The 70440-nt window shown below is 46.8% G+C and overlaps 3 protein-coding genes across 5 annotated transcripts; 1 reads left to right on the forward strand and 2 right to left on the reverse strand.

Annotated features, from left to right (window-relative positions):
• Positions 1–4252: 4252 nt before the first annotated feature.
• DUSP3 (dual specificity phosphatase 3) lies at positions 4253–17609 on the reverse strand. Of its 2 annotated transcripts, XM_070773572.1 has the most exons (4): positions 16430–16461; positions 14551–14604; positions 14043–14269; positions 4253–7955 (listed from the first exon to the last, which is right to left on the reverse strand). In XM_070773572.1, exons 1-4 carry the CDS (start codon positions 16444–16446, stop codon positions 7750–7752), a joined length of 504 nt encoding a protein of 167 aa, XP_070629673.1. In that variant the 5' UTR covers positions 16447–16461; the 3' UTR covers positions 4253–7749. The 2 variants fall into 2 exon arrangements, with proteins under 2 accessions (XP_070629673.1, XP_019836892.1); XM_019981333.2 differs by lacking the exons at positions 14551–14604; positions 16430–16461 and adding an exon at positions 17419–17609.
• A 1452-nt stretch (positions 17610–19061) lies between these two features.
• CFAP97D1 (CFAP97 domain containing 1) lies at positions 19062–35718 on the forward strand. Of its 2 annotated transcripts, none has more exons than XM_070773573.1 (7): positions 19062–19232; positions 19784–19854; positions 20113–20231; positions 21167–21290; positions 21797–21853; positions 22360–22486; positions 35544–35718. In XM_070773573.1, the coding sequence occupies exons 1-5, from the start codon at positions 19109–19111 to the stop codon at positions 21851–21853; spliced, it is 495 nt and encodes a 164-aa protein (XP_070629674.1). In that variant the 5' UTR covers positions 19062–19108; the 3' UTR covers positions 22360–22486; positions 35544–35718. The 2 variants fall into 2 exon arrangements, with proteins under 2 accessions (XP_070629674.1, XP_070629675.1); XM_070773574.1 differs by lacking the exon at positions 35544–35718 and adding an exon at positions 22849–25556.
• On the reverse strand, positions 32840–60494 carry MPP3 (MAGUK p55 scaffold protein 3). The gene is made up of 20 exons (XM_019981337.2): positions 60410–60494; positions 60028–60104; positions 59155–59211; positions 58791–58909; positions 58546–58623; positions 57262–57342; positions 56879–57016; positions 52990–53071; positions 51392–51477; positions 49544–49618; positions 46066–46262; positions 43762–43826; positions 42128–42148; positions 41519–41560; positions 39926–40090; positions 39750–39830; positions 38304–38397; positions 37782–37890; positions 36045–36167; positions 32840–33931 (listed from the first exon to the last, which is right to left on the reverse strand). The coding sequence occupies exons 3-20, from the start codon at positions 59177–59179 to the stop codon at positions 33755–33757; spliced, it is 1758 nt and encodes a 585-aa protein (XP_019836896.2). The 5' UTR covers positions 59180–59211; positions 60028–60104; positions 60410–60494; the 3' UTR covers positions 32840–33754.
• Positions 60495–70440: the final 9946 nt, after the last annotated feature.

Consider the following 70440-nt stretch of genomic DNA (forward strand, 5'->3'; position numbering starts at 1 on the left):
AGAGGGCAGGGTCTCAGGACAGGTGGAAATCTACTTGGTTCAGCAGCTCCTGAGGGATGGCACTAAAGAGCCTGTGTCATTCACCCTCCTGCTTAGAACAGGCCAGTGGCTCCCCAGCCCCAACACGACTAAACCTCCACTTCCTTCTGCCTAGCAGACCAGGCTGTTTAAGGTGGGGCCCTGAGTCATCCCCAGAACCTAACTGCCACCCTTTGCCTGCAGGAAGGCCCTTCTCTGTAAATCCTTGTTTCAAATGATAAATAAGGGACTTTCCTAATGGTCCAGAGGTTAAGAATCTGAGTGCCAGTGCAGGGGACTCAGTCCAATCCCTGGTCTGGGAAAATCCCATGGAATTAAGCCCATGTGCCACAACTACTGAACCCATGTGCCACAGCTACTGAAGCCTGTGCGCCTAGAGCCCGTACACAAGAGAAGCCACTGCAATGAGAAACCCGCACACTGCAACTACAGAGTAGCTCTCACTCGCTGCAACTAGAGAAAGACCATGCGCAGCAATGAAGACCCAGCACAGCCAAAAAAAAGAAAGAAAGGTAAAGACGGAGCGGGGGACCATCATAATAGGTATAGGGACCACTGCAATGGGGTTGGGTAGTGGGGAAGACAGATTGGACTCAACTCTGAATATAACAAGGAAAGTGGGAATTTATAGCCAAACAGCAGGGTAGGGGGGTCAGTGAATGGAAAATTACCAAGAGGACACACTGGGGGTGAGGGAGGATTCTGGCGAAAGGAACCTAATGAGATTCTTGCTGAAGGCAGGCCGGGGTGGTCAGACATCACCTGGGGATGCTGGGGGGTGAGACACCTGATCAGGTATTGAAGGTGACCAGATATGGAGGATGGGGAATTCAGGCTAAACTGAGTTGGCAGGATTCTTGCTAAAATGAAATAATATAGAGATGACCGTAAAAGTCTAAAAGACAAGGAAGGCCTAGCTGAAGAAGAGTTCAGCGGGGCCTGACTAATAAAGTTGACCAAAGAAGACTGTCACCCTTTGCGTTCAGAAACGTCTATCCCCTCAGAAGCGATTCCTTCCTGCCGGGGTCCAGCCCCGGTGGATCCAGGGAATTCGAATCGGGGACGGCGTCGGCGAGGATCAGGAAACAACTGCTTAATTAAACGTTAATTAAGGATATAAAGAGTAATAGAATAAAGATAGCTCAGTGAGGAAATTCAGTGGAGAAAAGAGGCTGAAATAAGGATGGCTCAGTGAGGAAATTCAGTGGAGAAAAGAGGCTGAATAATTCAGCCAGAAGGTAAGAGAAAGAACGACATGGTGAGACCAAGTTTCAGTGAACAAGGCCCGCACTTTATTTTCCAAAGTAGTTTTTATACCTTAAGTTATGCATAGAGGATAATGGGGGAAGGGGTAGAGTCATGCAGCAAGCCAGGCTCTCTTCCTGCAAACTTATCATATGCAAAAGCTTAGGTGATTTGCATCATCTTCTGGCCCGTTAACATTTTAAGACCCTTTCTTCAGAAAACTTATTTTTCTCTAAAGGTGATTGGTCAGGAGCCACCCTCCAAAAGCATTAGATAAAGTTGCATTCCTACAGAGCAAAGGTGTGGTGGGCTATAACAAGAAAAAGAATTAACTCAAGGGTCCCAGGTTACAAACATTAAAGCTACTACTTACACCAATTATATTAATCAATACACTGCCAGGGACACAGCAAGTAAGGGATATGGAAACTTAGCAGCAAACATTGGCCCAACAAGTGAAAATCCCTTCACCAATACAATTTCTAATCAATCTTTTAACTACTCAAAAGAATCTGTGTTTAGACAGTTTAGAACATCTCCTGCCTCTCACAGTTGGGAGGCTCTGAGCAATCACATGTGGCCGGAAAAACCTATTCAGGCAGGCTAGAGGATTTCCAAAGGAGTTTGTAGGTTGAAACACTGTCACACCCAGGAATTATTAACTGGAGCTGTAAGCTAACTCTTTTTTCAGAGAGGTAGTGGGGGACAGCCCCCCGTAAAGTCAGAGGTGTAGGTGAAGGCACAAAGCAGAAAGTAGGCAGACTCTGGTTTTGGGTGTAAATGCTCGAGAATTTCCAGGGGGACTCCTGAGGCTCGATCCCGCCTTTGCGTATGCCAAGCCTCCTTCCTCATGACCTTTGTCATGGGTGGAGCTCCTCACGCTGGATCCCGGCAGTGACAGAATTCCAGTTGAGCTATTCCAGATCCTGAAAGATGATGCTGTGGAAAGTGCTGCACTCAATATGCAATATGCACTCAGTATGCAATATGCCGGCTCCCGGCACCTTCCCTTCTTTCTGCCCTCCTCCTCCTCCTCCTCAGGGTGGCCCCCAGGCGCGATATGCAGTCCTCTGGTTCATGGGCCTTCAAACTAGATCCCCCAGAACCCCAGCTTCCACAGAGATGGTTCACGGCTTAAAAACCATGTACATTTTAATTAGTTAAAAATATAATAGGGAATTCTCTGGTGGTCCAGTGGTTAGGAATTGGTGCTTTCACTGCCAAGGGCTCAGGCTCAATCCCCGATTTGGGAACTAAGATCCCACAAGCCCCATGGCCAGCCTAAGTAAATAAATAAAAACATAATAAATACACACATTATAACAGTGTGGTATGCATCTGCTTTGAATGAATTGGAGATGACCCACTCATGGTATTGCCTGCAAATTAACTCATTTTGATGTAGACTTAAAAAATGCAGTCTTCGTGCATTTGGACCTCTTATAAATGGGATCATCAATTCAGGAAGCCATAGCTCAGAGACTGTCTTTTTTAAAAAGTTAGCTTGGACATTTCCACACTCATGAAATTACACAAGGGAGCACAGAACATCCTTCCTTAGTTCTGAGTAGCAGGCTGTGCCTGACACTGTTCCACCCCAATGGACAACAGAAATTAACCGGATACAAAGCAGATAAAACACTGTGATTATCACTCATGAGTCTCATTTTACATTTGGTGCTCATTAAAGCAGACTGGACCCTTAAAACAACAGTATACAGAAATCGCAGTTTGTCCATACACAATGGCTGCTAGGTAGCTGATAAAATGAATGGGAATATAAGAAACAGAGGGTACAATATATTGTTTAGCAAAAACAATCAAAGTGTAGAACATTTTCCATTTATGGATATCTACATACACACATGTACTTCCCTGGTGGCTTAGTGGTGAAGAATCCACCTGCCAATGGAGGAGACTCGGGTTCAATCCCTGGGTTGGGAAGATTCCGTGGAGAAGGAAATGGCAACCCACTCCAGTATTCTTGCCTGGGAAATCCCATGGGCAGAAGAGCCTGGCAGGCTACAGTCTATGGGGTTGCAAGAGTCAGACACAACTTAGTTGACTAAACAATAACAACAAACACACACGTATCCAAACATGTGTGCTTACACATGCACGGCACTTTTCTAAAAGGATATACTTAGAACTGGCTTCCTCTGAGGGAGAGGTATTGAAGGTTTGGGGTAAGGTTTACTAAACCTTTTTGCATTGTTTGAATTTATTACTGTTCCTATACAGTATTTCCTTTTTAATTAAAATGTTTAAGTTCTACTTTAAAAACATTACCCATTTTATATATCAGTGCTTTTGTATCAAAATATGAAGATTAGGTTGCCAAAGAGGTTTGATAATACTGAGCTAGTCTAATTGCCTCCTGCTGTAGAAGGTGAGCTGGAGACCAGGAGGCTCTTTTTCCGCCCAGGATCTTTCTGTCTGGAGGAAAGTCACTCGGTTTTCTCTCAGTTTTTTATTCAGAGGGGGAAAAAAGCAATGCTTCTTATAAAAGAGTTAGTGCTAATAGAGGAACTTATAAAACATCTAGGGGCAGGGGATGTTTAGGGACTGCCCATTTGCAGGATCACTCAACTCCTAAAATGCCACGCAGTCATCTTCATGGGAGGCGACCCTGAGACTCACCCCATCCCCCCTTTCTTAGGAACATAAATCTTACCTGCCTCATTGACAGTGGTGGGCCACTCCAATCAAGAATATTCCAATCAGTTATACAATCATAAAGCTGGAATTTTAAAAAATTAAATAAAAAGATTATTCCTAAGCCAGGAATTTTCTGGTACTGGAGAGATGTTCAATAAATATTTACTACATGAATATAATCATCACAGAACCTATAACTAGATCAGGAGGGTGAATTTTTAAATGATGATCATTAGAAAAAGCAAACATAAAAGCTAAGCATGAAAGTATAAAAGAAAATCAACTATGATAAGAAGGACAAAAAAGACCATTTCTTCATAATATAAGACATTTATTTTGGTTACAGTTTTAGTGTTTTAACACTAATTTGTGATATGACAGACATTAAACTTATTTTTTTTAAAACCAGTTTAATACCTTTCCCTTTTCTGTCCAGAAAATTGATGCTTTCACAGTCAAATTACCCTAAAAGCTGACAGCAGGTAAGTTAAGCTTCCAACCAATCTATTCTCTCAACCGGAGATGGCCTCCCTTTCCAATCAGGATAAAATCTTGACTTGGAAGGACCATCGTTGTCAGCTCTTCAGTGATTCTTGATGCCGGTTTTATGACAGAAAATTTCCTACGAGAAAAGCTAACATCTTCATATTTTAAGATCAGTGCTTATTTCGATTAAAACATTAGCATCTTAACATTGTGACACAAAAGGCACCAACATTTGCCCAAGCATCCATCACCATGAGTGAAACACAGCGCCACCTGCTGGTCATCACATTGTTACACACCCTATAATTTCCAGGTGGCGGTCCAAGTCAATGGGGATTCTCCTAACAACGCAATGGTGTCAGAGCCAAAAGGGACCTTAGAGGTCTTCAAGTTTAGTCCCCTTGCTTGAAAGATGGTGATTTCTGCTCTCCAGCTAACCTGGAGTGGCAGGGAAACAGACAAGCCAGTGGAAGATGTACTGCTTCAGAACTGAGAAGAAAACCATTTGGTGCTCTCATTTGGTCTAGATGGGGCTCTCCCAGTCAAAGAAAGAGACCAGGTCAGAGGAGGGGATAGAGGCACCCTGAGTTCCTATTCCATCACTTTCCGGTGGCAGAGGGGGAAGCTGTCCAGATGAGCATGTGTTGGCTCTTACACAACAGAAGTTGATTTTGTTTTTACTCAAAGTAGGAGCCACATTTCGTGAAGGAAATATAGGGTTTCTGGGACTAAAGACTGAAGAAATCCCAAGTTATTAGCAGAAAAGTAGCCCCAAAGTGATGGCAGTAATTCTCCCCATGGCCTTTTCTCCAACATGTCCCCACACAAAGAGGCTTTTCAAGAGGTCCTGTCAGCAGACCTAAGTAGCTGAGGCTGTCTCGTGTGAGGACCACCGCCTGGGCATGCGAGAGGGACCCCAGCCCCAGCTCTCGAGCCTCTTCCGGAAGTGGAGCAGAAAGCTCTGACTTAGGGATGCTACGTGTTTCCGAGAAGAGCCACACATCCTAACCCAACTGGGGACCCACACTTCTTATTTTTCCTGTAGCAGGCCCCCCTCCCCTCCCCCGGCACTATGGCTTGACCTGTTGTCCTCTGGCTACAAAGCTAATTGGCCTCGTGCACAGGGGCTGGGTCAACAGCATGCACAGAGCACTGAGACCTTCCCGAGGGCTCATTTCTTGAGGAGGAGTGTAGTAGGAGAGGAAGAATTCAGCTTCAGAGAGCAGTCAACCTGAAGTTTCACCTCAGCTCTGCCTTTGAGCTGGGAAGCCCTGAGCACCCCACCCCTAATCACTCTGAACCCCAGTTCCTTTTCTTAAAGGTACCAATACATGAATGAGCCCAACACCAAGTTAATAAGGTTATTGTGAGGATCAAGTTAGATGAAGTGGAAGAGTTATCTGGCCTCTGTGAGGGACACAGTGGGGGAAAAGGCCGTTTCACTTGGGTGGGTCTATGGGGGCAGCCTGGTATCTGAAAAAGACAGATTCTAGTCTGTTCAGGGCTGCTACGGTCACAGAGCAAAGGGGACATCCAGGCTGGGCGGTGCTGCTTCTGTCAAGATAGAGATCATTACCCCTGGGTGTTAAGCCCCAAGGCATACCTGCCTCTCCTCTACCTAGCTGGAAGCTTCTGGTCAATTCTTGAAAAGGCACATTTCCCACCTCCACATGGTCAGAACCACTGCCTGAATTGAAACTTAAAACTGAATTTTAAATATTCAACAAAAGTCCCTGATATTTCATTTCAGGTAAGACTCCTTTGCAAATCCTTGCAAGGGATCCTACCACCAAGTCAGGCTTCTGGGAGCTTGATAGACCCACCAGAACAATGCCTTGCATATATTTGGTGCTCAAGAAAAGAAAAAAAAAAATTTAATTCCACAAACTTTTATCAAACATCTATGTACTAAGTGCCAGGGGGCAGAGCTGAGGACCACCTCTCTGCCATTAGGGAACCTGAAGACGACGGCACTGCATTGCTTGCCCTGATGACAATTATGCCGAGTGCTAACAAGACTGTGTTCAAAACAAAACTCCTCTATTCTGACAAATGTGTACACACGTGTGAGTGTGAGTGTTCATGGCTTCCAACATCATCCTAAAAAGTCCTTGCAAAGGCTGTTTCTTTTTGTTTCTTTGCTTTACCATCAATAAAGGCGCCATTTGAACCTTCCGTCATGTTTCCTTTCTGCCTGGCTGAATCATTTTTGCTCCCAAGGCTCCAGAACCTTTTCTGGCAGCAGAGAGCTGTAAGAACTACCTGTGAGTGGGCAGGGTGTGAGCCTGGGCCGTTCAACCCCCCGTTTGTCCAGCCACTGGCTATGTTGCTCTCTCACGCACACGCGGCACACGTGCTATAATTGGCCAATTTCCTCCTCCTGTTCTTGGAATAGCAACTGAGACAAAAAGCAGTGAGCACGAGTGGCTTGGGCCCGCCAACACTATAATTTAGGACAAAACCCTTGTAATTCTCCAAATGGTGGGGTTTTTAAATAGGCTGGACTTCAACACCCTGTTTTCTAAAAAAGAAAAATAAAACCCTGCCTAAGGAACTACTCTTCTAACGGACCAAGGGACTGAGAGCCGAGTATCCCTAAAAGGCGGATTCTGAACTCAAGCCTTCTAAGGAGTCACATTTTTCAAACTATTGATCTAGGAGAGTCCTTCAAGAAGGGGGATGTGTCTGCCCACACAAGGGCCTCTTTGTTTCAGTATCGTTAATCCTAAGGAAATCGTCAAATGCAGTTACTTGATGAGCATTTCCACCCACGGATAACTGACCCCAGCCAGCTTCAGACCTCATGACGTGTCTCTGTGAGCAGGGCGTGGACGGCTGTGAGGATTCAGGGGAGACAGACACAGTGGGGGGAGAGGGGCCCACATTTGCATAGTTCCTTTACAGAGCCCCATTCAGGAAAGGGCCCAGGGGTGGGGGCTCGGAATAGGGGGCGGGGGAGGTCAGGAGGGCCCCCGTGAGCATCTCAGGCCTTGCACTTCCACAGACCTCTTGCCCTGGGTCGTCCAGGAGAAGCACACCTGTCACAGGCCTTCCCGCTCTGGGCCCCCACCTCAGGGTGAGGACGTCATAAACTGCAGGTGCAGGACACGCCAGGGAGCAGGACGCCCTCCTCAGCAAACTTCTTTATATGCTCCCCAGGGTAAAAGCGGCCCAGGGCCGTGCTGGGACAGACGTGTGGGCAAGTGCCTGGTGATGCTGGGAGCAGGGTACACTGTGTTTCCTAAACATGGCAGCCTGTGACATCACAACCAGGGACCCCCACCCCCGTCTGACCTCTAGAGAAGAGGCAGTGGGGGCGCCCTAGAGTTTCAATTTTCCCTCCTTGACGAGTCTGTCATTGAGCTGGCAGAGCTGGGCCAGGAAACCGTCGTTGGGGCCGATCTCACGGTTCTGCCTGACGATGCTCAGGGCGGACTTGACATCCATTTTCTGACGCATCATGAGGTACGCGATGACGAGGGTCGGGGAGCGGCTGTAACCCTCACGGCAGTGGACCAGCACTCGGCCTGTGAGAGACGGGGACGTGATGAGCTGGGGCTGGCCCGCCACGCCTCAACTCCAGTCCAAACTCTTCCCAGGACATGCACATGCAACTTACACTGCCAGGCCATCCTGGGCCCACCAGAATGGCTAAGATGGCAAAGATGAATATAAAACACACAAAGCACTGTCAGGGATGTGGAGCATAGCTAGGACTTTGATCTGTGGCTGGGGAAAGTGAAAAAGAGTGACAGTCGCTCAGTCATGTCCAACTCTTTGTGACCCCATGGACTATTCAGTTCACGGAATTCTCCAGGCCAGAATACTGGAGTGGGTAGTCATTCCCTTCTCCAGGGGATCTTCCCAACCCAGGGATCGAACCCAGGTCTCCCACATTGCAGGCAGATTCTTTACCAGCTGAGCCACCAAGGAGGACCAAGAATACTGCAGCCTATCCCTTCTCCAACAGATCTTCTCGACCCAGGAATTGAACCAGGGTCTCCTGCATTGCAGGTGGATTCTTTACCAGCTGAGCTACTGTGGTTAGGGGAGGGGATGTACCAGCCCAAGAATATTGCAGTGGGTAGTCTATCCCTTCTCCAACAGATCTTCTCGACCCAGGAATTGAACCAGGGTCTCCTGCATTGCAGGTGGATTCTTTACCAGCTGAGCTACCATGTTTGGGGAGGGGATCATGGCTTCAGGAAACCATGTGGTGGGATCTACTCAAGCTGACCATGTGCATCCCCCAGGGCCTGGCAATTCCATCCCAGACCCACACCAGATAGGACTGCATACACATGTCTGCTAAAAGAATCCCAGCAGGACATCATAGGCAGCACTAGTCAAAACAGCCCCAAACTGGAAACTCCCAAAGGCTGGTCAACAGAAGAGTAGATAAATACTAAGTCTGAACAGTCTACAACTTCCCAGATACAAACTGGATGAAACACACAAACAGGATGTGTAGGATCCCACAGAGTAGAAGTGTCAGGGGAATTTACTGGTGGTCCAATGGTTAGGACACGGGACTTCTACTACAGGGGGCACAGGTTCAATCCCTGGTTAGAGGACTAGATCACATATGCGGCGAGGTGTGGCCAAGACAAAACTGAAAAAAAAAAAAAGGCCAGCAAAACTGAGCTATGCGTTTAGAAGTTTGGATAGTGGTGTGGAGGTGGGAGATGAAACACTGGGAGGAACATGTGGGGCTTCTGGGGTGCTGATCAGGTTTAGTTTCTTGATCTGGGGGCTGATAGTGAAGGACAGGGAAGTCTGGCATGCTGTCCATGGGGTCGCAAAGAGTCAGACACAACTTAGCAACCAAACAACAAAACACGGGTGGTGTGCAGTGCATTGATCTACACACTGCGATCTGGTACTAACCTACATGAATTTTCTATTTCAAGCAAAAGCAAAATATGAAAACCACCCAAATGTCCATCAACAGGTAAATGGATAAACAAACTATGGGCCATCCATCCAACAGAACACTACTCAGCATTACAAAGGCATTCCTGCCACGTGCAACAGGATGGAAGAAACAAAAGAATTATGCTGAGTGAAAGAGGCCAGACCGAAAAAGCATACATACTGTGCAACTCCATTTACACGAAACTCTACAAAATGTACACTAATGTCTAGTGATAGAAAGCAGATCAGTGGTTACTTGGGAGTGGAGGAGAGAGAGGAGTGGAAGGGAGAGGTCACAAAGGGAGGTGAAGGAAATCCGTGGGGTGATGGATAAACTCACCATCTTGGGTGTAGTTATGGCTTCACAGATGTATATATATGTCAAAACTTACCAAACTCTGTGTAGTTTAGGGAACGTCAATTAATGCCTCAACAAAACCATTTCAAAATAAAAGGACCATGAATGTCAAACACAAACACAGAGAATCAAACAATGTATGTACATGTTGTTCAGCTGTGTTCCACTCTTTGCAACCCCAAGGACTGCAGCCTGCCAGGCTCCTCTGTCCATGGAATTCCCCAGGCAAGAATAGTAGAGTGAGTTGCCATGCCCTCCTCCAGGGGATCTTCCTGAACCAGGGATCAAATGTAGGAGACCCAATGTACACTGCAGACAGCTTCTTTACGGTATGAGCCACCAGGGAAATTACTAGATCCGCCCCCTCCCCCTGACTTTGACATCATCTCCTTGTTCCCCTTCTCCCTGCAATCCAGCCAGCCAGCCCCTTGGCCTGCGAAAAGTGAAAGTATTAGTTGCTCAGGCCTGTCTGACTCTTTGTGACCCCACGGACTGGAGCCTGCCTGCAACACCTCTTTTCACAGGTGTTTGCTCCAGTGTCCTAGGAAGGTCTTTCCTGCCCACCTTCTAAAGAGCCACAGTCCCACTCTCTATACCCCATCATCCCCTTGCTCCGTGCTTTAGTCATCCCCATTTCCTGGGGGCCACACATCTTTTTCACTTATGTCTACTGTCATCTTCCCCCAAAACGTAAGCTCCTCGAGGGCAGGGATGCCTGTCTGTTTTGCTCCCTGTTGTATCCCCAGCATTGGATGAAGGAAGGAAGGGATGGTCAGGAGAGGCCAGAGCATCATCAACAAGGTTCCCCCAATCTTTTATTAAAGTGGGAAGGCCCCTTGAGCAAGAAGCCTTGGCTTCTCTTATCCCTACTCTCTCCTCCCACAGAGTGCTCAGTTCAGGTCTTCATCATCTCTCACCTCTGCCCCTTCACCTCCAAATTGAGCTTTCCCTCCACCCTCACCCTCCAGCAACCTACACAACAGCTGGAGGGATCTTTTTCCAATATAAATGGGACCTGTCACCATTAGCTGGGTAGGCTACCACCAAAGCGTTACTTACCAGGCTAACCGCCCGCGGCCCCGACACCTTCCCAGGCTATTTCTCACCTCTGTGCCTTCACTCATACTGTTCCTCCTACCTGGAACACCCTCTCCCTCCTCAACCTGGCAAACTCCTATTCATCCTTAAGACCCCAGCTCAACTATTTCCTTTGTCAGCATAAGGATGGAGAATCCCAATCCTTGAAGTCATGGGAATCTGGGTTTAAATTTTAACTTGCTGGTTGTGATGGTTAAATGTGTCGACTTGGTTTGTCTATGACACCCAATTGCTTGGTCAAACACTAGTCTACAAGAGATTTTGTAGATGTAATGAACACCTCCCATCAGTTGACTTTAAGTAAAAGAGATCACCCTTGATAAGGTGGGTGGACCTCATCCAATCGGCTAAAGATCTTAAGAGCAAAAAACTGAAGTTTCCTGGAGAAGAAAGAATTCTGTCTGCAAAGCCCTGCCTCAGTTTCCAGTCTGCCCGACAGATTTCAGATTTGCCAGCCCCATGATCACATGAGCCAATCCCCTAAAATAAATAATATATGTGTATTTTATTGGTTCTGTTTTCCTGGAGAACCTGGACCAATACCCTGGTTATCACCCTATGACCCACCTAAGAATACTGTGCCTCACTTTCCTCATCTGAGCTAATATACCCATGGCCCAAGATGGCTGAAGATTCAGGGAAGAGATATATAAAAGCCTCAGACTAGCACCTGGCAGACATGAACATTCAATAAATAAATATGAGCCAACACTACGAGTCTTCTGCTGGCATGTGGTGCATCCTCTTCTGTAGCAGTCCAGCTCTGTGTTTCTGTTGGTCACACACAGACCAACCCTCCTCTGCCAGAGTGTGAGTTCCTTAAGGGCAAGGACTATAGGGTATTGATTCTGGATACCCTACAATTCCCAGCATACATTAAGTGTTCAATAAATATTTGCTGATCAGCTGAGTGAATGATTCCCCACCAACACCTCTGCATGGGCATTACTGTGAAGGAAACTTGCTGACCCAGAGTCAAACAGTCTGTTCTATTCCCATGACCCTAGCCCCAAAACATAACCTTATTTTTCCCAATGCTCTCAGGGTAGAAGTGGGGAGTTCTCCACTTCCCTGCCCAGTCACTCTCTGGCCAATGGACCCAAAGTATTCAGAGTAGGGCTTTCCCTGTTCCCATCCTGGCAATGGGACCCTCTGCAGAGCAGCTGCCTCATTATCTAGAACCTGGAACATACTCAGCATGCACAGAACTCATAGAGCCAATAAGCAAGGGGAGAGGTCAAAGTCCATCCTTACAGGCCTCGCCCATACACTACCTCCTCCAGGAAGTCTCCCTTGATCTTCCCAGCTGGAAATGACTGCTTCCTTCTCTGAGGGTCCCTGGCCAATTCCCCCACCCCAAAGTGATGGGCCCCCAGCTCCCTTGAGCCCTGCACAGTGTTGGAGGCCAGTGTATTTCTGTTGGCTTACTTGACCAATCAATCCTATAAGTATTTCCACTGAGCATTAGAACCCATGGAATTTTTTCCTGTCACTGGTTCAGTATTCCAGTGTACCTGCTACATGCCCAATCTATGTCAGGTGCTAGGGAGACAGGCAATGGACACAGTGGATTCAGACCGCGGGCAGGCTTCATGGATGAATGGACACTACGTCTAGGGCTCAAGCATGAGGCAGGGTCTGCCAGAGGATGGGTCAGGAAGATGCAGAGAGATCCCTCCAGACAAATGACCCAACCCACATGGGCTAAGGCAGGAGGTCACCCAGTTGCATGGAAAGAGGAAACTGTCAGGGAGCTCTAAGTTCCCTGAATGAATGACCAATGGATATACAGGAAGAGCAAAATCCATCCCCTTCACTGGGTCCCTCATTCTTGTCTACAGCGGAGCTCAGTATAGCTGGAGAGGAGGCATGTGATGTGTACGAGGCTGGGGAGGACCATAGAGGGCCTGATGATAAAGACTGCAGATATCCCAGGCAATCAAACCTCCCTCCTGGGCCCCAACTGTGTGATAACCAGCGGCTAGTAAATTGTCCGCTGGAAATCATTGCTGTGGGGAGGCTGCTGGGACAAGCAGCATCAGGGCAGCAGAGACAGGCTAGAATCAGGGGGACAGGGCTGATCATGCCTCAGTGGGAGTCGCTCCCCCTCGCCAGGTTTGGGTGAGGAAGAAGAAAGGGGCTGGAGGAAGCGGCAGGAAGGTAAAGGCAGTTGCTGACAGAATCAAGCTAAAAGCAGAAAGGGCAAGCGGCCCAGCCTGCTCAGCTGCTGTCTGCCCTCTGGCCTTCTAGGATTTCTCTCTGGCATGCCTCACCTGACAGCCAGCATTCCAGCAGTTCTGCTTTGGTCCTGCCTTATATTTTGGACCTGCAGGAAGCATTTAAAAACTGGGCCAAAGTTTCCTGACTCCCAGCCTAAGTCAATCGGGGCTGCCCCCCTCCCCTAGCCAGGTAATGCATGTGACCCAGCTCTCACCAGTGAGGTGAGGGGGACTCCACTGGGTGGTTTCTATGGGCTGTTTTATTTGTTCTTAAGAAAAGAGAAGGGGCATCCCTGGTGGCCCAGTGGCTAGGACTCTGTGCTCCCAAAGCACAGGGTTCAGGTTCCATCCCTGGTCAGGGAACAAGATCCCACATGTTGCAACTAAAGACCCCACATAGAAGACTGAAGATCCTACATGCTGCAACTATGACCCGGCGAAGACAAATAAGGTAGTAAATATTTAAAAAAAAAAGAAGAAGAACAGAGAGAAACATGAGGAAGAGATGGTGGCTTCATCCATCACTGCACTTTATCCTGTTGGGAAGTGGTAACCAGATCTACCACAGGCGTCTTCGGACCATCAGGGGAGTCCCCAACACTGAGGGTGGCAGAAGAGTCCTGAAGCCACCAGAGAGCTACTGCAACAACCAGCCCTGGAGCTGGTCACCTCGGGATTTCTTATCACAGAAAATAATTAATTTTCACTATTGCAGCTATCTGAATAGGGGAGCAGGGCTGGCAATCAACCCTCAGCCAAAGTCAATGCAAACACAAGGGTGCCGAGGCCTTGTGTCACGTGTGGTCACTTAACAGGCAGCCAGGTGAGCAGAGAGAGACCCAAAGCTCTCAGCCTTTCACACAAGAGCCAGAAAACATCAGGTTTTCCAAGAAAAGGCCTGTCATGTGCTTGTTTTCTAAAAAAATCAAGTTCAACCTGCCTCCCAGTAAAGCAACTCTACTCCAATAAAAATTGATTTTAAAAAAAGCTGCCTCCCACCGTTTCCTGGGTGGCAGGTCCCTTACCGTTCTTCTGAGCCAGAGCCTGGTCGATGAAGTCTGCCGCCTTTTCAAAGTAGGCGCTGAGGTTGAACTCCTGTGTGTCATTGGCCTTGATGCCCAGGTAGGTGATCCCGGAGTCCTTGTAGAAGTTGGCATTGGTGTTGACGTGCATGAAGGACCTGCCCTCAGCTGCATTCAGGACATGGGTGATGCCCAGCTTCTGCAGCTTGGGGATGTCTTGAGCCACAGACCTGGACAGGAAACAGCAGCAGGGGAGGATCAACTGACTACCTGGCAGCCCTCAGGGGAGGAAGATGGAGAAGACCCTAAGCCTCTTGGCTCAGAAAGGAACCTTCCGTGCTCTGGCCCCTGCTGGCTTCTCCAGCCTCAGCTTATGACCCTCTGCCCTCACTCCAGCCAGCTCCAACTACCTGCCACAAATAGCCTGCGTGCTTTCATGCCCACACTATTCCCGCTACCTGGAATGTCCTTCTCCACCTTCTTCATAAAGGTGCACCCTCTCATATCTCACCTCCCTTGGCAGCATTTCCTGATCTCCCCTTCATCCAGCATCGTGCTCTCAATCCTGTGGGTGGTGATATCACCAAGAAGCTAAAAATGGAGCCAGACTCCAGACAGCCCTGTCACTTACTAAGCTTGAACAAGTCACTTAACCTTTCCATGCCTCAGTTTCCCTATCTGTAAAATGAGGATGATAACAGTATCTACTCCTGGGGCTGTTGTTAGTGTTAAATGAGCTGTTCTATACACAGAGCCTGACACCGTGATCAGGGCCACTATCCTAATGCTTGATTGTGCTTATTTGTTTAGATGTCCAGGCTATGAGCTCCTTGATGGAGGAACCATGTCTGCTTCATGTCCGTATGCCCTGCATGTGCTCTAGTACCTGGCACACACAGTAGGTACTGAAGGAGTATGTGGTGAATCAGTGAAGAATGAAATCAGCACAGCCCAGCAGCCTTCTTCCTTGGATTATAGAGTGCAGCAGCCCCCTTCCATCCCCTAGAGGGACCTTCCTGCCATAGTCCACTAGCCACGTCTCTGAAGCTATCCTGGGTGAGTAAGCACTTGGGGAGCCAGTAGAGGTTACAAAACATTCGATCTGAATAGTCAAAGGGCTGCTTTATTTCATCTCACAACAACGTCCCAATTCAAACAGCAGTTTACACTTTACACAAGGCCTTCTCCTGCGTGATCTTGTTTGCCTGTCACATCAGCCCTGGGAGGAAGGAAGGACAGAGCTTCAACTCTGGCCCGACAGGACAGACGAAGGACATGCATATGCTCTCAAGGGCTGCTGCATGGCAGGGCTGGGAGGAGGCCTCTTTTCTCCCGACACAAGGCCTGCTCTATCTTCCCCCTCACTCTGCTTCTCATGCCCACATCAACCACAAATCTCACGAGGCAGAAAACGGGGCTCCTCCAGGTTTCACTCTGCCCTGTGAGCCCTGATCAGGGGCCCTGATTTTGTTAAAGCACTTCTGACTGCAAGGGGTAGGGGAGAAATAGGTACTCAGTCAATCTTCCCTGTGGAGCACTCCCCATGCCCCTGTCTGTGTCAAGGTCAGATTTGCTTAAAGGCAAGGGATGTGTTTTCTACAGTGGCCATTGGCACGTGCCACCCTTGACCACCACCAGATGTTCACATCTTTGGTTTCCACCTTGGCAGTAGTGACAGCTGACTGAGCCAAACTGCCCAAGACAGCAGGGTTTCCAAGAGTGCCAAGGCCCCTTGCTGCCTGGGTGGATGGAAAGGGGCTTGTTCTCAGAACTTGGCAATTACTGAGGACTCTGGTACCCTTCGTTAGCTATCAGGACACTGCACACAACTGTAAAGTTGCTCATTAAAAAGGATCAAAAATAACTAACTTTGAAGAGTCACTGCCATTCACCTTCCTTCTCAAATACTAAGTCAACATTCAACAACTTTACCATCACTACTGTGAATGATGGCTTGTCTGGTGGCTCAGACGGTAAAGAATCTGCTTGCAATGAGGGAGACCCAGGTTTGATCCCTGGGTTGGGAAGATCCCTTGGGGAAGGGCATGGCTACCGACTCCAGCATTCTCACCTGTGAAATTACACAGACAGAGGAGGCTGGCGGGCTACAGTCCATAGGTGCACTGAGTCAGACACGACTAAGCAATTAACACACACACTGTGAATGAACTTTGTTCAGTGCCTGACACCAGTGATGCTCCATATGGTGAATGAGTGACAGATGGACAAGGTTGGCCCCCATGAAGCTGGGACCTGACTTCTAGACCCCCTAGTGCTGTGATGACCCCCATTTTTGCAGCAGTCCTTGGCAAAGTAAGCATCAGGTCCTAGTCCAAGACCTGGGATACAGACATGAACAAGATATTGACCCTAACCTCACAAGCCCTCACCTGCTCTGGGCCACCATTTATTCCTGTGAAAAAGGAGAAAACCGGGTTAGACTTGCGGTCTCTGGGCCCACGGAGGTTAGGGCCTCAGGGTCTCATGAAAATCCAACCCAACCTCCTGTGCCCTCCGGAGGCTACACAGGCATGGGAATCTATTTTTTACTTTTGGCTGAGATTTCAACACCTCTCAGAATGGCTATCACTAGTTCTCTCCTGCTACTCAGAAATTCTTACTAGTAGTTTGACTATGAGAAAATGAGAAAATCGATTTGGTAAGAACTCCTAAGTGTTAAATAATAAATGCATTTCCTGGTGGCGAAAAGGTCGGCAGCCTTTGCTAAGTGATGGCCCAGGTCCTCAGGGGGTTTATCATTGGGTCGTTCTAGAATTCTAGATAAATCAAACCCTAAGTGGAAGGTAGGGGGAGGAGCGAGGAAACCTGTCCCCAGATCTCTGAACCCCCAAGTTTGGGAAATGTCAATTCTCCGATCTAAGCCTGCCTCGCCGGGAAAATTCCACGCCCGAATTGTGACGTCAGCCCGTTGCCATGGCAGCGAAGACAGACATTCCGCGGTGACCTCACTGCAGAACCAGGCAGCTGTCACATGACGCGCGGGCCGGAGACCGGTCGGGCGACAGAGGGCCACCTGTTAAGTGAACCTGGTCGCCCCGACACCGCCCAAGGCCGAGCACCTAGAGGGTGGAGGCCCCGGGCCGGACACCGGCTGCCCGAGCGGCACCGGGTCTCCACCACCCAGGGAAGGGAAGGACAGAGCGGGGACGGGGCGGGGTCCAGCCCCTCCGCCCCATGCACGAAGGGTGGGCGGTGACTCCAGCCCCCGCCCAGCCCCGGCCCCGGCTTCCGGAGGAGCGACCCCGCCCCGGCTCCCCCCACCCGCTCCCGCCGACGCCCCCACCCCAGCCCTCGGGTGGGCGGGGCGCCCCGGGGAGGGGTCGGAGGGGCGTCTCGGGGCCCGGGAGAGGCGACTCACGCGTTGCCCACGTAGATCCTGGGGGTGACCTCGTTGCAGGGCTGGCTCGGGAGGCTGTAGCAGCCGCTGCCATCCGAGAGCAGGTCGTTGAGATCCTGCACGGAGAGCTCGAACGGGCCCGACATGGCGGCGGCAGGGCCCTGCACGCCCGGGCAGCCGCGAGCGAGGGGAGAGCGGCCGGGTCAGCTGGGCGGGGGCTCCGGAGCCGGGACCCGCCCCGTCCCGCCCTGGAGGCGGGCCCGCAAGGCGCGGGAAGCGGCGAAGCGCGGGCGTCCAGGCGCGCTCAGCTCCGGCAAGTATGCGCGCCGCTTGGTGCCCGGGGGACGCGGGGAAAGACTTCGGGGCCTGAGTCCGGGGCGGAAATGCTGCCACCCTGGAGTTTCGGAGAGTCCTCTTCCCGCCCCCCGCTGAAGCATGGACGTGCAGTAACTACACTGGACTAAATACAGGGCGTAATAAAAGTTTTTCTTGACCGGGGGTACACCCAAGTGTCGCTTAATTTTCTCAGGATTACAGGGACACCCGGGTTCCGATTGTGAGCTCTGACTGCCTGTTGCGGACCAGCAGCGTTGGCTTCACCCGGGAGCTGGTCAGAAATGTAAAATCTCCCCCGCCCTCCCACCCCGCCCAGCTCAGACCTGCTAAATGAGGATGTGCATTTTACAAGCCCTTCTGGGGATCCCTACGAAGGTTAAAGGCTGAGAAGCCCAGCTCTAGGGCTCATTTCTTCCAGCCTTCAGTAAGAGTCGGCATCCTGCCTAAAGCTTGGGCTCTATGCAAGCAAGCATGGCATTCTGGTCCTGGGCAGTGACTTAACCTCTCTGAGCCTGTTTGTTGAAAAAAAATGGGGGTAATAAAAGCACCTAACTCCTAGGGCCTTTTGAAAGATTCAATATAACATTCCAGGAAAGCGCCCAGCTTTACATAGTGAGCACTAGGTAGGGGTTCTCCCTCTCCATCAGCAAACGTGTAGCGCACCCACTAGGCGCTACACCTCCTAGAGCAGCTGCCAGCCCACTACAAGCCACATGATGTCAGCAACTCATCATTTACTGAGGTCCGGTTACCAGCAAATGACCATTCTCCTCCACTGGCATGAAATGGCAGATCTCCCCACCCTCCAAAGAGCAACTGTGGTGCTGGGAATTCAGGAAACCCACATCCCGAGCCCAGTTCTGCCACTAATTTTCTCTAGAGCAGTTTGGTTGTTGCTCCGGACTTCAGTTTCCTCACCTGCAAAATGACATTGAATCAAATTATCATTAAGGGTCTTGTATTGATATCTCTAACAGCTGTAGTCTCACACCTTCAGGGAAACCATTGCAGTGGAGACTAAACTTACAGCCCAAGGTGTATAGCCAAGGCTGGTTTTCTCCAACCTCCCACCCCCACCCCATGCCTTCCCACCCCTTCCAGACAACACACTTTTTCCTGCTGCCCTTGGTGGCACCTGCATTCCAGATAGGTGGGAAATCTTCTGAGCCTCAGTCCTCATCTTGACTGGGACATAGGTTAACTTTCAAAAGAGAAGCCCAGGGACAACCAGGCATGCTCCACTGCTCCTCTTTCTTCCCCGGGGACCTGTCCCTGATGTCATAACTGAGTAACTATGACAACCCATCATGGACAGCTAAGTACCTCACAGAGGAGCCTGGGTGCCTCATTTCAGAAGTGAGACTAGGAAGAGAAGATGAACAATTCCCTGGATTATCTGGCCTACCCTGTAATTGTCTCTAATCATAGACAGAGCACATCCTTCAGGAAGAAGCTGGACTTTGGCCACTATGCATTTCATAAGAATAGAATACAAATAGGTATGTGGGGCAATTTAAACTGGACACTATGACTAGAATTCTGAAAGGGCTCACCTTAAGAGATATTGATGGTGAACCAGAGCAGTACACAGCTTTGCAATGATATGGCCTTATCTGCTGAGTCTGGTCAAGAGGGTATTAGCATCAGTGACAAAATTTATCTTCCACCAGGGAGTTCCTTTGATGGAAACACTCATTTAAGCTCTTTAAAGCCAAAAAGCTAGACAGAGGATGAGACTGCAGCATCCAGTAGCCAGGCTAGTCATATTGGGAAAGGGTGGGAGAAAGGCTCTTTCATTAGCTTCAAGGAACATTTATGTCTGTAAATTTTATTTTTCTCAGCCCTCATCATGCTTTCATGTCTGCTCAAAACTCTTCAAATGATGTCAGTTTGGGAAAGTCAACTAAACCAGAATCCCTGAACTGAATTGGTTCAGAATTCAAACTTGCAATGGTTTAATCAGTGTCATTGTGTAGAATGTGAGCAGAGTCTCTAAGGCTACTAAGAGGATACCTGTGACGTAACATTGCTCTCCTTCCTTCCTCTCCAGTGAAGCCTACTGTTGATACCAAACCTCCAGCAGCGCACACACATCACATCTTAAAATTGAGCAAACTGCAGGTATTTGTTCTTGCCATCTGCAAATGTACCTTATCTATGTCCCAAAGAGGTCCAGTTTCCCAGAGCCTTCTAAATACCCACCACTTCCTCCTCCTCTCCATACACCACCCCTGGATTCCTCAGCCCTGCTCCCAGTCCCCACTGTAGCCCCCAGTTTGCCCCTTTCCCATAATCCCACAGGAGGGGGATGCTCACCATTGTGAGAGGGAGCATCATGTAGTGATGATGTCACCATGGTGGGGTGGGGTTTCTCACCAGGGTGAACAAAAGAGAATCGACAAAATTGAATACGAAAACAAGCAACTGTGTCAAAAAATCGCCAATGCCCACCGAGGCCCCGCCAAGGTGGATTGCTGGAACGAATATTTTTCCAAGAGGTAGTATTATTTCTCTTCATTTTCTGAAAGTCAAAACTGACTTCCCCCTTGCTGGGCTTTAGTACTAGAGGCACACTTAAGGAAAGTTATCCTGAGGGATAACCAAAGAGACCATGTTAAGGAGAAAGAAAACCACCCCAAACAAGAACCTTTCTCTAACGTTAAAGAGCTAACTTTTGTTCCCTAAGAGACTCTTTGGAGTCCTATTTAGAGTTCGTCACAGAAAAGCACTTTTGTAAAATGGTGATGATAACTGGGATTTTAATATAGCATTCTTAAAATTGTTTCTGCAAATATATGCTGAGCAACTACTATGTGCTGAGCACCAGAAATACAGAGGTGAAATGAGATGTATATTTCCTAACCTCAAAACACAAGGTCAGAAAGGGGACATTTATGCAAATAATTATGCAGTCTGATCAGGGCTACAAAAGGAATGTATGCGAGGAAAATGAGTGTGTATCTGTGTGTCAGTGTGTAGGGGAGAGTGTCAAGATGTCTTTCCTGATCCTTGTGTATTTAAAACTGGGTTGAAAGCTGAGGGGAGTAAGGTGAACCAAAACTATTACCAGCTATTTGTGATTTCTGGGTAGACAAGACCTTCATCACCTAAACCAGAGAGTCTCAATCCTGGTTTCATATAATAATGCCTGGGGAGCTATTGCAAAATGCTAATCCCCAAGCTCCATCCCAGACCAATAAACTAGAATCTTCTAGTAGGCTGCAGGGCTGAGAACCACTGGCCTTAACCTAAAAAAGCTTTGCATGTTTCCCAGAACGCGGTCTGGTTCAATAGGTTCTCAGGGCTCCGTGGAACAGCAGGCTCCCTGCACTCAGGCAGCCTGAATTTCTGACATCATAACTTCATCTTCCCCACTCCAATCTGGAAGGAGAATTTTATTCTTCACCTATTTTAGGATTTTTTTTTTTTCCAGCTTAAACAGAGAAACAAGGAACCGGGAGCTAGTGAGAATCACTGTGGAAAACCAGGGCATTCTGAAGAGGCTTGGTGATCGCAAACCACACTATGACCGCAAGTCGTCGGAGTTAGATTGGCAGGCACGTGGGTACTCTGTGATAGCTTTATTCACTCACAGAATCTGGCTGTGTTCAGAGGAGTCAGTCTCAGGAGAGGACAAAATTGTTGGAGGACAAAATCATGAGGAATGTAACAATCTGTAAAAGAAAAACTGCCCAGAGCCTACAAAGCTAACAACAGGAGCAAACCCTTCACCAGCTAAGGACATCCCCTTGATAGCAAAGCCATTATGTGACAGCTTCAGAAAATATCTGGTAACATCTTCCCTCATCCCTTAATTCATTTAGATTGAATGAGCAAGCAAAGAAGATGAAGGGTATACAATTCAGTACGTGGTTGATTTGTTTCATGTAGGGACAATCCTGCAAGAGGCGGGGAAAAGCCATCTGCAGTGTTTTTATAAACTTCCACTCTCTGGCTTTGGTCTGTAAGCCTTTTCTAAGACCCATAGGATTTAGAACTTCAACTTTCACACCAGCACCTGGGCATTGACATAAATCTTTCTGATTTTTTTTTTTCCTTCAAGAATTCAAGACGCTATATCAGAAATACAACCAGATATCTTCTCTCCCGAGATAAATAGGTATGTCTCTACATGGCTGCTCTTTATCAGAGAACATGGTGATCACAATTGATGGCAAAGCCCTAAAACCCATGTAGATGGAGAACGAGGGGCCCAACCAAGGGGTGAATTTTGCTCTTCTGTAATATTGATTGGCCATCCATTCGGGGACTAGAGTTCCGTTTTTGTTTCCTCTCTCCATATAAGTAGGAAATGACTGCCTTTTGTCACCAGCTTTGAGGCTTTATGTGAGTCTAAGGGGAAGTGATTTGTTTTAGTAAGACATAAACAGGAGGTCTCGTGGCTTTAATGTTATGTTGAAGTTATATTACGGGTCTCTGTCACTGTTCAAAAGTACTATTGTGTTGGCATTTTGTATTATTTCATATTATTAGTAATGACTAAGTTCCCCTGCCCTGCTGCTGCCCCTATGGAGAAGGATAAATGGACACGTGGGCTTTTCAAAGAATAATTCTGTATAATTGATGGCTCTCCATTTCTCTCCCTCTCCTCTCCTTGAATGCAAGGTTACTCACCATGGATAAGACAAGAGAAGGCCCTAGGATTTCTTAGCTGCTTAGGATTTCAAGGCACTCCTAAGTGGCTGAATGCTCAATCTTAGGATGCTACAATAAAGCTTGGAACATAAAATGAGTAAGTTACATGTAAAATACCCAAAGGCATTAAGTTCCATCCCCAAATGGAGACAGAATGGGACAGGCAGAAGGAAAGATCCAACAAGCACTTTTATTGGGGGCTATGAAAAGTCTTAATGAGAGAGAGAAAGTGACAGCTTTTTAAAGCATACACCATCAGCACCACCCCAAGCAGGAAGAATAGGTTGGGTGAGATGATTCAACCACAAGATCAGCTCTGTGGAAATGGAAAACAAAAAGCACATGAGGAAATTAAAGTTCAGACAACACAGAGGAAAAACACCATTAGCTTCTCTGTGAATACCCAGGATTGGAAAAGAATGCTTCAGTGAGATTTTCATGGACTCTGTTCATTTGTAGGGAGAAGCAAGATTGAAAATGTCAAAAATATCTCAAAACACATGACAAGACAATGTTGCATGGCTTCTGGGATTGGTCATGCTGGTTTTGAGCCTTTTTAAATGGTTTATTTGGAAGGAGAGGAGATCTTATATGTTCTTATCAGAAATAAATGTTTTATTTTAAAAAGATTTACAGGAAGTTACAAATAAATGTATGGTGAGGCCTCCTGCACCCTTCTCACCCAGCTTCCCCCAATGTTAACATCTTATCTAAATACAGTATGGTGTCTCTCCAGGAAAGTTGACATTGGTACAATCTATAGCACATACACAAATTTCACCACTTACATATGCACTCATTTGTTATGTGTGTGTATAACTCCATGCTGTTTTTATCACAAGTGTGGTTTTGTATTAATACAAACACTTTCAAGACAGTTAACTGTACCATTATGGAAAATACCTTACCACCGTTTTTGGCCACAGCCAGCCTCTGCCTCCCAGCCCTAAACCCCGGCAATTACTAACCTGTTTTCCATTTCTATAATTATGCTGTTTCATGAGTGTTACATAAATGGAGTCATGCAGTATGTAATCATTCTTTTCAGATTGTTTTTTCCACTCCATATAATTTCCTTGAGGTTCATCCAGGTTGCATGTGTTGATAGTTCGTTCCTTTTTATTGCTGAGTGGTATTCCATGGGATGAACGTACCACAGTTTATTTAACCATTTACCCATTGCAGGATATTTGGGTAATCTCTGGTTTTTTGACCATTATGAATAAAGCTGCTATCCACTATTATGCACAAGTTTCTGCATGAAAATAAGTTTGATTTCCCTGGGATAAATGCCCAAGAGTGTACTTATGGGATTATGTGATAAGTCCATTTTAAGAGAAATTACAAAACCATTTTCAGAGTGGTTATACCATTTATATTCCCACCAGCAATGAGTAAGCCAGCTTTTTCATATCCTCATCAGCATTTGATGTTATTGCCATTTTTAGTTTTGGGCATTATAACATGTGCAGTAACATCTCATGTGGTTTTAACTTGCATTTTTCTAATAATTAATGAGGTTGAACATCTTTCATATGTTTATTTGCTCTCTGCATATGCTCTTTGGTGAAATATTGGTACATTTGCCATTTTCTAATTGGATTGCTCTCTTTAATATTGAATTTTGAGATTTCTTTACACATTCTACACCCAAGTCCTTGGTGTTGGACATGTGATCTGCAAAATATTTTCACTGTAATTTGTCTTTTCATCTTTCACAGTGTAAAGCATTTAAGTTTCGCTGTCATTCAGTTCATCAATGATGAGCTTGTTCTGTATCTTGGCTCTGTCATGCCCATCTCCTGGCTGTGATACTGTGTGTAGTTTTGCCAAGGGCTACCACCTGGGGAAACTGAGTAAATGGTACACAGGATCTCTCTGTATTCTTTTCTTTCACACATGTCAATGTATAATTACCTCAAAATAAAAAGTTTAAAGAAAAAAATCAGTGTGTGCACATACAAATTCAATTTTAAACGGATTCCAGTCCATCTCATTTTGAGGAGCCATTCTTCTAGACATCCCGGTGAGAAGCCTGGCAGTCATCCTTTCCTCCCTCTCTTTCATCCTTTCCGCTCCCCTGCCTATTTTAAATCTACCCATCCTCTCAGTCTTTGTATGTACTACTGCCCATTTAGGCATTTGTGATTTACAACTGGTATTATTAATGGGAAAATATGCCCAGATCACTTTCTAGCTTCACACCTTCAATGATTTGCCATTCTTTCCAGAATGAGCCACACGTTTCAATGTGGCATACACAATATGGGCCCCTCATGATCTTGTTCCTTCTGTCTCAGAACCCTCTATCAACAGAAATTTTTATTTCAAGCAATGTAAATTGACATCTTATTTTAGTGAAAAAAAATGTATAATTTATTGAATGAAATAGCTAACAGTATTTGCCAGAAAACTGCAGGACTGAGCTTCAAGCGGCACATTCAAGGAACAGTGCCCCAGGTCTTGGTGTAGAATTGGTCTGTGGTGCTGTAGCTCACACAGTTGCCCCTGTTCTACCTGGAATGGAACTGGATCTTCCTGACCTGCTAAGTTCTCATTGATCTGAAGTCTTTGTGTCACTAGCTCTTAACTCCAAGTCAGTGAAGGTGTATCTAATTGATGTAACTTAGATCATATGTACCCCATTCCTTATCTGCAAGGGAGATTGGAAGGGTATTTGCATTTTTCCAATTCTGAACATGGGTTCTGCTTCTCATTCTCACCAGAATAGGGAATTTCCCCCTAGTTACAATAAGGTTCAGATACCAGAATTCCACAAAAATGACAAATGCCTGCACCCTTCAGTTCAGTTCAGTCGCTCAGTCGTGTCCAACTCTTTGCGACCCCATGAACCACAGCACGCCAGGCCTCCCTGTCCGTCACCAACTCCCAGAGTTCACCCAAACCCATGTCTGTCGAGTCGGTGATACCATCCAACCATCTCATCCTCTGTCGTCCCCTTCTCCTCCTGCCCTCAATCCTTCCCAGCATCGGGGTCTTTCAAATGAGTCAGATCTTTGCATCAGGTGGCCAAAGTATTGGAGTTTCAGCTTCAACATCAGTCCTTCCAATGAACACCCAGGACCAACCTCCTTTATGATGGACTGGTTGGACCTCCTTGCAGTCCAAGGGACTCTCAAGAGTCTTCTCCAACACCACAGTTCAAAAGCATCAATTATTTGGCACTCAGCTTTCTTTATAGTCCAACTCTCACATCCATACATGACCACTGGAAAAACCACAGCCTTGACAAGACTGTTGGCAAAGTAATGTCTCTGCTTTTGAATATGCTATCTAGGTTGGTCATAACTTTCCTTCCAAGGAGTAAGCATCTTTTAATTTCATGGCTGCAATCACCATCTGCAGTGATTTTGGAGCCCAGAAAAACTGTTTCCCCATCTATTTTCCATGAAGTGATGGGACTGGATGCCATGATTAGCCTGCAACCTTACGTCTCATCATTCCTTGCCTTTTTCAGCTAATAGAAGACATGTTTTCTTCTCATTCCATTCATCTGTTTTCCCCTCTAGCCAGAAAATCCATAGTTCTATGTCTTTATCTGGATAACACCTATACATTATTTATACAAGAGAGTGGTCCATTCTCCAGGAAGTTTCCATGAACTTTTAAGGTTATATCAGGTATTCTTTCAAATGATTTGGAGATTTTCCTATTGTCTTTCTGGGACTGAATTTGAGTCCATTATGGTCAGAGGACATACCCTAGATTTCCAATTCTCTTAATTTTGTAAATATGGCCTACCTAGGTAAATATTTCACGGACATTTGAAAAGACTGTATATTGTGCTGCCATTGAGGGGATTGTTTTATAAATGTCAATTAGATCCTTAGTTGATGGTGTTCAGTTCTTTTATGCCCTAGATAACTTTCTGTTCTAATCCTATCAGTTGCTGAGAGTAGAGTGTTGAATCCCCCAATTATATCCGTAGAGTTGTCTATTTCTTCTTTTAGCTCTGTCATTTTTTTTCCTTCTTTTTGGCTGCACTGGGTCTTCACTGCGGTGCATGTGGGCTTTTTTTGTTGTGGTGTGCAAGGCTTTTTCTTGTTTAGGTGTGCGGGTTTCTCTTGCCGCAGTATGTGGGCTAAGTTGCCCCACAACATGTGGGATCTTAGTTCTGTGACCAGGGATCAAACCCATGTCCCCTGCATTGGAAGGTGGATCACCAGGGAAGTCCTTAGCTATGTCAGTTTTTGCTTCATGTATTTTAAAGCTCTGGTGTTTGTTGCACACACATTTAGGATTGCTCTATCTACTTGATGGAGTGATCCTTTTACCATTATATAATGTTCTTCTTTGTCCCTAGTAATTTTCTTTCTCTGAAGTCTACTTTATCTGATAATAATATAGCCTTTTTAAATTATGCTTTTAAAAAAATTGTTTGCATATGTTTCCATCCTTTCCAGCTACTTTTGTATACTTGTAGATGACATATCAGATCAGATCAGTCGCTCAGTCATGAAGTTAGGCATTACTTTTTTTTGGCCGTGCCACACATCTTCAGTTCAGTTCAGTTCAGTTCAGTCGCTCAGTCGTGTCCGACTCTTTGCGACCCCATGAATCGCAGCACGCCAGGCCTCCCTGTCCATCACCAACTCCTGGAGTTCACTCAAACTCACGTCCATCGAGTCAGTGATGCCATCCAGCCATCTCATCCTCTGGCGTCCCCTTCTCCTCCTGCCCCCAATCCCTCCCAGCATCAGAGTCTTTTCCAATGAGTCAACTCTTTGCATGAGGTGGCCAAAGTACGGGAGTTTCAGCTTTAGCATCATTCCTTCCAAAGAAATCCCAGGGCTGATCTCCTTCAGAATGGACTGGTTGGATCTCCTTGCAGTCCAAGGGACTCTCAAGAGTCTTCTCCAACACCACAGTTCAAAAGCATCAATTCTTCGGTGCTCAGCCTTCTTCACAGTCCAACTCTCACATCCATACATGACCACAGGGAAAACCATAGCCTTGACTAGAAGGACCTTTGTTGGCAAAGTAATGTCTCTGCTTTTGAATATGCTATCTAGGTTGGTCATAAGTTTCCTTCCAAGGAGTAAGCGTCTTTTATATTGTTGGATCATTTATTTATTTATTTTTGACTGCTCTGGGTCTTCATTGCTTTGTGCAGACTTTCTCTAGTTGTTTTCTCTAGAACAGGGGCTACTCTTTGTTGTGGTGCAAGGGCTTCTCATTGTGGTGTCTTATCTTGTTGTGGGTCCCAGGCTCTAGACGTGGAGCTTCAGTAGTTGAGGCTCCTGGACTCTGGATTTCTGGCTCAGTAGTTGTGGTGCATGGGTTTAGTTGCTCCACAGCATATGGAATCTTCCTGGACCAGGGATTGAACCTGTGTCGCCTGCATTGGCAGGTGGATTCTTATCCATTGCACCACCAGGGAAGTTCAGGTCATGTTTTCTTTTAATCCACTCTGCCAATATCTTCCTCACTTTTAGAATGTAATTATCTTATATATTTCCTCTATATACACTGAACACTGCATCAGATGGTGACATAACTTTTGTTATCCAGAGAATATGCGTAAAGAAAGTCAAGAGGTGAAGAATAACCTATTTACTTCTAGCTTACATATTCAGTTGTTTTTTTCCTCTCTGAATGTCCCAGCCTTCTGCCATTTTGTTAATCATTTTTTAAGAGTTAGTCTCAAGAAATTATGTTAGTTTCCCTTTACTGGAGAATGTCTTTATTTCCTCTTCATTCCTGAGGGATAGTTTCATCACATTTAGGATTAAAGACTGAGAGTCTGCTGTCAGCACTTGATAAATGTCATGTCACTTTTTCAAGCCTGCACAGTTTCCTTTAAAGTAATATTAAAATAGAATTTGCGTTGGTGTTCCTTCCCGTTGTTTCTCCCGGTTCTTAAGTTTTTGGTTTTGGGGTTTTTCTTTAGTCTTTAGTTTTCAGGAGATTAATTATGATGTATCTTGGTATGGATTTCTTTGGGCTTATCCTATTTTGAGCTTATCAGCTTCTTGAATCTGTAGATTTATATCTTTCACTAAACTGGGGGAATTTTTGGCTATTATTTCTTTGAGTACTTTCTGGCACCACAGTTTCTCCTTATGGGATTCTGATGATACAAGTGTTAACTCTTTTGTCTGTAATGCTTTTTTCCAGTTATTTGTTCACATGGCATAAATTTTATTGATCTGTCCTCAATACCCTGATTTGATCTTCTGTCACTTCTACTCTACTACTGAGTCCATCTGAGTTTTCAATTTTTCAATAACTTTATGTTTATATCATTTCCATAGAGTTATTTTTTATAACTTCTATTTCTTTGTAAGATTATCTTTTTAAATTTTTTTCTAGAATTTGTTATTGATTGTTAAAGCATTTTTATTATAATTTTTAAAAATTCTTATTAGATAAATTCTAACATCTGAATCATATCATACTGGTATTGGTTGATTGGAGTTTTCTTGTTCTGTATTATGATGAGTAATATCTCACCACATTTCTCTCTCATATCCTGGATATTTGGGTGATTATCTTAGGGGTCTCTTAATCCTATTTAAATCTTCTATTATAGCAGATAGTAGTCCAGTTTAGGTGTTGGTATAAATTTCTGCTTCTTTTATGTGTCTTATTTTCAATGAAGTATGGTTTTCTGAGCCTTTGCAATACTATTCTCGTCTGCTTGTTCTTTGGGTACTGCCAGGACTCCCACTCAGTCCCTTCTGGTGTCTTCTGCAGTGTGGGAATGTGCTTCCCTGGGCTGCACAGTGTTGCTGGGTTACCTTCTGCAGAGGGGTGGGCGGGCATTGCTGGGCCTGGGTCTCCTTTTGTCACTGGGTGGAAGGCAGGGAGACATAAGGCTTCACTCCTGCTATGAATGAACTGGGCCACCTGCTGGTATCCTGGTGTGGATGTAGAGCTGGGGCTCCCTGGTAGGTCTCTTCCAGGCTTCTTTCCCCTTTCCTGTCCTTTGGCAGAAAAAGCAAACTTTTTTTCCTTTCTTCCTGCCTCACTCCCCCCTTCTTTCTCTTCCTTCCTTCCTCCATTTTTTCCATAATTTTTCCTTCCCTGTCTCTGCTATTGGTGGTTCTGGGTTGTAGGCCTTTCCATATCTCAGTTGGGTGTGGGAAATGAAAAGAAAGCCCAGGAAAGTCACTACATTGTTTGTTCCCCAAATCTTGAGTTTCCCTACTTAACCCATTTTCTTTCCATCTTTCAGAGTCCTTTTATCAATAAATTCCTAAGATTTTAAGTTGTATTTGGAGTTGTGGTGGTGGTATGTACACACGTGTGCGCTCTGTAGTATCCAACTCTTTGCAACCCCATGGAATGTAGCATGCCAGACTCCTCTGTCCATGGAATTTTCCAGTCAAGAATGCTGGAGTGGGTTGCCATTTCCTCCTTCAAGGGATCTTCCCAACCCAGGGATCAGACCCAAGTCTCTTGTGTCTCCTGCATTGGCAAGTGGGTTCTTTACCACTGTGCCACCTGGGAAGCCATTTAGAGTTGAAACTGAAAGTGAAAGTCACTCAGTCATGTCCAACTCTTTGCGACCCCATGGACCATACAGTCCATGGAATTCTCCAGGCTTAAATACTGGAGTGGGTAGACATTCCCTTCTCCAGGGGATCTTCCCAACCCAGAAACTGAAACCAGGTCTCCTGCATTGCAGGCAGATTCTTTACCAGCTGAGTCACAGGGAAGCCTAAGAATACTGGAGTGGGTAGCCTATCCCTTCTTCAGCAGATCTTCCCAACCCAGGAATCGAACCAGGGTCTCCTGCATTGCAGATGGATTCTTTACCAACTGAGCTACCAGGGAAGCCAGATTTAGAATTGAGAAGGAGGGAAAAAATGATTCTACATCATCTTGCTCTGAAACCATAAGCCTGACTTTTAAAGGAAGCAATGGTTGGAGACTGTATTCAGAGGACAGGGAAAAAAAATAGATTCATATTGACTCCACCAGATAGAAAAATGCTGCTTATTGTTTCTAAACTATATGATTCAAGAGGGCTTTGTGCATATGCTGGTCAGTAGTTAATAAAAAAGTCAACAAATGCTTTCTTTTTTTTTCACACGTGATCCTGTGACTGGTGGTATAAATGGTGTAACTCTGCATAAGTGGATGTAAAACTGTGATGAGTCACATGCCTTAAAGCATGTATGTATTCAATGGTAAAAGCACAATCGGCCAGTGTTTAACATAGCTAAGCATTGTCTGTGAAGAACAGATGGTTGTAATTTTTAAAAATCCACTTCCTGCAGGGAGTGGAGTAGATGACAGAGAAGGTAAAAATTGCTGCATCAAAGGATGGCAAACAAGATTAATTCACTTGCCAGTTCTGCTCAATTGAGACCAGATACTATATCCTGAAATATCCAAAAGCAATATCTACATTCAGCAAGAGAGTGCTATGATCAATTAGTGATGTCTGCCGTGGGTGTAAGAGTGGGTGGTGGCAGCTTATTGGCCCTGCCCGTCTAACATCCTTGACCTAGAAAAAAGCCCTCCAGAGCTCACCATATTCTCTCTGGTTGGAGACACAAGCAGAAACCTTACCAGCCATTGAGGGCCCAAGTGGGAGAAAAGGGACATATTGGAAGGTATAAAATAGGGACAGGCCCAGAAAGACAAACACGCAGAAATTTTGCCCAGAGGCTCAGAACGTATGTGCTATTGGCTAGAATGGGACTAGGAAATGAATTTATATATATTCCACCAATATATATTTGTAAACAGGTTTGTGGTTTTTTTAAAAAAACAACAGTTTTATTTTTACAAACAGCAAAAACACTTTACAAATGACCTGTCTCTGGGGCCCTATCCATTCTACTCTCACAGATTTTAGAGCAGCCAAGCAGTTGTCAACACAGTTTGCCTTTGGGGTGAGGAGGTTGCTTAGACAGGAAATAAAGCAGGCATCACATTTTAATGCCTTGCTTCACAATACACATGAAGAGAAAGATGAAGAGATGAAATAGTCATCTGAAAATCATTAAGAAAATATTAAAAATAAGAAAATGCTGAGTTGTTTGAAATTAAAAAAAAAAAAAATCTGTTATTCAACCACTGTGCTCCTACAATGGGGGAAAAACCACCCAGTTGGGCCTTGCTAAGAGTTGGTTAGGATCTCCACCAAGGGGCCACCCTAGAGGACTTTTCAAGAGTAATTTTGACTTACATGTTTTTTGCCTGAGGGCTGATTTTAATCCTTCTCTCCTGTATAATGGGGTAAAGAATCTGCCTGCAATGTGGGAGACTCGAGTTTGATCCTTGGGTCAGAAGATTCCCTGGAGAAGGGAATGGCTACCCACTTCAGTATTCTTGCCTGGAGAATTCCATGGACAGAGGAGCCTGGCGGGCTACAGTCCATGGGGTCACAAAGAGTCGGACATGACTAAGCGACTAACATGTTCACCTTTTTCTTTCTCCTGTACAATACACACAACTTGGTATGTGCCACTCAGCTTCAAAGAGCAGCTGCCTTCCCCAAGGGTTCTATGTGGAATAGCTAAGACTAATTTAACTTGGTAAGAATCCAGTGCTTTGTAAATACAAAGAGGTCCTCATCCTTTTGCTAGAAAGGTCTGAAGAATGTGATCCTGTTCTGTGGACCTACCAGGTTCATGAGCTATGTGGGCTGACCAAAAAGTTCGTTTGGGATTTTCTGCAACATTGTAATGGAAAAACCTGAACCAACATTTTGGCCAACCCAATAGAAAGTGGACAAGGTATCCTTGTGTAAGAAGGCAAAATGGAAATTTCTAAACAGGCAGCAGATCTTCTCCCTGGTGCTTTGCACTTTACCTCGCCTCCTTTTTTTCTCATGAGGAAGAGCTCTTTCAAGAGCTGTAAGCAGCCTCTTTCAAGTCTTAGAAGTTGCAGCCATACTGCATATTATTGTAAATTCTAGCTGAGAGCACATTCCTCACTTCTAAGTCAATGGCTTAATAGGCAGCCTCAGTTATGGGGCCACAAAAGAGAGGCAGTATAGTGGCTAATGACAATCACTGGTATTAGAGTTGGACTCTAATATTATGACTCTGCCATTTTTTTAAAGCTGTGTGAACTTGAACACATTATTTAAACTTTCTTAGCCTTGTTTTTCTCATTTGTATAATAGGGATGATAAGAATCCTACATCAAGGAATTCCCTGGCAGTCCAGTGGTTAGGACTCTCACTGACAACAGTACTGGTTCAATCCCTGGTTGGGGAACTAAGATCTCACAAGCCATGGTGTGTGGCCAAAAAGAAAAAGAACACTACATCACAGGCTTGGTGCATTTGTCAAAGTCATGTAGGTAAAGGCTTTAGCATAGATTCCTGGCACAGAATAAAGGTTTATATACATTGGCTATTAAAAAGAAATACAATTCTCTGAAGCTAAGCTGTATCACAAATCTGTTGTGATATTAAACACTTTTGCTCAGAGACAACCCATCAGGCCCACACTCAGAGTCTACATACTTAGATTTTGACGGTCAGGACTGATTTATTGTGGTTTAGACATAGATTTGATGGGGGTGTGGGGTGCAGGTGTGGGGATCATCTGTTTTTCCATGACCTGGCATGTCAGGAGCTCCTATAATCTGAAGGAAGGGACAGGTGAGAACCAGGGCAACTGTCAGTAACAAGAGAGACAAGTGACAGAACAGAATAAATCAAAGCAAGCAAGGGTAAAGTTTTGGAGTCTGGGGATATATAGAAAAGGCACAAGCAGCCTTACATTCCACGAGTCCCTGAAAACACCACCGTATCATAGATAGTACAATAACTCATGGTGACAGGGAAGCATACCTTAGTCTGTCAAAAAAGTTTGTGAATGCTCACTATTCAAGACGGCAGAGAACCACATTTTCCATTGCCAGGCAAACACAAACTTTCAAAACCTTTAAAAAGATCAACATTTTAGTGCCTGAAGACAGGCAAACTTCAATTGCACGTTAAGTCCTCTTGGGTAAAACAACTCAACTCTGGACAAAGCCCGATAAATGAAGTGTCAGTCTGTTTATAAAGCTTAAATTACCTCTGCAAATTGGTACTGCATACATTCACCACCACCTCCCCCGCCAAAAGACAGTGGCTACTCAACTTTGGTACAGAGAATCAGGGTCAACTTGCCTGTGATACTTTAATGAATGACATGTGTTATATGGTGATATATACCCCCTTTTGACTCATGTTTTCTGCTCCAAAGGAGTGCAGTGAAAAGCAATGGACAAAAAACAATCACAAACAAGACTTCCCAGAGAGACTCTTCTTGAGAATGGAGTTTATGGAAAATTCTGCCCCTCTCACTTGAGATTCCTTGATGGTAGCATGGGGTAGGCCAGGCCAGGTGGTCTTCCAGGTCCCCTCCAACCTGGATGTTCTAGGATACAGTTACCTGACCCAACTAATAGGTACCCAGTGAATGTCCTTGCTCAACCTCTCTAAGAGCGCTCTGAGCTGGCTGTATGCACTCTGGAGGTCCTCCTTTACCAGTACAGCATCCACCAGGTGCCCGTAATGCTGGTCTATGAAGGAGGCAGAGGCGGCCATCTCTTGCTGCTGCTCATCCTGCAAGGAAAAGGAGTAGTTACGGAACAAGTGGGTTGTTATCCTCCTGACAATAATGGACCTACAACCTTTGTCTTGGGCAGTGTTGCAACCTCTAATTTTTAGGTGATAAGTGGATGAATATGGCCCTTGAATAACCAACTGGGTACACAAGAACAGGGCGTAGTGATGCTAGCCTATCCAACGTCCAAGAAAAGTTCATGAATTATAGCCATAATCACTGTTCAGTCATTCAAGATATCTACTGAGGACGTGTTAGCTTTGGGTAGATGCTGAGTCTATATCTGCGTGTATATGTATGTCACTATCACACTTCCTGTCTGAAGGTATTTCCAAAATAGTACAATTATGGTGCATGGCAATTTGGTTAAAATAATTACAGGGAAGAACCACAAATAGTATTCACTATACAAAAGCCAAGCAAGCATTTCTGGAATCAATAAGGGTAAAAAGGAAAAGAAGTAATTTGAATGCCCTCAGAGGATACCTTAATTCACCCTGTAGAACTCAGTTCTTCTTTTCATTTCCTCAAACCAGAACCAACCACTTGCATAGTAGACAAAGGAGAGTTATTTAAGAAAGTCTGGGACAACCCTGACCCAATGCCCCATTTCCTTAGGATACCTGACTTCTATCAGATTGCTTTCCTGACACCTAACACTAAGGCATAGACAGCCAATGAACCCTCCTTCCCCCAACCTATGCAAGTGTCTGCATCTTCATTCAGAAATACCTCTAGTAAGTAAAATTCCAAGCCAGTAGTTCACTGACAATGAACTTGGGTTTTGGAAGACAGGAAAGTGGCAGGATCCACTCTTAAGTAAAACTGCAAAGTGAAATTTATCACTGGCATTCACCCACCTCCCTTTCTATCTCCTTCCAATCCTCTGTTGCCTTCTCTCCTCTGCTTCTAGGGCTCAGTGTTTTTATTCTGTCATGGAAGGGGGGTGAGCTGTCTCCCCCTAAAAGGATATTCCAGAATATTCCCTCCTCCTCTTCTGTCACCAATCAAAACCAGATTCCTTCTTTAGTGACAGTGTCCATACTTCCAGAAAATATGTTCTAAAGCACTAGGAAACAGTTTTTGCCTGCTACCGCAAAGACAGTAGACATCTACAGGAAGGCTGAGATGATTTCTTCTCCTTACTTCTAACCCCCTAGGAGGGGGAAAAAAAAAACTATTGAGTTGGCCCAAAAGTTCGTTCAGATTTTTCCATAACATCTTGTGGAAAAACCCAAACGAACTTTTTTGCCAACCCAATAGATTAAATTGGGCCAAGCTTCCCAATTCTTCATGGTATCTTGCAGGGCTCTTCTCCTACTCAAAAGCACCCTGCAGCATCCCACTGCTGCCCTTGGATCTAACATCCTGCTTTTCCCACCGTCTTACACATACACATCCTATAGACCTGTCCACCACTTCTGGAGTTTCCTCTCCCCCGGGCACCCTCACGGTTCATCCTGGAAGCAAGTATCTATTCGAGAAATTATAGAAGGGACTTTTTTTTGGGGGGGGGCCCTAAATCCCTCTATCTTCCTAATAAATATCTGTCTCTTGAAAGAACTCAAGTAAATCTGTAATGGAGTAAAACGTGTGACATTTTTTTTGCAGCCGTCAATCCCTTGAACCCTTTTCCTGACCTGTAAAGGTGGAACTCAACCACCTGTGGCTTCAGCAAGAGAGCCTCAGCCCTGAGCAGCATGTAGGGAAGACTCCCCCTGCTGCCCCTTGCCTCCATCTTGGATTAGCTTTCTGGACCTGAAGTTGGTGTTTCAATTAAAAATTATTCGGGTTTGACTTAGGAGTTCAACAAATTATTGTGGTTTGTCACACTCAGATCAGGTCCCTGAAAGAGGTCAGTCCCTTATTTCCTGAGAAGATGCTCATGTGAGGGGGTGGAGGGTGGGAAACCCTGGTTAAACCGCCCCTGTGTGAATCAGGTGGCGCTTCCAGCTGCCCAACTTAAACCTTCCAATTATCACATGACATCTGAGTCCGGGCAACAGGCAAAAATGGAAAGATGGTCTCATGCAGAAGGTACGTCTGCCCACATGCAGCTGTAACAGGCCCTTTTAGGCCTTAGGAGATGAAATGATCAACTTGAAAACTTACAAGTGGGGCTGCTGCGTCCTCACAAGCTGGAGACATGGGTGGCGTCTTCCTTTTTTCCTGAACTGCAGGCTTTACAAATATAACATAGGGTTTAAACTCTGAGGTCCTCAGTTGTTGCAGAGCCTGAAAAAGAAAGTTCAGGAATGTTATATACTTCGAGAATATTTTGTTGTGAAATGTATTTCTCGAATGCTCAATAACGATGTGCTTCATCACATCACCCCAATGGCAAAGGTCCTGACTATATGGTCATATGACAGTTGACTTCAACCACGCAGACCACCTGCTCTTTTTCCCACTCTTCACTATGACACTGGGCTCAGCTGGGCCCTGGAGGCTCACTCGCTGAGAACAGAGGGTCCAAAGCCTCAGTTCCAAGAGCTGCCATCTCTCTTAGCTCTGCCCACCCTCCCCCAAGCTCTAATTAGCCTTCATACACCCTTCTTTGCCTGCCTACTCCTGAAGGAAGAACCAGCAGGATTCAATGTGTGTATCTATTTAGTCAGATGTCATCAATTTGGACTAATGCAAAATCTGTGCTATCACACAGGCCTCCTCATGATATTCAAAGAAGAAAAAGTTTGTTAAGCAAATGAAGAGACTAAGAGATCCCTTGAAGTAAACTGTAAAGACTTTAAAAGGTTTTCCGTATGCAAATTGTCCTGTTAATTAGCTCACTTTATTTATGATGTGAGGGCCTCTATTTGGACACACTGGTATTAAACTGCTATATATACAGTTTGCATCCCCCCACCCAAATCATAAAATCACTTCTCAAAAAATTTTTGAAATTCAGACTATTTTAATTTCAACTACCAACTCCCAGGAAGTCCAAATTAGTGAGGATTTTCCTTTCTGGACATAAGGTGCTTTGGGGAATCTGTTTCAAGTCTAGCTCTGTAAAATAAAACCTACAGTTTATGTGATAAAATCAGAACTCTGTTTCCACACAGCGGGGGGAAATGCCCAGACTGAGTTCAAAGCTTAGAAGTTTTTCTCAAAGACAAGGTGAAAAAGATGGTTAAGCCCCTGCAGGATGTGGGAGACTGGAAATGTTTCTGAAACACTTCACAAGGTCAAATCTGCCCTTTTCCCCTTTCAAATTGCTCTCCTGACTGCCTCCCTCAGTGGTCTTCTAAGCCACTGACTTCAATTGTCCTAGTTGGGAAGGGGGTGGCCCAGCTTTCATTGGTGCATTTATATCTGACTGTCCAGAAGAGCCTGGCAGGCTACAATCCACGGGGTCACAAAGAGCCGGACATGACTTCACAACTAAACAACAACCCTGACTTGTCACATCTAATGGACCAGTTGGTGTCATCATCTGCTGAATGATTTACTGCATGCAGTCTATCCCAGGTCTGTGGGCCACCAAGAGGTTCCTTCCAATTAAGGGAGTTTCTGCATAGAGGTGCACATTTCGGGGTACAAAAGCTTTCATTAGTCAAAGGGATACCCAAGGAGATGTTTGGGGTTTTGTTTGCTTTAGTTGCACCACGCAGTATGCAGGATCTTAGCTCCCCAATTAGGGATCAAACCTGCACCCCCTGCAGTGGAAGCACAGAGTCTTAACCACTGGATCCAAGGGAAGTTCCAAGGAGACCCAAAGAGATGTTAGCATTCACTGCTCTGGAATAAAAAGCCCCTGCACTGAGGCTGAATGTTCTGTAAAATGTATAGCCCCCCAGTTTACAAGTTCCATTAATGGGAAATTCCTAACTGGCCCCAGGAACTCACATCTGGCTCCACGTCCACCAAACAAACTTTGTTTTTGGCCATCACAACCCGAATGGCTTCCAGGCTGGTTCCGTAGAGGTTTTCCTTATATTCACCATGCTCCAGGAACCTAGAACACCAACCACCACAGGGGAAAAAGAAACTTTCAGCTCCCGAGCTCACCTAAGTTCGCACCGAAGGTAAATGTGAAGTGAAAGTCGCCCAGTCATGTCTGACTCTTTGCAATCCTATGGACTATACGGTCCATGGAATTCTCCAGGCCAGAATACTGGAGTGGGTAGCCTTTCCCTTCTCCAGTGGATCTTCCCAACCCAGGAATCAAACCAGGGTCTCCTGCACTGCAGGTGGATTCTTTATCAACTGAGCTATCAATGGCCCGCCAGGATTACCACCCCCACTTGTCCCCGCCCCACTTCCTCTGCCTTTTCCAGGAAGCCTTCCCAGGAGGTCAAGTAGAAGATTGGCCAGAGGAAGAGACACACAGCTACACGGAGGTCCCACTGGCCCATCAAGATGACATACTTGTTGTGATGCAAGTCAGCCTCAAATGTTTGCTTAGAGACAAAGTGATACTCTACTCCTTCCTTCTCATGGCTCTTCCGGGGCCTGGTGGTATCTGTGGAAGACAGAAGGACCACTGGCAGAGATGTCATGTCACAGCGAGGCTGTGCTCTCGTTCCTTTCAGAGGTTCATCGCTGATTTGTGCACAAACACCCACTTCCCTTCATCAAGGGTCCCTGTGTGCAGGTATGCCATTGATCTGCACAGCTCTGTGATGCAGGCAAAAGGAGGCCCCAGTTTTGCAGGTGAGGAAACTAAGAGGTGCAGAGGTTAAGCCCTGTTCTGAGGTCCAAAGGCTGGCAGGGAGCAAAGCCAGGCGGAACACACTCTGTCTCAGGCCAAGTGTATGCCGCTAACCACTCAGCAAAACTGCCTCACTGATGCTGCAGGTTTTAAAGAATTGCTAAAGGAATTTCTAGTCCTCTAAGTTTTAATTTCCCGATTGTTCCTCTTCTTAAAAATATTTTAATTTATTTATTTGGCTGCACCAGGTCTTAGTTGTGGCACACAGGATCTTCTATCTTCACTTCAGCGTGCGAATTCTCAGTTGCAGCATGTGGGATCTAGTTCCCTGACCAGGGATCGAACCCAGCCCCATGCATCAGGAGCTCAAAGTCTTAGCCATTGGAGCATCAGAGAAGTCCCTCCTAATTGTTTTTCTTTTTGAGAGCCAAAGAGGCAAAAACTCAGATGACCCTGCTGTATGCTTTTAATTCTTTATTCAATTATTTCTCATTTTGAGAGGAAAAGAGACATGAAGACAGACAGTCCCCTTATGGACTGGATGTTTCTGCACAGCTGGCTCTTACACAGTTTTAAAGCATAGTGTTTTCCTCTGATTTCCATAATAGAATCAAGGTGCACACCTCTGGGGAAAATCAGATTCCCCATAGAACAAGGAACACACTCAAAGCAGTACACAGCTTTTTCTAGAGCATTCTGAAAGAAAAGAAGGGGTCTCAGAGGGCAGCCACCCAGGGGATGCTCTGCACTTTAATGTGTGACCTCTTTGTCCAACCTCTGGCAAAGCTGCTAGGGTCACTTGTGATCATGTCCTTGCGTTAATACTTTTATTCACTCACTGATTACATTCCAAACACCTTAGATGAGTATATGAGACCCTCTTGATCAACCCAGCCTCCCATTCAGCTTCATACACCACCAGCCACCCACACTAAGCTCCTCACTCCCTCACACTGCTACTCTGGGTCACACCTTCAAACCTTTGCATTTGTTCTCTTGATATAGAGAACTCATCCTTCTCTGCCTGGAAAACTCCTATTTACTCTTCAAAACCCAGCATTAAAGTTACTGCTGCTGGAGTCAAGGCCCCAAGAAATCTTCGTGTGCACACATATGTGCATGCATGAACATACACACAAACACACACACTCGGACCCTCTTACGTGGAATGGCAACACCAAAGTGCTGAGGGTTCTCTGCCACCACCTTCTGCTTCAGCTCGTGTAGTCGGGCTCCCAGAGACCCTGAGAAACAAGAGGAAGGCTGCCAGGTTCCAGCTGGGCTCCCTCCCTTCCCCGCCAGGGAGGAAACCAGCCCATTCTCTGGAGATGTCACCTACCGATCAGAACCACCAGGCGGGGCCGCTCGCCAGGCTGGTGCTGGTACCTGGTCACCTCCTCGTAAGTCGGCAGCTCCTGAGACTCGGCCACTGCAGACGTCTTTCCTTCCTGTGGGCTTCCCAGTCTCTCTCTACGGCCCAGCCGGAAGCTCCTCCGAAGACCAGCTTGGAGAGAAGGGCAGGGGGACACTGTGGTATTTGTCCCAGCATCTCCCTATAGACTTTCTCCACCTGGTAAGACCTGGAGGTGCGACTGAGACCCACTGGCCTCTCCCAACCACATCCTGCTGCAGGATGCACAAGTAATATGATGAAAAGGGGACCACTAGGCACCCAAAATTAGGGTTCAAGGCTACTATCTTACTTGGCATGTGACTGACCTCAGGCAAGTCATCACCCCTCTGAGCCTCAGTTCCCCTATCCATGAAAGGAGACACAAATCTACAAAAGCAATGGGTGCTCCTAGATTGGATCCTGGGTCAGGGGAAATGCTCTAAAGGACATTACTGGGACAATGGCGAAAATGTTGATATGAACAGCATAAATTAAAAAAATATATATATATAAAAGAAATTCCCAGAATTGATAATAGCCCTGGATTATAAGAAAATGTCCTTGTCCTTAGAGAACACATACTGAGCTATTTAGGGGTGAAGGGACATGATGGCCACAACTAGCTCTCACATGACTCAGGGTGGAGGATTAAACGTGTATATGCGGGACTTCCTTGGTGGTACAGTGGTTAAGAATCCGCCTGCCAAGGTCGGGGACATGGGTTCAGTCCCTGGTCCGGGAAGATCCTATATGCCTCGGGGCAACTAAGCCCACGCACCACAACTACTGAAGCCCGTGCACCTAGAGCCTATGCTCCACAACAGCATAAGCCACTGCATGAAAAGCCCTCGCACCACAACTCGAGAGTAGCCTCTGCTTGCCGCAACTAGAGAAAGCCTGTGTGTAGCAATGAAGACCCAGGGCAGCCAAAAATAAATACCCTTTAAAAAAAAAAGTCTTAAAATGTGTATATGCAGAAAAAGAGAATGACAGAGATAACACGGCAAAGTGTTGACGTCTGGTGAACCGAGATGTAGAGTATATGGGAGTTCTCTGCACAATTCTCACCGCTTTTCAGTAAGCTTGAAGTTACTCCTGAATGAAAGGTTAAAAACCCTTCGCCTGTCTCTAAAGGCCTTTGAAAAGATTTACCAAAATAAAAGAAGCAAAGTTACTTCGGAGACTGGTAAAAGGTGCCACTGCCGTATGGGGGTGGAAGAAACACTGAATAAACTACAATTGGAGTTATGGTAATAATAAAATTGGTATTAAGGTAGGGGTCCTTGTCCAGGGCGCTGCTCCCAGTGGCTGGGTGAAAGCTGGGGGCAGGCTGGGGACCCCAAGACCAGGGCAGGCTCAGCTTGGCCTCTGGCTAACAGAGACTGAAGGGAAATGTGGGTCCCACAGACTCAGCTGCTCTTGAGGGGCTCCTGGGTCTCAGTCACCTCTCCCTGACCCAAGAGCCCACGATGGGCTAAGTTATGCATGGGTGGGGGAAGGGTGTTAAGGCAGGGGCGGAGGAGAGCCCCCATTACTTACCCACATAGTATCCTTTGAAATACCCTTCACAGTCACAGGACTCTGGGAACCAAACAGAGAGAGGGAGGCCAGTGAGCCAGGCTGGACACATGCCCCAGCCCAGAGGCACCCAGCCGTGGGTGGCCAGGCAGGATCCTCTGGGATGGAGTCTCAGAGGGGCTTGGGACAAATGCCATGTTCCAGTCAGCCCTAGGTTTACAAATTCCTCTGTTTCACCCAGTGCTCCATGCTTAGACCACAAACAGCCCTTCTAGACCTGGTAGGGTTCGGGGTCAGCAGGCCCCATTCCAGCCTCTCTGAGTTAGGGCCCGTGAGGATAAGGAGAGGAGATACACTCGCCAAGCCCTGCCGTCCTATCTCCTGCCCGCTGCCCAGGCAGGTCACGTGACCAGCCCAGTCGGAGTCCGGGGAGGGCTGGGCCCATGTCCCCACTAGCTCTGCATGCCTGAAGGAGCAGATTGGTCCAGCTGGCAGAGCCGGGAGAGAGGTGCCAGGAGGGGTGCCTGAGGGGCACCGCCCCCCCAGGAGGAGGGGGTGAAGGGGCTTGTTCAGACAGTCTACAGAAAAGGGACCTTGTCCATGCGCACAGGGGACAAATACCAGGCCTACCTTTGTCACAGGGCTCATCGTCTGCGGTTTGCACAAAAGACAGATGGAGCAGAGTTAGCAGAGGGGAACCAGGAGGCCCTGCCACCAAGAGGCAGCCACAGCCTTGGGTCCTCAGGAGCCCTCCATCTGTCCCCTCTTTCTCTCCTCCAGCAAGCCTGTGATCTGAGCTGCAGTGCATTATTAACCAAGACTTGCTCTAATTAGTCTTCCTGTGTGTTTCTCATTAGCGGCCCAAAGAAAGCCTGCTCATTACTGGCATAAGTAAGCAGCCTCAGGGCCAACGTACTCAGCAGCCCCTCCGACTTGAGAGCAAGTCTGGAAAGGCAGCCACACAGCCCAGGGAGCAGCTCGCTAAAGGGTGTCTGCGGCAGACCGGGACCTGCTCCCGCTTTTCTGGGGTTTGAGACTCGCCTGGGTGAGCACAGATGCAGGTGATGGCAGAGCACGGAGCAGGGCAGCCGGCCAGCTGCGCTCCAGTCACCTGGTGTGGTTCTAACCCCCCAACTTGGTTCCGAGCCCCACTCTTGACCCCAGGCTAGAGAGGCCATCCCCTGACGTTTCTTCACCACCAAGGGCTCTAACCAGGGGGCTCTGGAACCCTGTTCCCAACCCCACTTCCTTGACCTCATGAGCCTCTGTTTAACTATCTTGGAAAAAAGGATGACCCTGACTCCACTATGAACCAGAGCTGTTGTGACAATTACAAGGCAAGAAGGTAAGTGAAAGTGTTTTGTAAAAGGTAAGGGCTGCACAGAGTAAAATTCCCAGGTAAAATTCAAGACACTAAGTTAAATGTGAATTTCAGATAAACAATAAATAATTCCTTAGTATAAGTATGTCCCAAATTACTTTCTTTCTTTTTCCAAGCTTTAAAGTTTTTATTTTGTTTTGGGGTCTAGCTGATTAACAATGTTGTGGTAGTTTCAGGTAAACAGCGAAGGGACTCAGCCATACATATACACGTAGCCATTCTCCCCCAAACTCCCCCACCACCGCATCCAGGCTGCCACACAACGTTAAGCAGAGTTCCATGTGCTATATAACAGGTCCTTGTTGGTTAACCATTTTAAATGTAGCCGTGTTTACATGAGAATGTCCCAAATATTGCATGGGATATACTTATATTAAAAACTGATTCATTGTTTATCTGAAATTTGAATTTAATTGGGAGTCCTTTTCTTTTATTTACCAAATCTGGCTGCTAACACAGAGGCGTGAGATCACTCACAGCCATCTCTAACCCCTTCCAGCATCAGTGGTTCTTATGTTGTCAAGGTCAGGGGACCCCTTGGGGATCTAAGGAAAGCCGTGGAGCCTCTCACAGACACAACACAACACCCACGATCTGCACACGATTCTGGAAGCGACATCATCATGCCCTGCAGTGTTATCTATGGGCCCCCAATATAGTAGCTCCTCTCCAGGGAATAGCTCCCCACCACCTACCCCCATTTCTCCTCCTGACCCCTCTCCCCAGCCCCTCCTCCCTCAGGAAGCCTCAGAGCTCAGACAGGAGTACCCGCTCCAGCCTAGCGCTTGCTTCTTCCCCACATGACGTCCCAGGGTCCTAGGGTCCTAACCCCAGCTCCTCCCTGAACTGCTTCCCTGAAGCGCCATCCTGCCAGACTACTCACAGGGGGGCTTCTTGAGGCTCTGGGGACTCGGCAGGGTGCCTGTGGCTCTCCGGTAGTTCAGTCGCCTATGGGGACAAAAGGAGATGGGCAGGCCAATGAGCTGGACGAGAGAACCAGTCAGAGGGAACCTTCTGGAAAACTCAAGGAAACCAAGGCCTAGATCCCACAGTGGGGTACAGCCTGGCACTCCAAGGGCCTCCTGGCTTCACACTGAGTTCCAGTGCAGAGGGACATTTGCACAGGTGCTCACCGGTTCGTGAGGAAAAAACTAAGTTTCTTGCTCTGAGAGATGCTTGCCCAGCCTAAGATGGTCATTCACACACAGAGGGGGCAGAGCCCAGTATCCATGGTCAGTGGTTGGTTGTTACTTTCCCAAAGCTGATTCTCAAGGAAAGGAAGCCCCTTCTCCATAGTCACCCGGCCTCTCCATCTCTGAGGAAGCCGGAAAAGAGCAGAATGACTCTTAGGAGAAGTCGAGGGTGAAAGTGACTCTAATTTAATGCCCTAACCACCCTCTCCCCAGCCCAGTGGAGAGCTCAGCCTGGCACTTTATTTATTTATTTATTTTTAGAGAAACATTGTGTTTAATGGTAAAGGTTAGCACACTCCAGCACCGGGCATGGCCTGGAGTCGAAGCAGCAGGGGTGGGTAGGTGACTTCCACGGAGCCTCACATGGCAAACAGGATGAGGAAGGCGACCATCAAACAGAAGAGCCCCATAGCCTCAGACACAGCCTGGCACTTTAGAAGCAGCTTCCAAGGCCTCATCTCTGAGCTGATACCCAGGGCTCCTGGAGGTATCTAGATTTCCACAATTAAATGCAGCTAGAGCACCTTCCCCCACAACCTGTGAAGCCAAAGATGCAGTTGGGTCTGAGGCTGCCCTGAGGAAACAGACCAGCAGTCTTCAAACCCCAGCCCCTCAGAATCACCTGGAATATCTGTTAGAACATAGAGCTCAGACTCTGGCCCTGGGGTCTCTGATTTAGCAGATCTGGGGCAGGGCCCAGGCAGGGACTGGCTTTTCTAACAAATTCCTAGGGAATGCTAATACACCTGGGAACCACACCAGGAGAGCCACTGAAATGGATGAATCCTGAGGTTTGTAGATACAGCGTCATTCCACACCCCTAAAATGGAAGAGGGCTACAAATCTCAGGAGAGGCATTGCAGGCATAAATGCCACACCCTCAGGGTTTACACTTTTGGAAATCTAGCCTAAGGAATCAATTTGAAATGTGAGGACCAGACTATATGCAAGATAATTATTACAGCCTTGTAGCAGTGAAACATTGAAGAGAGCTTCAAAGTACAGCCACAGGGAAGAAGAGAAATCACTTGAGGTATGACCTTTCTTCCCTGAAGCCTTTCATGCTAGCCCTGACTAGGGCCAGTGCTCCTGCTAAGACCTGGTATCCTCCACCCTCACACCCATCACATTTATATGAAGTGTTCGTCTGAACCACTTGTGACTTTTCAGCTAAACTGTCAGCTCCTGCAGGGCAGAAACCATAGTTGCTGCCTGTGAATAAATAGTACATCTCCTGATGAAATATTATATTACCATTAATTAATATTATATTGCAATTAATTGGGCTTCCCTGGTGGCTCAGATGGTAAAGAATCCACCTGCAATGTGGGAGACCTGGGTTTGATCCCTGGGTTGGGAAGATCCCCTAGAGAAGGGAATGGCAATTCCAGTATTCTTGCCTAGAGAATTCCATGGACAGAGGAGCCTGGCAGGCTACATAGTCCACGGGGTCTCAAAGAGTCGGATACGACTGAGTGACTTTCACTTTGACACTCTTCACTATTAATTAATAGTATGGAATAAATACTATTATTCTATAGTAATGTTAGAAATGCTCATGTCAAAATGTTAAGTTACCAAAAAAAAGAAAAGGCGAGACCTCAAATTCTATATACACCACTCACATAACAGGCACAAGAAAGAAAGAAATTATGCTGTTTAGATAGTGGTGAGACTGGGTAATTTTCTTTTCCTTATCCTCCTCTCCTGTATTTTTACATTTTATTTTTCAACTTGCCCAAGTAGGCATTATAAAATATACATTAATTTAATATAGTACAGATTTATATACACTGACTAAAATCTCAAATAGCCATCACTACTGATGACGAGAGAAGAACCAACATAGGCACAATTGGTACTTTGCTTACAGAAGGCCACTCCATGGGCACCCCCACCCCGGGGTTTGCTAGCAGAGATTTGGGGCTCTGCCATGTACTTACGCCTCCAGCCACTTTAGAACCACACCCCCTTACAACACGCCCCAGACCCACCTTTCCTGGAACTGCTTGGAAGGGATGAGGCCAGCTCGAAGGTTGGTGTCCCCCACTCGCTTGGCCTGCCACCACGTGGGATCATCCTGACTCACCACCTCCAGGACCTGCCTGCGCTGGAAGGGCAGTCCTGCCTCCTGGCAGGGAATGGCCCGGTCTTCCCGAGGGTTGTAGTGGAAGAGGGCCCTCATGAACACCTGCAGGGGAGGAGCTAGGTGAGACGGCCTGAAAGCACTGACGTGTCTATGCCACATGGAAAGCTGAAGAAGGCTGTTCACAATTAGGAAGAACAAGCAGTGTCAAGAATAGAAGACTAATCAGAAACCCACCACACCTATTTTCTTACTGTTCTTCAATCATTTTTAAGGGAAATCCATCAAGAATCAAAAAAATGGGGACTTCCTTGGTGGTAAAGTGGTTAAGACTCCACTCTCCCAAATGCAAGGGGCCCGGGTTCGATCCCTGGTCAGGGAACTAGATTCTCCACGCTGCAGCTAGGAGTTCACCTGCCACAACTAAAGTTCCTGCATGAGGCTGCAGAGAGGAAGGAGGATCCCGATCGCTGCAGTTGGGACCCGGTGCAGTCAAATAAATAAATAAATGCTTTAAAAAACATCAACTTGCTAAGCTATTTAAAAAAGAAAGAATCAGAAAACGATTCACGGATTTCCCTTTCCAACCTAAACATCTTCTTATTAACCTTACAATAGCCTCTCAGCCTACACAAAGCAACCATTAGTCTTGGGAGCAAAAAAGCAAAGGCAAGCACAATTTCTAACTCAAATGTTATTTCTGATATGCTAACTGCCGCTAATGATGTCAGCAGCCATCTGTTAAATAAGTAGTCTAGATGTTTTGATAAGAACATAAATATCAATGAAACTACTGTTACCAATTCTTCATCATCACTTTTCAGTGGGTAATTGACAGTCATGTCTTTGACAGCTCAGCCCTGTCTCATCAGTCACATACTTGGCCAACCCCCAGCTCTCTTCTGTACCCAGAAGCCATCCCTCTAGAGAACAGGATGGGAACAGCATTTGGTCCCATTTCTTCATTCTCTTCTATAATTCAGTGGCATGGATTTATTTATTCCTACTTCCAAATCATTATGGCCCATTGCTTCAACAACAAATAGGGGGGAAAAAAGGCCAGAGGTTTTCCTTAGACAAATCCAAATCCTTTAGGTGCCAAGCAAAAGAGATTCAGTTAGACGACAGTATGAATTTTCTGGCCGTATATTAATATTATGAGGACAGGGACCCTCATTTAGCCATACATGTCACCAGGCTCCCAGGCACTCAAAAGGCGGCCAGCCCTGACCAAGCGTCTAGCTAAAAGAAAAATATTCAGAAAGGATGGACTAAGAGATAGGCTACCCATTTTGTCCTCCAGGAAAACCAAATCCTCTTCCTGTATCAAGTTAGAACCTGCAGAAGCTGCATATGGAGATCATACCAGCTTGTCCCAGGAAGAACAACCTTCCATCAGGTATTATGTGTGCCCTGGGATTCAACTGAAGGTGCAAATAAGAAATCGTCATATGAAGATGATTTCTTCATTTGCGTAAAAAAAACCATAAAAGACATTGTCTGCTGTTAATTGCCATTCATCAAAATATTTACTGAAATCTACTCTATGCCAAGTGTTTTCATGCCCTATCTTTTCTGCTCCTGGTTCTGGGAGGTAGGGGTGGAAAATTAGTTTTCTTGAAAAAATCAGCATGCTTCCTTCCATCTTCCAAGAGAAGTATGTAATTCATTATGTTCTCCTTTTTGCCTTGGCTGCCAGAAAGTTCAGATCCAAGTTTACTGGGAAGTCAGAGTAATGCCTCTTCCATCCTCCCTACCACCACGTCAGCTCAGGGCTTAACAATCTCTCACCTGGGCTTTTACAACAGACTCCTACCAGGTGCCTGGAACCCCATCTCCACCCTCCTCCACTCACTGCCCTAGGGAGCTTTGTAAAACACAAATGTGATATCCATCGCTTCCCTCTCAGAACCAAACAAGCAAAGAACACCAAAAAACTAAATACCTTTAGGAGCTTCTCACTGCCTCTGAGGCTGTTACTTGGCCTGTGGGGTGCCTTCCCATATTCCCCGGGGGCCTCACCTTTTCAGTGCACCCCACCCTGACTGCCTAATGACTTCCTCCAGCCACTGGGATCTGCTCTCCCCTAATCCAGCAGAGAGGAACTGCTGGGAATTAACCCCTGGGGTACAGCCTGGTGAGAGCTGGTATCTAGATTCCCATCCTCCCCAGCTCTCCCAGCTGTTAGGAGGAATGGAGGAGGCATGGTCTACAGGGGACGCCGAATTCTGAAGCAGGATTAAGTTCTGGTTGTCTGCGGTGGTAACTTGCTGAGAAGACACCCTTTGTTGCACTGGCTACCTTCCCTTCCCCAACCCTGTTCTGCTGTTTCCTGGGGTCACTGGCAAATGCCAAAACTCTGAACAAAGCATTCAAGGCCATTCAGACAGAGCCTTAACCCACCTCACCAGCACACCCCCTTCCTCCTCCTGGAGCCCCACACAATGCACTTTCTCATGGACCTCATACTCCTCTGCCATGTCTGTGAGCCGCCGCTTATGCAGACCTTTCTGCCTGCCCTTCTCTTCTCCCTCTTCTTCTAGGCTCACTGCCAACCCTCCTATTATGTACCACCTTCCAAAGTGCCTAGGGACTTCCCTGGTGGTCCAGTGGTTAAGAATCCACCTGCCAATGCAGGGACACGGGTTCGATCCCCGGTCTGGGAAGCCCATGTGCCACAACTACTGAGCCCTAGAGCCCCATGCTCTTCAACAAGAGAAACCATTGTAATGGGAAGTTCGTGAACACAACTAGGGAGCAGCCCCTGCTCACTGCAACCAGAGAAAGCCCACATGCAGCAACAAGGACCCAGTGAAGGGAAAAAGAAAGTGCCTAGAACTCTGCTGCAGTCCATAGGTCACAAAGAGTCAAACACAACTGAGCGACTGAACTGAGAACTCTGCACAGAATTTTCCTGAAGCACTTATCACGTAACAAGGAGACACTGGGTCCCCGGCCTCCCCTACTGAACCAGGCAACCTCTAAGCTACTAATCATCCTGGTCTCCAGCATCTGGCAGGGCGCTTGGCACAGAGCAGGTGCCCACCAAAGGTAGGCTCCACTAGGAATTAAACAAATGGCAGTTACTTAATTGGGCCTGAAGCCGGAACATTTGGTATCTTCTCCTCCTCTTCATGGCCTGGCTTTTCTACTTCAATTAGAAGACTCTTGTCTTTTATTAGTAAGCTACGTCAAATCCTGTTTAGAAGAGATGGGGTACAAACAAATGAATCACTTGGTGACTGAATTGCAGGTCTCTACCGAGCACTTGCTCCGAGGACCAGATGGATGATCTCTTCCCAAGTGACTGTTTCAAAGACAGGGCTGGAGTCCCACCACCCCCACCACCCGCCTTGCCCACTCCCTTGCCTTCAGCTCCGCCATACCTTGCTGTCCTTTAGGCGGTCTTCCTCCTGGGTGGCTGGGATGATTTTCAGGGTGATGGATCCCTGGGATTGTGCCTGAAAGGAGACAGCACATGACCATATCATCTCCCAGGTCTAACCCTCCAGGACATCACATGTTACCTCCCAGATCTGGAAACTCACATGCAGAAGGAAAGTTGGACGTGCAGCCTCCCCTATGACCTGCCCTTCTGTGGTGGCACCCAGATGAATTAACTGAAGCATTTTTATGGGACAAAGGGATAGAACACTTTTCTCTTTTTTTTTCGGCCACACCACGCAGCTTGCAATATCTTAGTTCCCTGACCAGGGATTGAACCTTGGCCCTGGAGAATTGAAGGCGTGGAGTCCTAACCACTGGAGCACTAGGAAAGTCCCCAGAAGATTTTAAATGAGAACTTGAGAACAATGCATACAACAGATACAGCTCTCTCTCTCCCTTCTGACCTCTAGTGCCCCCAAGCACTGCCCTTCTTTTCTCTTGGGTTATTTTCATATCATCGTTCAATTTCATTTTCCTCTTTCCTGCCTGATTTGGGGCTGGTTCCCAACCAGCACTTCCCTGTTGACCTGCATCTTCCCCAGTCTCAGGCCACTCCATCTTCCCCAATCTCGGGTCCCCCTCCCTTCTACCAGAGACAGATGCTGCACCCCACGTGGGGGCCCATGGGGAAGCACGTGTCGGCCCATTAAAGCACATCTCACCCAATGCTGTCCCTGATCCCGCCTCACTCTGGAAAATGGAGGCTGGTGCCCAGAACCAGGGGAAAAGGAGAGGGGGCAGAAAGACTGAAGGGTCTGCCTGCAACCAGGGTCCCCTATAGCGGGGGCCTTAAAGAGTGAGCCTCCGAACTTGAGATCTCATCCCATTTCCGCTCCCCCCAAACCATTAAAAGTTAGCAAACAGTGTCATGCTGGAAGAGGATGCCTGAAGATTATAGAGGTCAGAACTATGACAGGGGCTTTCTATAATTTCAGTTTTGACTTCCATTCCCAGAATGGACTGAGAAGGTTGTTTCCATCCCAGCACTGGCTACCCTAGAATCCCCTCGCAGTTGTGAAGTGCAATGCCCTCTTCCAGATGTTTACATCCTAATGATAACTATGCCTTGGTTGAGAAACCATCCCTACCCCTATTGTACAGGGAAGGAAATCAAAACTTGATGATTTGATGACTTGTCCATCAAGGTTACACAAGACACCCCTGGTGGCTCAGTTAGTAAAGAATCTGCCTGCCAATGCAGGAGACCTGGGTTTAATCCCTGGGTCGGGAAGATCCTCTGGAGAAGGAAATGGCAACTCACTCTAGTATTCTTGCCTGGGAAATCCCATGGACAGAGGAGCCTGGTGGGCTACAGTCCATGGGGTCACGAAAGAATCAGACACAACTTAGTGACTAAACCACCACCACCACCAAGGTTGCACAATTGTAACGTGATGGAGACAAGATTCTAACCCAGGACCAGCTGACCCCAAAGCCCTTGCTCTCCTGCACTACAGCCTTTTACTCCATATTCCTCAGCTCTTTGGAAGAGGGGACCCTTTCAAGAGGGTCTTCTAGAAGGATCCTCAGGAAACAAGGCTGGGGGTAGGGAGGATGGCTGTGCTGAAGACAGGGTCTGAGAGAGGCAGATGGTCTGGGCACTCCCTTCCTCCTGTCCCCGACACCCTCCACCCCCGCCCCAGTGCAGGGCACACTGTAAGGTCACCAGGCTTGCAGTCTCCCCATGAAAACAGGGAGACTGGGCTAGATCAGTCCCGGCTCCAGGAAGTGCCCTGCTCTGGGTCTCTGAAGAACCACGGCACCCCCGGCTCACGCAGGGCACAGACCAGAATCTGGCTAATCTCATCGGGCCGCTTGTGCAGGACTGTGATCCCGTTCACTTCCCGGAGCTCGTCTCCAACGTGGACCAGGCCTAGGAGACACAGGGGCTGACCGTCAGCACAGCAAGGGGTCCAAGGTTCCCAGAGCGCGAAGTTTTAGGCACCTCTGGCACCTGCCTACAGAACCCAAGCAGGGGAGATTCAAGGCTTAAAGGTAGTGGATGGGACTGGGATGAACTTATCCCCAGGTGTGCTGGGTGGCTCACCTCAAATCACAGCCTCACAGCAGCCTGGCAAAACCCTCCAGTTTACAAACAGTCAGCTGAGATTCAGAAAAGTGATGCAGCTTGCCCAAGGCCACACTGCTAAGAAATAATGGAGCCAGTGCACAGATGCAGTTACTTGGCTATAGAAAGCCCATGTTCTTTCTGCTGTCACCTCTGCTTCTTTAAAAATATCATTAACTCTTCCCCTTCCTGGGTGTACAGACATAACTCCAAGGACATCCTTCTCCAATTTTACATGAAAACTGAAGGGCGCCAGAGAAGATGGAGTCAGGAGTGTTAGACACACCTGTCTGTTGGCTTCTGCTTTAATGATAAGCAACTCTGCATATGGGGCCCTATTTGCCACTCAACATGGACACCAGTCCAGAAGCAGAAGCATCACCCAGGACGCAGGAAGGGCTGCAGAAGTCTTGGGCCCACCCAAGACCTGCTGAGTCAGAATCTGCATTTTAACAAGACACTCGGGCCATTTCCGTGCTTGTTAATGGGAGGCACTGGTCTTAGGGCTCCCACCACAATGGTCCCCAGACTTTTGGGGGCAACACTCCCCTACACCAGGAGATCTGCCTCCCAACTTAGTTCCTCCACACACCAAAGATTCTTTTTCTTTTAATTTTTTATTTTATATTGGCGTATAGTTGATTAACAATGTTGTCAGTTTCAGGTGTACAGTAAAGTGATTCAGTTACATACATACATGTATCTATTCTTTTTCAAATTCTTTTCCCACGTAGGATATTACAGAGTACTGAGCAGAGTTTCCTGTGCTATCTATATTCAGTAGGTCCTTGTTGGTTATCCATTTTAAATACAGCAGTGTTTACATGTCAATCCCAGACTTCCTATCCCCTCTCCTGCCCATCCTCTCAGGTAACCATAAGTTTGTTCTCTAAATCCGTGAGTCTGTTTCACAACAGTGATTCTTAACTTGTTTTCTACTCAAACAAATCAGGGACATGAACACCCTTCCCATGGTAACTGAGGCTGGCTAAGGCAGCTGGGGTGTCAGGAAAGGGTGTCTTGCTCCCTAGTTAGGATTTACCTACCAAGCTCAACTACCGCAATCCCCAGGCTAAGCCAATGCACAAACCCTCCTGATCACCCTCAAAGGACTCCATGCCTGACCTATTTTCAAACAAATAAATTTTCTACTGGGCTTAGGAAGGAGAAGAGAATTCCAGTCCGACTCCCAGAAAGTAAAGCACATCCCGAACAGGTGAGCCAATGGGAGAAGGAAAGGAGACCCATGACCAAAGGAGGAAGGCTGGGGGGGACCATGGCCATGACCGTGGCCAGGCCAGCATTGATGCCACTCACCGCTCCGGTCTGCTGCGCCCCCTCGCATGATCCTGGCCACCACGACAGCCCCTGAGTGCTCATCCCGCCGGATGGTGGCCCCCTGCATCAGAGACAGAGCAGGCAGGCCCCTAAGAAGCAGCCCCAAATCTCAGACTCTGACTCTCTGGACCAGAGAGAGCCTCCCCCTCCCACCCCTGTTTCTCCCTCTGCCACCCCAGGGGGGACAGCCCAGCAGGCACCTTGCCATGCTGAGGACAAAATAAAACCAACATCTCAAATTAGTATAGCACAGCACTTTAAACAAAGCACGACTGTAATGCTGTCACAGCCTCATGTGACAGGTAAGCGACAGGGGCACAGAGAAGGTAAGCACCTTCAAGGTCACCCAGCTTTCTGGGATGCCAAATGCAGTGTTTTCTCTATCACATCACAGCCCTTGCCTCTTGCAAAGACATTTAATCATGAGGAGAATACGTGCCAGCAAATTCTCAACCTGCCTTGAGCCAATCACAGGGTTACCAGGCCTTCTGTTGTTGCCAAGGGGAACCAACTATGCCCCAGGCGGAGCTTTGGACCAGGACTTGGCCCCCAAAACACGGCAGACATGATGTCTAGGATGAGAAGGGCACTAACAAGCTCTCGTGCACCAGGCAGGCTGGGCTGTGGCAGGGCAGGGCAGCAGTCAGGAGTTGAATGGCCCTGGGTTTGAATCCAGTCTGTCATTTACTAAGAACAATGGCCTTCCGTTAGCAAGGAAGCCCCTCATCTTCTCTGCGACTGTTTCCTCTGGGGTGTGGGAAAGCATTTGACTCTTGGGGTTGTTGCAAGGTTAACATTAGATATCACAGGCCAGGCACTTAGTACAAAGTAAGTGCTCAATATGGGCTTCCCTGGTAGCTCAGCTGGTAAAAAACCTGCCTGCAATGCAGGAGACCTTGGTTCAATTCCTGGATTGAGAAAATCCCCTGGAGAAGGGACAGGGTACCCACTCCAGTATACATGGGCTTCCCTCGTGGCTCAGACGGTAAAGAATCTGCCTGCAAGGCGGGAGACCTGGGTTCGATCCTGGGTCAAGAAGATGCCCTGAATGAGACCCACTCCAGTATTCTTGCCTGGAGAATCCCAATGGACAGAGATGCTTGGCAGGCTACAGTCCATGGGGTTGCAGAGTCAGGCACAACTGAGTGACTAAGCACAAGTGTTCAATACATGCTGCTGCTGCTGCTAAGTCACTTCAGTCGTGTTCGACTCTGTGCGACCCCATAGACGGCAGCCCACCAGGCTCCCCCATCCCTGGGATTCTCCAGACAAGAACACTGGAGTGGGTTGCCATTTCCTTCTCCAATGCATGAAAGTGAAAAGTTAAAGTGAAGTCGCTCAGTCGTGTCTGACTCCTAGTGACCCCACGGACTACAGCCCACCAGGCTCCTCCGTCCATGGGATTCTCCAGGCAAGACATGCTAACCACTAATTATTGGCTGTAAGTGCAAACACACTGGCACGCTTTATCACTGACTTCATTTGAAGTCCATAAAATGAATGTTGCTGGAAAGAGAGACCAGCAGCTAAGAACCCTGTGGCTTCTTGCCCCTCAGACCATCAAACTTGCCAGCATCTCTGTCCACCCTCTCCTCCTTTTCCCCAAGTCAGAGGAGGGGACCCTCCTGGATAGGCTGGTCCCTCCATCTCCCTCCCTCCCTCTCCTGCATTCTCAATGCCCCCTCCCCAGTGGCACCTTCTCCTGGTTCTAAAAATATTATCAAGCCTGTCCCATCATTAAAAATGTGGCAGCCCCATCCAGTGGATGCCAGTCTCCATTCCTTCGGAACAAGCTTCTCAAAGAGGCATCTGCTCTGACTCACTCCCTGCCCGCCTCAAGTGCACAAGCAAAAGGACCAGCGACCCGCGAGCTGCCATCTCAATCGCCACGCTCAGTCTCCTCTCTCTGATCTTCTGATTTGCCCTTTCCCTGGAATGCTCTCTTAGCCTGGGCCCTGGTGACACCTCTTTCACGGTACTTCTCAGTGACCAACTGGTCTCCTTGGCTGAGTCTTCCTATATCTGTCTTTTAAATGTTGATTAAAGGGCCAGCACTTGGCCCGTGTCCTCTCCTTGTCTCTTTCCATACACGCTTCACCCAGGCGGTCTCAGCCTCTCAGATGGGATTGTAACCCCTTCTGGATGCTGGCAGCTACCAAGTCCGCATCTCTACACACCTAAGCCTTTATCTCCTGGACATCTCCACTTGCGGGCACCCATGCCTCTTGAATTCAATGGATCCTAAGTTTCTCTTTATTCCCCCTTTTGAATCATGGTCCCACTGCCCACCTGTCATCCCAGCTGGACACCTTCACTTTATATCCAAGATGCCTCCTCAGATTCCTGCCCAAGCTGGGGCAGTCACAAAGTGACATTAATTTTATTTCTGATGTATTTCTTGGATTCCTCTTCCCTCTTCCCACAAACCAAGGTCAAGCTCTGTCTCTGAACCATATGTATTTGGCCCCCACTCTCAAATAAGTCCTCTGTTTCCCCCTCCAGGTGACTTTCTACTTCATAGCCAAGATGATCTTTCAAACTGAAAATCTGACCATTTTATTTCTTACTTAAAACCCTTCAGTGGCTCCCCACTACCTTCAGAGTCCAGGCAAGCAACTGTGGGTGACAATCCAGTCTTTACGCTCTCCTAATGATCTGGCCTCACCTCTGTCACACTTGACCTCCAACTTGGCCAGTTCCCTGAATCTACCATGCCGTTCACCTTCCCATGGCTCTGTTCATGCAGTTCTACTGGTAGAATGCCCTTCTTCTCCCCCTTCCCTCTGGAAAAATTCTGTTCTTTTTAAAAAAAAATTTAGCATGGGCATCACCTCTTCCAGGACACCCCAGTTACTACCTTCTATAAACTTTCAGAGGGTGATGACTAAGTCTGTTAATTTTTTTGGCTTTGCCATGGAGCATGTGGGCTCTTAGTTCCCCAACCAGGGATTGAACCCACAGCCCCTGCATTGGAAGGACAGAGTCTTAATCACTGGGCCACCGGGGAACCCCATGGAAGTCTTAACCCTCTCTGAACTGCCCGCACCTAACATGGTGCCTGGCACACAGAAGGGTTCACGGTGTGTTTCCCGAGTAGATGGATGACTGCCCCCATTTTGAAAGTAAAGAATCAAAAGCAGAGGAGAACTCTGGCCAGTGTGCAGAAGCGGTTCATCTGAGGTCACTTGGTGAAAGTTGACAGTGAAGAAGGCCAGCTGTGGTATTCTCTAGGGCACGCCCTCAATTCTCTGGACTGCTGCTACTTCCCTCCATCTAATAAACAAATCTGTCCCTTAGCTCGGTAAATCAATGCTGAACCGGGACCAATGATAACAATCTGTCAGCTGCAAAGAAGAATGGCTGCTACCCTGGGTTTCCTCAGAATTCAAAATAGAGGTTGGCCAACTTTTTCTGGAAAGGATCAAGTATAAATGTTTTACACTTTGCAGGCAACACGGATTCCACTGAGTCTGCCATTGCCATGTAAAGGCGGGGCCCCTAGACATGTAAATGAACTGGATGGCCAGGCACCAAAAAAACTTCATTTACAAACACTGACTGGCTTGGGTTTGGCTGTTGCATCATAGTTTGCCAACCTCTTGTTCAGAGCATGATGATCAGGGCTGCCCTGAACAGTTGTACAGGTTCTCAACTGCACAAAGGAGCTTGGCCACAGCAAAGGGAGGCTGAATCTACCCAGAGAAAGGAGTACTCTGCACACAGTGGTGTCACAGGGACTAGTGGCGGCCTTGACAAAGCTGCCATCATTTACTCCAAAGACTGCAGTGGGGGGGGTCCCTTCTTGGGTTTCTCAGTGGGTGGGTGGGAAACAGGGAGAGCGTGGGGAAGAGAGGTGAGGACCACATACCAAGGGTTCTTTGTTTTTCACCAGGCGGACAATCTTCACCGATTCTTCATCAAAATCCTCATCGATATTATCGGGCAGAGGGGGAAGAACGGGGTCAAAATTCTTCTGAGCGACTGTGTCGTGTACCATGAGCATGGCCTATCATGAAAGCAAGACAACAGAAGGGCTAGCCTCCAAAGCACATGGGGGTCCAGGGGACCTAGCCAGGGGGCAGTGGTTCAGGGTCCCAGATCTCATGCCAGAGAGATGACCTCCCCAGACACTTAGGCTGAGGAACCCTAACTCAGAAATCTCCTTTCCTCAGTTTCATGGCCAAGCACTCCTCCTATCCCCATCCCGGGAGACACAGATGCGTGGGTAGGCAGGGACTGTGGCGTGACTACCCTGAGGTGGGGGGTGGACAGCAGCTGGAGCAGCTCCCTCTCATCACTGTGCACGGAGGCGGCCTGCAGCTCCTCCATCACCTGCAGGGGAAGGAGAGAGAAGGCCACAGATGGCTGCAGTTGCTGCGAGCCTCCTGGGAGTCACCCAAGGGGAAACCCTGCTCCCTGGGCCCCCCAGCCACGACTACAGCACCAGGGGGCGTTGGACCCTCAGTCACTCCAGATCTGTGGCTCCCAGGGAAGTCATTCCAGGGATCAGAGAGCATGAGAAGCCTCTACAGGCTAATCCTAATGGGAGCTAATTTATGAAGGCTTTCCTGGGTGCTGTTTGCCTCACATGGATTAACTCTCACAACAAACTAGATGGAGCAGGTACTATTATTTGGCCATTTCACTGGTGAGAAGTAAATGAGAGAGATTAAATATTCTGCCCAAGGTCCCCAAGGTAGTGAATGGCACCACCAGGACTTGAACCTGGGCTTATCTAGCTCTGTTGTCTCTACCCTCACCATATTTTCCAGATGAGGAAATTGGGGCTCAGAGAGGTTGAATGACTTGTTTAGGGTCACAGAGCTAATATTAGAGGCAGTGCTGCGCCTAGGAGCCTGACAACCTAACCTGCTCCTAATGGCATCTCACAGGCAAGAAAGGCAGGGAATCTGCCCCCATCCCTCGCTAGGCTATCTGCTGGGGTGACATGATTTTATTCAGAAACTGGCTTCAGTAATCAACTAGGACAGGTCCACAAGAAATAAGGAAGGATTCCTTTAAAAAACAAGAAGCCTAGGAATTCCTTGGCAGTTCAGTGGCTAGGACTCGGCATTTTCACTGCCTGGGGCCCAGCGATCAAAGCCCAGGGTTCAATCCCTGGTGGACCCCACAAACTACTAAGGAGCAGCCAAAACAACAAAAAACAAGAAGATGCAAGTCCCTGGACCCAGGACTTCACATCGGGCCTCACAAAGCACAGATATGCAGTGTGCATGTTTGACCTATTCTTGTCGCCAGCCCTCAACTGTTTGGGAACTGCTCTTATCACAGCTGGGAAAACTGACTTTCTCGGGAACACACAGTAAGTGGGTGTCACCATGTCGCCATGGCCCCTGGCCCTGTCCAAGGCTCACCAGTTTCTCCCTGCCTATCAGGAGGCCCAGGGAAGAGGTGAAGGGGAGGAGACGTTCTTCACCTTGGGGCTCCTGAGCCCTGATGGTCCCTTGCTAAGCAATGGCAAGCAGCTAGGGGTGGGAGAGGGGCTGAGGCCAGAAGGAGAAACTGGGGGCTTACATCCTCGGCGAGGGCCACAGCGCTGTGCAGGACGGGGGTTGGACTTTGCCTCTCGTAATAGCGAAGCTTCTCGTGAATCTGCAAACACAGCCGAACTCAGGCTGGGGTCTCCCAAGACAACTGTCCAGATGTACCCTGGATGTCACACAACCCACCCACAGCTGTGAGGATGCCTGGGGCTGCAGACCAGGTCATTCAGAGGGCAGCATAAGGCAAAGACCTTCCTGGGGCAGAAAGGACTTTACCTTCATTAAATAACTGAGGCTTTTTTCACTGAAAACATCCCTCAGAAAGCCCATCTCTTCCTTGTGGTTGGAGTCAGGTCTCAGCTGAGACGTCAGTAGTGCCAGAGTTTCATGCAAACCTGAGGACGGAGTGAGAAAAACACAGTAGAGCCAATGCAGTGGCTACTTCCTGCCCCACGGGACCCCGAGCAGACCTTCCAACAGTATGTCAGCCCTGCCGGGGGCACATTTTCTCCCCCCCCGGCTCTCATTCCCAGGGCTCCGAGCCAACACCGGTAGCAGCTGCTTTCTTTGCTGCCCCAGGTTGCTGGGGCAGGCTCTTGTCTTCAGGACTGTGGCAGGCCCGGCCCCGGGAGACACTCACCGGAGTCCTCAGACAGCACCGGCATGTCTGTGCCGCTTAGATCTCTGTCTGTGGATTCTGGGAGAAAAAGAGGGGATGGGGTGGGATGTGAAACTCTGGCAAGCTTATTCAATCAACAAACAGTGATTACACATGTACTGTGACTGTCCATGACCAATTCGGGGACAGAAGGGATGGGAACAAATTCTCCACTCAGTTTTTTCAGAGAGGAAGGAAAGAAAACCAAGCTTGCTTTGTGCTCCCAATGTGTCAAGCACTGTCCTGGCGATTTCATATGACATTTTTCTTAATCTCTTCAAAGCCCTGAGGAACGGACATTAATATTTCCATTCACCTGATGAAGAAACAGAGGCTGTGGGGAGGGCCGTTCAGTAAATTGTAGATCAGAATCTATACTCCGTTGGCCCTTCCAGGCGGGTATCAGGTGAGAAGTGGTCCCTGCCTGACAGCGGGTGCTGTCCTTCACAGCTCGCCCCTCCTCTGTGGCCTTCTAAGGGGCTTCTCTCAAGTCTCCTGACTGTCAACAAGTACCTAGCTGGGCCTACAAGCCCCTCCTTTCCCACCATTCCCAAGCCCCAACCAGAAGCGATCCTGCCCCCAAAATAGAGCGTAAAGAGGAGGTGGAGAGAGGAGAGTCGTGTCTACTATGCCGGCGGGGGGAGCCCTATCTCGGCAGGCCCCCCTACGTGTTTTGCAGCACGTGGATCTCAAAAAGTCCTCCTTCAGAAGGGGATAAGGAAGAGTAATGATTCATTCATTCCGCAAACATGGAGCCAGCCCCACAGCGCCCGCCCGAGTCCCGCGGACACCAAGACGCAGAAGAATGGTCCCCGGCCCTCCAGCCACCGCCCCGCCCCCCTACGCCAGACTCACCCTCTGGCTCCTTCGAGCTGTGCCCCCAACTCCCCCAGGCAGCCAAGCACAGACTCCGGCTCGCTTTGGGAAGGAACCTGTGGGACCAACAAGGAGCGCGGCTGGGAGAAGGCGAGGCAGGACCTGGGGGACGCTGGGGGCTGTCTCGGAGGATGCGGGCCGGCAGGAAAGGAGCGGTGCGCATGGAGGAGGGGGTGGGCGCGGAGAGGAGGCCAGGGACGGAGGGGCGGGGACTGAGTCCCCCCCACCCCCGCTCTCACCAAGCTGGGGCGGGGGGGTTCCCTGGGCCGCGAGGCTGCCTGTGCAGGAGAGGCGGGTCTTAGCCCATCCTCCCCTCCTTACGGGCCTGAGTCCGTGGTCCATCGCCCGCGCCGGTTCCTACCTGGGCGAGCCGGGATCTCAGCTCCAGACCCGGAGCCGCGCGGGTGCCTGGAGCCTCGGCGGCCGCTGGCTCCGCCTTCCCGGCCCCTCCCTGCCGCGGCCGCGCGGGCGGGGGTGGCGGAGCCGGAGGAGGCGAGGCGTGGAGGGGAGGAGGAGGAAGGGGGCGCGCGGGGGGAGGGGGAGGGGCGGAGGGCGCCCGCCGCGTCTGGCACCGCCAGTCCCCTGCCGGCCTGGGCTTCGCTCTCCTGCGTTGTACCCCCTCCTCCGTATCCTCCCACCCGAGCCTCGAGGAGCTCCCTGCCTTGTGTCCCCAACCAGGGCACACAGCCAACCTTCCCTCCGCCCCCGTCGCCCGCACATTACCCACCCCCGCTCCCCCCACCCCCGACACACACACACAAACCGAGTGCTGAAAGGTGGACGCTTGCTTAACACAGATTTCGATTTTGCAAACATTTATTGCGCGCCTTCCAAGTGCCAGGCGCTGTGCCAGGGGCTGGGGGTTCCGCGAGCACCCAGGCAGGGATACTGGATTTGAGAGACTCCCAGGCCCGGAAAGGAGGACCGGTCAGACGCCAGGGCAACTCGCTGTAACAATACAACGATGCTGGGAAAGATTTATCGGTGCGCGGGGCCCTGGGGGAGCGGAGAAAGGAGAGAGAAGTCGAGTCGGGAAGACTGCAAGGCTCGATTCTGCCCGGCTGTAGTAGGCGGGGGTGGATCTGCCGGGAAACGGCGGCTCGTGTGCAGGGGCTTCTCCTGGGGGACCTGCTCTGAAATAGTCCTGACGATCGCTGACTTTTATTGCGCTGTGTCTGTGCCCGAGATACTCCTCAAACCACTTCGAATCGCATTAACTCCTGAGCTACAGACCATTATTATTTCTGCTATGTGATTGAGGAAAACTGAGGCTCAGGGAAAAGGACGTGTCTGGAGGAAAGGGTAGGAGCTGCGGGATGAGTGAGCAGGTGGTTGTGCGTATTCGAGAGTGAGGAGTGGGCCATTGAGCCCCCTCCCTGCGCCCCCAGCACGCAGCACGTACCCCGAGCGTGGACCCAGGGGTTAAGCATAGGACTCCGTCTAGGGCTTCATCATGGAAAGGAAATGGATCCAAAGGCCCCCACAGCCCGCGGTGCCTGGGGAGGCTGTCAGTGGCAGAAGATGTCATGATCACATTTCCCCTCCTTCCTCAAAAATTATCTACACCAGTGCTTCTCAAAATGTAATGTGATTACAAATCCTCTGGGGGTTGTGTAGGGCTGGCGTGGCACCAGATGCTGCATTTCTAACAAGCTACCAGGTGATGTGATGCTTCTTGTCTTAGGACCTCACTTTGAGTATGGAAAGACTACTTGAGACACGTTTTTACCAGGGATGCTTAGTCAGACAGATATCAGGATCAGTCTGATATAGGGTCAGCTGACTTTTGACATGAGCACCAAAAAATGTGCCAGAAAAATCTAGATATTCTGGGATGGAGGAGTCAAGCCCAACCTCATACCACGTACAAAGTTCAATTTGAGAGGGACCATAGGCATAAACATAAACTAAATTGAGAAAACTTCTAGAAGAACACATAGAAGTATATCTTCTCAATCTTTTGGAAGCCGATGATTTCCTAGAAAGGACATAAAAAGCACGGACTCAAATCTGACAAGCAAAATTTTGAATTTCTGTTTATCAAAAAAACACTGTCAAGAAAATAAATAGGCAAGCAGCAGACTACTCATAATTTATATATGACAAAGGATTTGTACGCTGAACAAAGAACTCCTGCAACTCCATGAAAAAAAGGACAAAAAACCCAACGAAAAATCAGGCAAAAGATATAAACACACGCTTCACGAAAGATGATGTATAAACAGCCAATAAGCAAACATATGAGAAAGTGCTCAACCAACATTATTTGTCTTCAGGGAAATGCAGAGTAATCCACATGCAGGTACCACTTTGCATACACTGGAGGGTTAGAATGAGGAACATGTGAGGACGGGGAGAATTTAAAACCCAAACTGCTATGTTACAAGTATTTCACAGTACCGTCACTTCCAAAAGCTGTTTGGCAACTTCTTCAAAAAGTTAAGCATACATCTCTCCCATGATCCAGCAATTCCACTTTGAGATATTTGTCTGAGAGAAATAAAATCTCTGTCTACAACACCTGTACAGTACATCTTTATTCAGTACATCTTTATTCAGAATAGCCAAAAAAGGGAAACAATTAAGGATGTCCATCAACAAGTGCCTGGATAAATAGTGGTACATCCTACAGTGGTTTATTGACTCATCAGTGAAAAGAGACTATCAACATTATTCAAAGATTATCCCCACAGTGCAACAACATGGGTGACTGCCAAGCAAATTATACTGGGTGAAAGAAGGAAGACATGAAAAATATATACTGTTTGATTCTTGTGGGGTTGTGATCTTGATGTTGTCACTGCACTCAGAGGCTTTGACTTGGCTGGCCCAGAAACCCAGTTTACTATTATTATTATTATTGTTATTATACAAATTACCCCCAGAAATACTAACAGACTGACTTTAAGAGGAGGTGTCAAAGAATTGTTCCCTCAAGAAGCACCAGATAGTTCTGCAGAAGAACTCTACCAAACATTTAAGGAACAGTTATCCTGAACTCTTCTAGAACATAGAAATAGAAGGAAATCTTCAAAATTCTTTTTATGAAGTGGGCATAGCATTGATACCAAAACCTGCCAAAGAAAGCAATACACACATACATCAAATACATCAACCCTAGACACCAGTCTTATTTATTAAAAAAAAAAATCCTAAAAACTATATTGGGCTTCCCTAGGGGCTCAGACGGTAAAGAATCTGCCTGCTATGCAGGTTCAACCCCTGGGTTGGGAAGATCTCCTGGAGAAGGGAATGGCTACCCACTCCAATGTTCTTGCCTAGAGAACTCCATGGACAGAGGAGCCTGGTGGGCTGCAGTCCATGGGGTCACAAAGAGTTGGACATGACTGAGCAACTAACTTAAAAACTGTATTAGCTGATAATGTCACCAAAACACCAGAAGAATAATACAAAAGCTCAAGTTGAGTGTATTCTAAAAATGTTTTAATACTTGGAAATTAAATGGCTTAATATCTGGAAAATCTGTTAACTCCATATAAGGTAGTCCATTAATAGAATAAAAAGTGAAATTTTCATATTATTATGTCCATAGATTCTACAAGGGCAATCATATATGATTTTCAAATATATCTTTCAGGGAATTCCCTCACGGTCCAGTGGTTGAGAGTCTGCTCTCTCGCTGCCAAGGGCCTGGGTTTGATCTTTGGCCGGGGAACTTAGATCCCACAAGGTGTGTGGTAAGGTAAGCAAACAAACAAAAACTTTCAAAAATATATATCCTCTCCTACATATATACCCAAGAGAAATGAAAACACAAAAACTTATACAAGAATGCTGAAGCAGTATTATTCATCATAGCCAAAGGTCCATCAATTGATAAAGGGATAAAGAAAATGTGGTATAACCATACAATGGAATATTATTTACCAATAAAAGGAAATTAAGGAGAAGGCAATGGCACCCCACTCCAGTACTCTTGCCTGGAGAATCCCATGGATGGAGGAGCCTGGTAGGCTGTAGTCCATGGGGTCGCTAAGAGTCGGACACGACTGAGAGACTTCACTTTAACTTTTCACTTTCATGCATTGGAGAAGGAAAAGGCAACCCACTCCAGTGTTCTTGCCTGGGGAATCCCAGGGACAGGGGAGCCTGGTGGGCTGCCGTCTATGGGGTCGCACAGAGTTGGACATGACTGAAGCGACTTAGCAGCAGCAGCAGCAGCAGCAAGGGACTTCCCTGGTGGTCCAGTGGGGACCACTAGAATCCACCTTGCAATGCAGGGGACACTGGTTTGATCCCTGGTCCAGCAAGATTCCATATGCTGTGGAGCAGCTAAATCCGTGCACCTGTGCTCCTGAGCCGCTCCACAACAAGAGAACCACGGCAATGAGAAGCTCACACACCACAACAATGAGTAGGCCCTGCTGGCAACAACTAGAGGAAGCCTGCGTGCAACAAAGACCCAGCACACCCCAAAATAAAATTCATTAATTACTTTTTAAAAAAGGAAGTGAAGTATATGTGCCACAACATGGAAGAACCTCAAAACATAATGCAAAGTGAAAGAGGCCTGTCCCAAAAGACCACATATTGTATGATTTCAATAATATGAAAATTCCAAAACGGGCAAATCTATAGAGGCAGAAAGTTGGGAGGAGAGAGGTTGGGAGGGATTGATAATGGGCGTGAAGTTTCGTCCTAAGATAATGACAATGGTTTAATTAGATTTATAGTGATTGTTTTACAACTGTGAATATAAAAAACCATTGAATTGTACGCTTTAAACGCATGAAATTTATGGTATGTAAATTACATCTCAAAGTTGTTTTTGTAAAAAGTAAATAGTCTATATCCTCCAAATAAAAGACAGAGACTGTCAAGATAGATTTAGAAAGACTTAACCAAATGTTAGCTAGCAGAAACTCACTTTAAACACAAAGACACACATGTTAAAAGAAAATGAATAAAAAAAGACTTAGCTGGGAAGTGCTGAAAATTGAATAAGGAGTAAGAAAGCTGAAGTGACTACATTAATATAAGGCAGAGTGTTAGGCGCTCATTTGTGTCCGACTCTTTTCAACCCCATGGACTGTAGCCCACCAGCCTCCTCCATGGGATTTTCTAGGCAAGAATATTGGAGTGGGTTGCCATTTCCTTCTCTAGGGGCTCTTCCCCACTCAGGTATCAAACCCATATCTCCTGCATTTGCAGGTGGATTCTTTACCACTGCTTCACCTGGGAAGCCCCAATATAAAGTAAAGTGGACCTCAAAACAAGGACTACTGCCAGGGATAAAGGGATAAACTGATGAGGGATCAGTTAATCAAGAAAATATATCAACCCCAAATGTGTGTGACTGTAATAATCAAATCTCAAGGTGCCTAACCATCACCAGAATAATTTAACATCATTCTTGGTATGTTGGCCAATATGGGTAAATGAGAAAAAGAAATAACAGGCATAAATTCTATAAAGAAGGAGGCAGCACAGATGATACATGTTATGTGTAGAAAACCAAGGGAATTGACTAAAAGTAGATATTAAAATTCAATGACTTTTCTATGAACAAAAAGAATTATAATTCATAATGAAAGAAAAATTCCAAACTAAAATATGTAATCAACCAAGATTAGATTAAATACCAAGTTCTAAACTGCACAGGAAAAGTATTAATAAAAGACCTATTGATATATGGTAAAGGAGAGACACTACAAACTGCAACTCAGGGAAAAGCACAGTTCGATACCATAAATACATCAACTCATTCCCAGATAGTCTCTAAACCCAGTGCAATCTCAATTAGAATATAAAGAGAGTTTGCAGAAGGAACTCATTAAATGGTACAAAAATTCATCAGGAAAAATAAGCATTGGTGAACAGCAGGAAAATTCTGAAAAGGAGAAGTTATGGGACTGGACTTGGGGGTGGGAGTGGCACTAACCCTTTCAGATACGAAACATTTCTGAGATGAAAACTATTTTTTAAAACTTTGTGCGGAAGAAACGATCAACGGCTAGACAAATAGAACAGAATAGAAAGTACAGAAATAGTCCTCATGTATATGGTAATTTAACTTTTAAGAAAGATGACATTATAAATAAGTTGGGGGAGAGAAATTACTAAAAAAAAAATAATGTAACTACATGCAAAAGAATCAAACTGGACTACTTTCTCACACTAGATACAAAAATTAGCTCAAAATGGATTAAAGACAAATGAATCCATCAAACTCCCAGGAGAAAACCAAGGCAGCATACTCTTTGACATTGGTCAAATGTCTTCACAATATTTTTTTGGATTTGTCTCCTCAAGCAAGGGAAGCAAAAGCAAAAATAAACAAATGGGGCTACATCACAATAAAAAGCTTTTTCACAGCAGAGGAAACTATCAACAAAAAGCTACCTACTGAATGGGAGACAACTTTTGCAAATGATACATCTGATAAGCAGTTAATATCTAAAATATATCAAAAATTCATACAACTCAACATCAAAAAAAAACCTCAATTAAAAAATGGGCAGAGAACTAGAATAAACATGTTTCCAAAAACAAGATGTAGATGACCACAGGCACAGGAGAACAGACGCTACATCACTAATCATCAGCAAAATGAAAGTCAAAACCACAATGAGATATAACCTCACATCTGTGAGAATGGCTACTATAAAAAAAACAACAAATAAACGTTGGCAAGGATGAAAAGAAAAGGGAAGCTTCATGCACTGTGAGTGAGAATGAAAATTAGTACAGCCAGTATGGAAGACAGTAAGGGGGTTCCTCAAAAAGTTAAAAACAGAACTACCATACAATCCAGCAACTGTACTTCTGGGTATTTTTCTGAAGAAGAAAAAAACACTAATTCAAAAAGATATACACACCCCTATATTGAATGCAACATTATTTACAACAGCCAAGATATGGAAGCGATCTAAGTGTCCATTGATAGGTGAATGGACAAAGATGTGGTATATATGTATATATATATAATATATAATGAAATATTACTCAGCCATAAAGAGAATAAAATCTTGCTATTTGCAACAACATGGATGGACCTAGAGGTATTACACTAAGTTGAAGCCAGACAATGACAAGTACTATATGATTTCACTTGAATGTGAAATCTAAAAAGCAAAACAAATGAACAAACCTAAAACAGAGAAAGACTCATAGATACAGAGAACAAATAGGTAGATACCAGAGTTGGGGTTCCTTGGTGGCTCAGATGGTGAAGAATCTGCCTGTGGGAGACCTGGGTTCGATCCTCACGTTGGGAAGATCCCCTGGAGAAGGGAATGCCTACCCACTCCAGTATTCTTGCCTGGAGAATTCCACAGACAGAGGAGCTTGGCAGGCTCCAATTCATGCGGTCACAAAGTCAGACATGACTGAGCAACTAATACTTTCACTTTCAGAAGGGAGAAGGTGGAAAAATGAATGAAATATGCGAGAGAGAGATTAAGAGGTAAAAACTTCCAGGTAAAAAATAAATGTCAGGGAGATGAAATGTACAGTATGGGGAATATAGTCAATAAAATTGTAATAACTTTCTATGGTGACAGATGGTAACTAGACTTATCATGGTGATCATTTTGTAATGTATGAAAATATCAAATGCCTATGTTGTGCACCTGAAATTAACATAGTGTTAGATGTTTGGATGAATGAGAGTTTAGAGCTGGAGAGCTGAGGAGAGGGCTGAGCTCCAGGACAGAAAAGGTGACTCAGGTCAGTGTTGGCCAAGATGATCCGAAGCCCAGCAGGGTCACCCACCTAGGACTTGGTCCGGATGCTCCAGCCAGGGCAGCTACAGATGAAACAGGAAGATGAGCTTGATGCCAGAGGAATGAATGACTTGGGGGGTGTATCTTTGGAAAAAGAGAAAAGTACAGGAAGTACACTGTTCAGTGGTCCCTGGTCCTCAAAGAGGTGACAAAAAATCTGCTTCAGGCTACAGATCTGCATCCTTTGGTTTGGCATTCATCCCAGACACTGAAGGGAACAGGAAATAATTCCAAGAGGAGAAATGGGCTGATGCCCAGACATGGGCTTACCAACAGAGTGAGTCAGAAGGTCTGAATAAAGGGTGGGCTCAGTCAATTTACATCTCAGTGAGAATTAGGGAAAGTACTGTAAGTTTGCGGGGGTGGGGGTGAGATTTTTTTTTAAAGGAGTTATTTATTTATTTTTGGCCGCACTGGGTCTCAGTTGCCATGCGTGGGCTTCTCTAGTTGTGACAAACGGGGGCTACTCTTCGTTGTGGTGCGTGGGCTTCTCACTGCAGTGGCTTCTATTGTTGTGGAGCACCGGCTCTAAGCACTAGCTCAGTCAGTAGTTGTGGCACACAGGCTTAGTTGCCCCACAGCATGTGGGATCCCCAGACCAGGGATCGAACCCATGTTCCCTGCATTGGCAGGTGAATTCTTAAACACTAGACCATCAGGGAAGCCCCCCTTTATATTTTTGGAGATTTCTGACAACTTTTCCTCTTTGTTGGTTTCTTTACTCCATCTCCAATAAAACACAAAGTTTAGACAAGACAATTTCACAAATTAATAAAAAGTAAACATCTATGTAGCCACACCCCGCAGAAGTCCCCAAGTGACCTCCAGAGATCACAACATCTTCCCACAAAGACAGCCACTGCCCTACCTTGACTTTTTTTTTCCTACCTTGACTTTTATAGGAATCACTTCTGCTTTCCAGTTTTTCCATGTAAGTATATATGCGTGCATGCATGTGTGCTAAGTCCCTTCAGTCACGTCTGACTCTTTGCGACCCTACGGACTGTAGCCCTCGAATTTCCTCTGTCCATGGGATTCTCCAGGCAAGAATACTGGAGTGGGAGGCCATTTCCTCCTCCAGGGGATCTTCCCGACCCAGTGTTCGAACTCGCATCTCTTATGTCTCCGGCACTGGCAGGCAGGTTCTTTACCACTAGCACCACCTGGGAAACCCAAGTATATATATCTGTTTTTACATTTCATCTAAATGAAATCAGTCTTATATGCCTGGCTTCTTTTACTCAACATTATCTTTTTTTAATACGTTATCTATGTTGTCTGTAACATGCATGACACATGCATGTAACGTGCATGGCACTCTGTGGGTGTGTCTCTGCTCTTCATGGCATCTTTTGATGAACATTTTTTCATTTTAACATGGTCTGATTTATCAATCTTTTCCTCTGTGGTCTGCGCTTTCTGTGTCTGGTTGAACTCTTTCTCTACCCTGAGGCCATGAAGATATGTTCTGTAAGCTTTGAAAAGCTTCATCATTTTTCCTTTTACATTTAGCCTTGTAATCTGCCTAGACTGACTCCTGTGTATGATGGGAGGCAGGAATCAAGTCTCCTATTTTCCCTACATGTCCCAATGCTACTTACTGAAAAGAATACCCTGCCCCCAGTGCTCTATTGTGCCACCTTCGTCACCCCTCTAATGTCCGTATTGCACCTCCTTTGGACCTAGGGAAACAGGTCATGCCCCAGGACACAGGCTTTAGCACCTCACGTACTATAAGCAACAAACACCTATTAGAAAAATACTGGAGGTCCAGTGGTTAAGAGTCCGCCTTGCACTGCAGGGGATACAAGTTCGATCCCTGATCTGGGAAGATACCACACGCCACAACAACTAAGCCCATGTGCCACAACTACTGAGCCAGGACTCTAGTGCCCATGAGCCGCAACTACTGAAGCTCATATGCCTAGAGCTCGAGCTCTGCAACAAGAGAAGCCACCTCAATGAGAAACCTGCACGCAGAAATGAAGAGTAGCCCGATCATCACAATTAGAGAAAACCTGTGTGGAGCAACGAAGACCCACCACAGCCAAAAAATAAATAAATAAATCTAAAACAAAACAAAACACCGAGTGTGTTTCTTCACATTTGGAACATTACTCCCTGTGTGACATCCTCTGTTTTCTTTCTTCCCATGTCTCCAATAAAACATATTGATCCCCCATTTCCCATATTCTCATTTCTCTATTTCCCATCCTTTTGTTTCTCTCTGCTTCATCCTGGATCGTTTCTTCTGATACGTTTTTCTGTCTATAATCTTTCTACACTATAATCATTTCAGCTGTGTCTAATTTGAAGCTCTTCAGTTGAATTCTTAAATGATTGTATTTTTTCAGTTCTAGAATTTTATGCTGCTCTGTTTCAAATCTGCTGTCATTTTTTATACTTTCCAGTTCCCTGCCAAAAATCTCTAGCCTGACTTTTACCTCCTTGAACATAGTGAGGATGGTTGTGTCAAGGCTGTTCCTCCTGTTTTTAATATCTGGACTCTCCAGGGGTCTTTTTCTGTTGTCAGCTGTCTCCACACACTCTCATTTATGGAGTCCTGTCTCCTCATACATCTGGTTATCCTTGATCATATATTGGGTTTTATTTGAAAAAATTTTGTTTTTAATAATTGGAGGCTTAT

Source organism: Bos indicus, chromosome 19, assembly GCF_029378745.1.
Source record: "Bos indicus isolate NIAB-ARS_2022 breed Sahiwal x Tharparkar chromosome 19, NIAB-ARS_B.indTharparkar_mat_pri_1.0, whole genome shotgun sequence".
Taxonomy (NCBI): Eukaryota; Metazoa; Chordata; class Mammalia; order Artiodactyla; family Bovidae; genus Bos; species Bos indicus.

What these genes read in the sequence shown, in the direction of transcription:
- CFAP97D1 (XM_070773573.1), top strand. Translation starts at nt 19,109, where the DNA reads ATGAACAATTCCCTGGATTATCTGGCCTACCCTGTAATTGTCTCTAAT. An exon ending in AACGAATATTTTTCCAAGAG is followed by an intron (nt 20,232 to 21,166) that starts GTAGTATTATTT and finishes TTTTTTTTCCAG; the next exon opens with CTTAAACAGAGAAACAAGGA. An exon ending in CGTCGGAGTTAGATTGGCAG is followed by an intron (nt 21,291 to 21,796) that starts GCACGTGGGTAC and finishes TTTTCCTTCAAG; the next exon opens with AATTCAAGACGCTATATCAG.
- MPP3 (XM_019981337.2), bottom strand. Translation starts at nt 59,179, where the DNA reads ATGCCGGTGCTGTCTGAGGACTCCG. An exon ending in TGAAAAACAAAGAACCCTTG is followed by an intron (nt 53,072 to 56,878) that starts GTATGTGGTCCT and finishes TCTCTGATGCAG; the next exon opens with GGGGCCACCATCCGGCGGGA. An exon ending in TGGTGGACGTGGAGCCAGAT is followed by an intron (nt 36,168 to 37,781) that starts GTGAGTTCCTGG and finishes TTTCTTTTTCAG; the next exon opens with GCTCTGCAACAACTGAGGAC.
- DUSP3 (XM_019981333.2), bottom strand. Translation starts at nt 17,543, where the DNA reads ATGTCGGGCCCGTTCGAGCTCTCCGTGCAGGATCTCAACGACCTGCTC. An exon ending in AGGATCTACGTGGGCAACGC is followed by an intron (nt 14,270 to 17,418) that starts GTGAGTCGCCTC and finishes TTTCCTGTCCAG; the next exon opens with GTCTGTGGCTCAAGACATCC. An exon ending in GGCTCTGGCTCAGAAGAACG is followed by an intron (nt 7,956 to 14,042) that starts GTAAGGGACCTG and finishes CGTCTCTCACAG; the next exon opens with GCCGAGTGCTGGTCCACTGC.